This window comes from Mytilus galloprovincialis, chromosome 8, assembly GCF_965363235.1.
Source record: "Mytilus galloprovincialis chromosome 8, xbMytGall1.hap1.1, whole genome shotgun sequence".
Taxonomy (NCBI): Eukaryota; Metazoa; Mollusca; class Bivalvia; order Mytilida; family Mytilidae; genus Mytilus; species Mytilus galloprovincialis.
The window spans coordinates 22,603,581-22,664,528 of record NC_134845.1 but is presented as its reverse complement, the minus strand read 5'-3'; the positions used below and the strand labels follow the sequence as shown (position 1 = coordinate 22,664,528).

At 32.4% G+C, this 60,948-nt stretch overlaps 1 protein-coding gene and 1 long non-coding RNA gene across 5 annotated transcripts; one reads left to right on the top strand and one right to left on the bottom strand.

Annotated features, from left to right (window-relative positions):
• Positions 1 to 613: 613 nt before the first annotated feature.
• On the bottom strand, positions 614 to 17,694 carry LOC143043183 (uncharacterized). Its single transcript, XM_076215601.1, has 10 exons — positions 17,490 to 17,694; positions 16,670 to 16,732; positions 14,413 to 14,481; positions 14,012 to 14,071; positions 9,799 to 9,882; positions 6,702 to 6,785; positions 5,143 to 5,341; positions 4,669 to 4,755; positions 3,476 to 3,574; positions 614 to 1,135 (listed from the first exon to the last, which is right to left on the bottom strand). The coding sequence occupies exons 1-10, from the start codon at positions 17,669 to 17,671 to the stop codon at positions 827 to 829; spliced, it is 1,236 nt and encodes a 411-aa protein (XP_076071716.1). The 5' UTR covers positions 17,672 to 17,694; the 3' UTR covers positions 614 to 826.
• A 7,331-nt stretch (positions 17,695 to 25,025) lies between these two features.
• LOC143085331 (uncharacterized) lies at positions 25,026 to 36,378 on the top strand. 4 transcript variants are annotated; one of them, XR_012981304.1, is made up of 3 exons: positions 25,026 to 25,122; positions 35,069 to 35,156; positions 35,781 to 36,378. It is a non-coding gene; the product is annotated as an uncharacterized LOC143085331 (long non-coding RNA). The 4 variants fall into 4 exon arrangements; XR_012981302.1 differs by lacking the exon at positions 25,026 to 25,122 and adding an exon at positions 28,728 to 28,837; XR_012981301.1 differs by lacking the exon at positions 25,026 to 25,122 and adding an exon at positions 33,026 to 33,126.
• Positions 36,379 to 60,948: the final 24,570 nt, after the last annotated feature.

Genomic DNA, 60,948 nt, shown 5'->3' with positions numbered 1-60,948 from the left:
TACAATCATATATAAAAGGGGGAAAAAAACTGCTTTGAAACGGAACATATTGATATTTACAATACTTTGTAACAAATAAAGATATAGTTTTAGTTCCTCTATATTGACCGATAACGATCCTCTCATTTCGCCGCACTGGTATTTTTAACATAGTATTCTAAAATGTGTTGATTTCTGATATTTTTCACTACGATTGATTTGCATTCAAAATAGGTCCAAAAAAATTCTATTGCGTTTAATTTTCAGAGAAAAGGCATTTCTGCTGTGTACAAAGAGTGTAGCGTAGTAATCTTCGGCTGCTTTAGCGTTGTTTTTTCCAGTTCTGACTTGAAACAAATTTCAGATCATATAATGAAATATTCGAATCTAATAGCCCATCAATCCAATTAAAAACCGATCTCTCATCGCTCTCGTTTTCTGATATGTCGCGATTGTTAGCCCATGAATGTAATACTGTAATAAATCTTTTTAAAATCACAGAAAACAAGAAAAAAAAACCACCACAGCTGCAAACTTATAAAGATATAAATATAATATGACATACATGTATGGTTCAAATATTTTTTTAGTAAGTTACTTATTACAACATTATGTAATAGTAATTACATGACCAATGACTATAAAAAATGGGAAACAACACGTTTAATAATTTATTGCGTCCGAAGCGCTTTTGTAAGTGATACTGTGATTAACTTCTCTGATTTCCCAATATTCTTATTGTTTTTAACTACTGTATATATATATATGTACAAACTGTATATAACTAGAATTGGCAACAATCAGTATTTATTAATATGTGTGTTTTCTGGTTATGTTAACATTGTCTTCAGTCACATGCCTGTGCCACGCCCTTTATCATCAATGGTCCATTTTTGTGAAGATATAATGCAGGCCAAACACTGTAATCAACTTTTGGTCCACTTTTTGTATATTCCCTGTAATGTTCCTTATTAAATTTCATTCCAGGTCTTAAGTTATCCGCAATGTACATTTCAGGGTCTTGTACTACCATTAACCAGCATACAGTCACGCATTTTTCAAAAAACGTAAGTTTTGTAATTTGTCGAACGATATCATCTTTCATCCATTTGTAGCTTCGAAGAACTTCGTCAAATTTCTGGTTTTTGTACAAATTCTTGAAAACAAATAAGATCTTTTATTTCAAAGACTGAGAAACACCATTATCATGATTATAAGAATGCTATTGCCTGTTTATGAAAATACGTTTGTAACACACATTTGCTATGAATATAATTATGATGTCTATCATTAAACTAACTTCCTCTCGAAATAATTAAATGTTTTAATTTTTATAATTTAGAAATATATACTAGTGACACTTTTTGAGCAGGTACTGCTCACTGGTCCTCAGCATCTGATTCATCTCTGGTTTTTGTTTAAATATACACCGATGAAGCTGCTTTTCATGTGTCTTAATTGTTTTATGGACTGCTATTACTTGTCCGTTTGTTGCTTTTCTTTCTGACATTTTTTTTTTATCTGACTTGTGGTTTATAATTGCTCCTTTCGTGCCTATTGCTATTCTTTTTTATTTAACCAGTAAACATTAGTTTTTATTTTCTCAATGAAAGTTATTACAGTTCAATTTATGCAAACGGTTTAATTTCTACATGAAAAACAACATTTGAAAAACGTAGTCCGTACTGGCTTTACAGTTTGAAGATTTTTTCAAAAATACCAGTTTAAATTACAGGGCTTAATTCATTTGGGATGGATGTATAAGTACGTAGCTACGTTCAATTATTTTACCTTATTAAATAAAACTAATTTTTCTAATCATTATTAATCTGCTATTCGTTTGTGAGGCTTAAATATGTAGTTTCTGTTGCAATTACATGTACCCTACCGTTGTCAAATTTGAAATATTATACCAACTTGGATCGGTTAGGGTATTTTTATTTTTTTTTATTTGGGGGCTGCTTCCCATGCAGTTATAACAACTCAACTGTCACAACCTTTGGAAATTTAGAGTTGTGCCAGTTCACATCGCAAATAACTATTTTTATTTGGCATATCTTTGTAATCTTTGCGCCGTGTTTGGAAATTTTAAAATTGTACCAGCGTCTGTTATGTCCGCTTAAATTGTATAAACTTTCAAGATTTTGATAGTGTCTCAATTTGAATATATTGACATGATTCATTTGACATCGAGCTATTACCAAAGAAGGATATCTGTTATCCGAAATATCTAATATTTGTTCATTTTATAGTTATTTAATGGTGATGTTGTACCCTTTTTGACTTGTTACATATTATATTTTGTAGTGTACAGAATCATATTACATGAACCATCGCCCTGTAAGATTAATCGTTGACTATTTATTCAGTCATTTAATATATATAATATTAATGAAGCAGTCTCAATTAAGGTACTAAGATGAAGAATAGACTATTTTCATATTGCCGATTTGACTACGGATTTTATTTTTTTATTTACAAATAACCTACTCCCTGGAAGAACATTCGAGTTAGAGCAACCAAACACAAATACATTCAAACATGTAATCGGTGTCATACTTGGGTCTTTCTGAGGATTTTGGCATGTAAAGAACACATATAACAGTTAATTTTTCCGACAAATTATACCGATTGTAAGCGTGATTTTAATACTTCAATATAAGTTGCTCTTGCTTGAACGACTACTAGGATGTCTAACCACTGAGTATGTAACCTGTCGAAATAGTTTAAAATTTCTAGTTTAAATTCGTTAATATGTTAGGTGTCTATTGAGTAAATATTTGCTAATAAAATATATCGAGCATTTCATATTCCAATGCTAAGGATGTCTTTTGAACTTGAAAAACAAATCTGAGTCAATTTTTGTTTTCGCTCCTCGTGAAAATTTGTGACGTTGTGTTTTGTTTAACAATGTCATATGGTGACCCCAATAGATCCGAAGGAGGTCAGTAGATTTCGTAGGGTATCATGAAGTCACATCTACTATTATTAATGAAGTCATCATTGAATAATGTTTATTTTTATACAAAACTTGGCAGGAAGTAAAACAAAGTCGTCTGAAATAACTTCAATGCTGACCTCTACTGATGAATAGAAATTAATAGTTTATAGATTTATCTCACCCTCTATGGATCAGTAAAGGTGCGAAGCAAACTGTGTCACTTATAATAGAAAGCATGCATTTCGGTGTCATTTGGTCTCCTGTGGAGAGTTGTCTCATTGACGATCATACCTAATATTCTTTTCTATATATACATGACATATGCTTACTAACAAAAAATAAAATACACCAAAAATAAAACAATATAAATTTATATTCGTGCGTACAACATATGTTTGATTAATGACTATCATCAATGACCGAGACTAGAACCATAGCGTTAAACAGACAATTTTAATCAGCCAATACCGGAGCACAGCCGGATATTGGACTAGCTTAAGGTAAGAACGTATGACGAAGACCAGTTTGTCTGATTAATTGTATTATTCCTGTTACCTTACTGATCGAGTTTGCTACATCCCTAGCTGTCCCCTTCCGTGCATCTACCAACTGTCTAATCTCTGTTGTATGACTTTCACGAAACTTTGTTATCCCCTGAAAACGTATTAATTACCTGATTGGGTATCGAGGATGCTATTTTGCATACCTTTTGGCTTTGCAATTTTACCTTATGATGCCTTTGTTTCATAGCAAAATCAATGAACGAATTCTTCACTGAATTTCGAAATGATGTTTATTTTTGCCAGTCTCTGCAATGTAAATGATTTTTTCTGATGCTTATAATTATAGTGCCCAACAAGATTTTTGAGGTAGAATTTTTTTTCTTTAAAACGTTCGTATTTAATTTCGATGTCTTTAAAAAAAAAAGCAGATCGGACAAATTTTGGCTTTACTTACTGATTACTTTTGTTTGAAATTAATGTTATTCATAACATTATTACAAGATTAAATTTTTTCTGTTGTTGAGATTAACCATTTGTTTTTGTCATAACCATGCGTAACATGTATTTCGGAATTTCCCTTTAAAAATGAATAGACCTAGTGTGATAGAATTAAATGTCTGATTAGTATGATCAGTATAGATAAAATCTGGATAATGTCCACTAGTATGAATGAAACTTTACACTAATTTTATAGGTAGTAAATTATTGTTCCATATAATTTGGTATTTCATACAATTTGTCTTTGGGAGTAGAGTCAATGATGTCGCAAAAGGACGTTAGTTGTTGTGATATCAAAGGCCATGCTTCGTCTGAAGGTGTAAACACGTTTTACTGTGTGATTAATGAAAATGGACATTTCTACAAATAAAACGAGTTTCTAAATTTTGTGGAAATAGAATATAAATCTATTACATTCTTCGGAATTCCTTAATAATTAAGTGGATGTTTTCCCTTTCTTTTTGATTAACTTTTGTAGTCTGAAAATGTCCTGTTCAAAGTCATGAATATGGCAGTTGCTATCTTATAGTTCAGTTCTATGTATTTTGCATTGTCGTTTGGTTTGTGTTTTACTTCAGTGTTTCTGTTGTTTTTCTCTTATAGTTCATGTCTTTCGCTCGGTTTATGTTTGTAACCAGGATTCGTTTTCTCTCAATCTATTTATGACTTTAGATCAGCGGTTTACTTCTGTTGCCTTTATTTGTCTAATCATTATAGGACGTAATCATCTGTTTGGTATATACGTACATCTTGTGACGAAGTATCTAATGAGAGCTTCTGAACAAGGTCCTGCAACTGCTGGTTGGCTAATTGAGAACAAGCAATGTAACAACCCTAAGTAAAAACGAAAATGAATAAAAGAACGAAGCAATCAAATATATTTTGTATTTTGCAACATATACTTTTGTATTCATTATTATTTAGTGAACACAGAAATATTTCAAATTCTCTCAAACTCACCGCGAAAGTGCTATAATAATAATTAAATATCATTGAATTATAAAGTACCTACCACATTTTACTATTTCGAACTGTCATTATTTTCACATTTTCATCGTCTGTACTTTTATTATTTGTTTTAACCTGTTGATTGCTTCAATTGACACATGAATTCCAACATTGTATACATGTAACAATGTGAAAACCAGAACACACACATTTATATATCTCATAAGGAGTTCCAGTATTTATGGATAGTATTTATTATTAACTTTAAAATACCTGTAGGGTGATAAACAGATGCTGAACAATCACCTCCTCTGGCCATTCTTGTTTGCTAAAATTGTCAACTGCTTCTGTCCAATCATTATCATAAAGTTCTGAATATAGTTCTGCTATCCTGGTTGGTCTAAATTTATCCCCTAGGTCAGCAATACTTGTGTTACCGGCTACAAGTTTTGCTCCGGCTACCTGGCTTAATCTTGAAAATTATGAGGAGAATTGTTTTTCATTATTTCCTCGTACATACACAGTTAATATTATTATAATAAACAATTACATAACGTCTTACATGTGAACAAGATTCTATAAATATCGCTTATTTCTAAAAATTCTGAAATACCCAAAACTTATCATGATGAGTTCTGTTTATGTCAATATCCACATAATTATGTGTTTAGAACTGGGATAACTATAATAACCAATAAGTGCTCTAAATCTTTGAAAGATATTTTCTCATTGCTCGGGTTTCGAAGTTAAGCTCTAACAACGACAGCATTTTAATTTTGATTCGATCCTCTCATTGTCAATGTGTAAATGTTAGTAGCAACAAATAGAGACACACTAGGGTAAATCTAACTTAATATTCTGTATCCTTTAAATAATTTCGGCGTGATTTGATGGCATATCCGAGCGGACCTGTGTCAAATACTCAACTTCATTTACCTAACCCTACTTGCTCATATATTTGAAACTGTTTTGATTGAACTTTGATGACATGTATTGTTTATTCTGGGTATTTAATTCTGCATGAGAGACAACAGATGTTTTACGATTTTCAAATCAAAACATTTCATTTAGAACATTCAACTCTGAAATGGTTAAGATTAAAACGGAGAAACTTTGCATAAACACCTATAAAAACCAGACCGTATACATTGAAATGTTAATCCTTCTCTTTTGCTACACATACATTGACCACAAACATAACAAACAAAGAAATATTCTAAATCCATATGTGCCTGAACCCAGATTTTAAAATTGTAAAAATTTTGAAACAAATAATTTGATTGATATCGTTGTTCTGACTCAGACAAAACAAAACATATCCCCTCCATTGAAATAATTGCTGCTTTAATACCAGATGCCGAAATCTACGCTTTAATGAACTTTTAAGTGGACCAATTGGGCAATGTTAGTCTGTTAGTATTCAATTCATAGTATATATCTAGAAAATGCTTTGCCTTGTACCGTTTTATGTTGTTGGCTATTAGAAATGTGTTGCATTTTAAAGTTGAAAGGCTTCAATAAAGACTAGATTTCTCGCTACATTGAAAACCCATTGGTGGCCTTCGGCTGTTGTCTAGTCTATGGTCGGCTGTTGTCGCTTTGACACATTCCCCATTTCCTTTCTCAATTTTAGAAGTTTTTTCAATTTCTTATAGTCACCATCGAAAACACAAATACCAAATACAATTTTCAAACAACTGCTAAGTAAAATAACTTTGATTTCGTTTGAAAATGTTATCTTCATAATATATTGGTAAACAAAACATATTCAGTCAGTATCGCACGAAAATTGTTTGGAAGTAAAAAAGTCACACAGTTGATTTCAATCTCACCTCGTTCTCAAATCCTCGTTGTCTTTAATTTTGGCCTTTAATTCCTTCTTTGTTTTCGAACTTTCTTCATCAAACTGATCTAAGCTATCACCATAAAAGACAGAAAGATATATTTTTTACTTTTTAGTCGTTTAACATAAATACGTATACATGACATACTTTTGAAATTAAATACAAATAAATATTGTCAAATGGCATTAATTTATTTTTTAACATTACAACTACATTTGTAAACATGTGTCCTCGAAAAAGTACAAGGTGTTGCAACATTAACACGACTCATGCTTTAATTTGCATAATATCAGGGTTAAGGCTAAGCAAATAAATGATGACAGAAAGTAATAGAAATATGCCACAGTTGTCATAAGGCTTAAACATGTTTATATATATAGCAGAAAGGTCAGGCTTAAGAACGGAGCTTAAGTGTGTTAAAATATTTCAGAACGTTTTGTTAGGAAAAGTTTATGTGAACTGAATTAGTCATTTAACTATGATACAAGCGAAAGGTTTAGCTCGTTTAACAAAACAGGTTCATTCCAATTCTACTGGAAAATGACAGTTGTTATCCATATCTTTGATGCGTTCGAGCATTTGATTTTTCCAAATGATTAGGGACTTTTCCTTTTTGAACTTTCCTCAGAGTTCAGTATATTTGTAATTTTACTTTTTACTGTGTTCTGAAAATTTTGATCCAAGTCATATTGTAAAATTTTGTATGTCAGAATTGCGCGATGAACATGCCACTTATTCAGACGATAAACTTTATTTTTACAATAAATAGTATTTAATTGCCTTGTATATTGTTTACCGTGGTATATCTATGCTTTTAATAGTCTCTTGTTCGCATATCAAACGTACGGTACGGTGACCTATAGTTGTTAATGTCGGTGTCATTTTGGTCTCTTGTGGACAGTTGTCTCATAGGCAATCATACCACATCTTTTAAATATCTTATAATTGGCTCTCTATAAGTATAATGATTTTTCGTTCATTATTTTCTTCATAAATAAGGCCGTTGGTTTTAGTTGTTTGTACTGTTTTACAATTGTCATTTCGAGGATTTATACAGCTGACTATGCGGTGTGAGCTTTGCTCATTAATGAAGGCCTATAGTTGTTAATTTCAATGTTATTCTGCAATTGTCTCTGATGAGAGTTATCATCTTGGCAATCATACCACATCTTTTTACAGTTATATAGAGAGCCCAGGTGGTCGTGTGGTCTAGCGGGACGGCTGCAGTGCAGGCGATTTGGTGTCACGATATCACAGAGCATCGGGTTCGAATCCCGGCGAGGGAAGAACCAAAAATTTGCTAAAGCAAATTTACAGATCTAACATTGTTGGGTTGATGTTTAGACGAGTTGTATATATATATATATATATATATATATATATAAGTTCGTCTGAGTCAGTGACAACCCTACAACAGATGTATCCATCGGATCGCCATCAATGATGGTGATACATGGCTGTGTACATAATGTATATACAACTCGTCTAAACATCAACCCAACAATGTTAGATCTGTAAATTTGATTTGCTTTCGCAAATTTACAGATCTAACATTGTTGGGTTGATGTTTAGACGAGTTGTATATACATTATGTACACAGCCATGTTTCACCATCATTGATGGCGATCCGATGGATACATCTGTTGTAGGGTTGTCACTGACTCAGACGTACTTATAAATATAATTATTTTCTGTGACTGTATCTTACATTCATTTGTAGGATCCTTTACTATAGATAATTTAGCTGATCTGTAACAATAACATCTTCATGCCTTATATATCATGTACTGCAGTACGCCTCTAGATTAAAACTGACGTGGAAAGGTAACACACGGCCAGCGAAAGCTCTTTTTTTGAGAGCCCAGGTGGTCGTGTAGTCTAGCGGGACGGCTGCAGTGCAGGCGATTTGGTGTCACGATATCACAGTAGCATGGGTTCGAATCCCGGCGAGGGAAGAACAAAAAATTTGCGAAAGCAAATTTACAGATCTAACATTGTTGGGTTGATGTTTTGACGAGTTGTATATATATATATAAATATATATATATATATATATATATATAATACCGATTGTACTTGTTGAGAGATGATTCTTTTTTTAAACATTGAATTGAATTGCATACAAATACAAACTAAGAAGATTTGTTTTAATTGCTAGGAATCAACTGTCATCTAGAGACCAAAGACGCCGAAGTAACAATTATCTATAATTTTGATATACGAACAAATGTGGGAGATTGGGAGGCAAATCTGTAATCTATTCAGTCCTTAAAATATTTGAAGACAATAAACAGCTTGGCATATATGGTGTAGACATTGGACTTTTGTTGCAGACTACATGTTCAATCCTAGATGTCTTTATGTTTTTGTTTTGTCTTTTTGACTTATATAACTATTATTAGTGCATTTCCTGTCATGCATTAGAAATATGTCATATAATCAATGTTTGTATTAAAACATATGTTACTAGATCAAACTTATCTTAGATGACTCGTTGTAAGCCATGGTAGTTAAAAATAACCCCGACATAATTGCAAATGATAATTAAATTATAAATTGCACTTCATCAAATATCCACACATTATGTTCTGTCAATGCTCATTTTTTTTAATGGAAATGTTTTAATTAATGTTTCTCTCCCACTTCCACTTCGTTTGATGCACAAATAGATGGGCAATGGACAGAATGTACAGAAAATGAACACAAGAACGTTTCCGACTCTAGAATCAAATTGGAAATGGGGAATAATAAACAACCCGACCAAATAAAAAACAACAGCAGAGGGTCACCAACAGGTCTTCAATGTAGCGAGAAATTCCCGCACCCGGAGGCGTCCTTCAGCTGGCCCCTAAACAAATATATACTAGTCCAGTGATAATGAACGCCATACTAATTTCCAAATTGTACACAAGAAACTAAAATTAAAATAATACAAGACTAACAAAGGGCAGAGGCTCCTGACTTGGGACAGGCGCAAAAATGCGGCGTGGTTAAACATGTTTGTGAGATCTCAACCCTCCCCCTATACCTCTAACCAATGTAGAAACGTAAACGCATAACAATACAATCAGTTTATTAAACATACCATCTCTTCAGTTTTTCTATCTCTTTACTTCTGTCCTCAATCTGCTTCCGTGCAAGGTCAAAGTTTTTTTCCAAAGAGTTTTTTCTGCAACCATTAACAATCAGACAATCAGTAAATTATCATATAAGCTTTCTTCAGGAAAAATCTATATCACAAACTCTCAGACAAAATATAATTATGTCAACGATGTCAAATGCAGGGCGAGGTGCACATGTATAATGTAGGACATACCAAGAGGTCTTTTTGCGATTCCTTTGATCCAAGTATAAATTGTTAAAAATACAACGAATCTGCCTACGTTTATCTTTTGTAAATACGATTGAATTTACTTTTCAACTAAAAGTATATTATAGCCAATAATGAAGGAAGTAAATAAAAATAAAATAAAAAGTTACAAAGATAGTGCATACATAGAGTTTCATAATCCTTGGATAAAGCAATTATATAATGATTAAGAGGTACGACTAGAGGTGGTTGTGTCTGTATGATACATGTAATGTCCTTGTAATGATTTGTTGCCATAATGCAGTAAAATAAAATATTGTTTTGTAAATTGGAAGATATAGCATGAATGTTCATAACTTTCCATCCTAGTCACAATTTATAAACAGTTAACAATGATAGGTCGAAGTACAGTCTTCAAAGCGCCATGCAATGACTAGTGTAAAACAATTCAAACTGGGATATCGTTATCGTGATATTAAATTTAAATCAAAGTTGGTACATATAAAAACAAAACCTTTGAAGTTCAGAAACGCATTAGAAATTGTGTCCAATTAGCATGAAAATATGTGTGCAGTTACTGAAAGCTAGTTGACACCTTAAAACAATTAAGAATCAGAACACATGCTAAGAAATCATGTATCAAATACTAAATTCAATCAAATCACACCCTAGGGATTTACTGTATTACCGAACAAAACATGATTTTTGGAATACCACAATAAAAGTATCTACATGCAGTAGGATCCTTAGAATTTTACCGTAAAACAAATATGTACTAGTTGTATATATACACGATATAGATAAAGCATTGATCTCTAAATAAAAAATAAAAAATCAACGTGGATGTGTATGTATACATCCAAAAAAACTTTTAAAAGAATACAAATATAGTTATTTTTTGATTTGTTGATTACAAATTCGATGTTAATCAATGCAGATGTCAACAATTTAAGATCTTATTACAACATTAATAAAATATAACCTTTTCTAACATGAGTTCGTTCAAATGTTGATGAGTTAACACGGATCACAAAGTGATGTTTACGTTTTATGAAAAATACCATCGTAACCATTAAGACATGAAATACCGTTTTAATAAGTTTTTAATGTAGAGCCAAATTTACTAATTATAATACATATTTGTAGCTATGAAACTAAATGTTTTGATTAATTTATGGTAGCAAAATCCCAAATTTCATGATTTACCATACAGTGATGAATTAATAACGTTCTGTTAAATTATGACATCGCTGCACATCGGCATAACGAACGAGTTGGTATATATATACAGCGTATGATTCAGCCAAAGAAACTTCCCCATCTACAATAGGAAAATTAACATTCCGGAATGAAAAATCGTCGTAAATTTTAGTATGAAGTTTCTATTTAGAAATTTAAATATCTAAATTTAGAAAAGGACATCGACTGTTATATATGTTAGATTTATGTAATTAGTAAGTTCCTTTTGGGTAATTGTTGGTATTTTGACGGAGCTCTGGATTATTTAACAAATAAATACCATCAAGATAACCGTAGATATTGTTGCATGTATCAATGTTTTGTCGTTACTGAGTTTAACAATAAATATAACACTACATGAATACATCTGCTATAAAAGGGGTGTAATTAATGCCCATAATAATGCTTATTACCAATTGGTACACTTTTATAAACGCCGAAACGTACAAACATGTGGTCAAAATATTTTAAGCATCAATCTTATCTTCACATTTCAAGTACCGGTACGAGGGTGGTCCTTAAAGTTCAAGGACAAAGTGAAATCTGCTTTAAAAACAGCATTTTCAGGTCAATTCCTTTTTACATATTTGTTATTCTGAACTATATTCTAGTTCGGTTATATAAATATAATATTAGTCAAATTTTAAATGCGAAATAATAACACTTACTTTATATAAATATAAGCAATAGGGACCCGGATCATGACAAAAATATCACATAACATGCAGGCTGGTGTTTTTTTTATATTTTTCTTATTTGAAGTTTCAAAACCAGCAAAAAATACATGAAACTAACATTGTAATGTCGACAATAATCTTGGCGTTACACCTGCTAAATTTGATGATGAAAATTTCAAAACAGCGGAGAAATCTTAATTTGAAGCATTGAATCCAGAATCAGCATCATTGCAAGAAAGGAAATTTACGGAAACGCTAGAGCAGCGGACGGTTATGAAGTTTTGTGTAGCCATTGGAAAAACGCCAACAGAAATACAAAAATACTTAAAACAGTCTGCAAAAAATAGCAACGTTAGATGTTCCTTTGATATTCAAGTGTCACCGCGACTTTTTACAGCAGAACATTTAACAAAAATAATGGAAAAGTCAAATCAGTTTACTAAAAAGTTGCTCATGGTGGTATACGATTTCTAGACATAATAATTACAACCGACGAAAGCTTGTGCCATTATTACTACGTTCTGGCAACTAAACATTAGACACCAAGACCATGCTCCGATCAACACGATCTAAAAACACATCTAGAAATTGATTTACTTGGATTCGAATGTCTTAAACATCCTTCGTTTAGCCCTAACTTAGCACCAATGAATTTTGCGGTATTCCCGCATATCAATTTTTTCTCCGTGGACGATGTTCCTGAACTAAGACAGGAAGTAATGAACACAATCTTAAAAATGAAAACAGAACAGCTTGAGAAAATTTTTGATGACTGGTGAAAAAGATGTAACATAATGTGTTGCTTTGAAAGGAGACTTAACGTTGAGAAAAGTTAAAATGTTGACGTCGGAACGTCCGAAATATTTGTTTGGGTGCTCCGGGTAAGAGTTTCTTATATGATTTTTAAATTGATTAAATTACAATTATTTAAGCAGGTACTGAAATAAAATTTTGTACACTTAATAAGTAAATCATGAAATTAGTTATAAACAAGCTTGTTTTATTAATTCCGGACGGGTAAACATTATTCTAATGAGATTGTCCTCAAACTTTACTTTTCGTAAGTGTACCAAGCATACTTTCCTTTTTTGTTTACAAAAAGGCTTTAAACATGTTAAACGAGTTAAGCAAATAAATTTGAAATACGATTTTACCTTAGCCGTATTTGGCACAACTTTCGGGAATTTCGAATCTTCAATGCTCTTCAACTTTGTACTTGTTTGGCTTTTAAACTAATTTGATCTACGCATCTGATGAGTCTTATGTAGACGAAACGCGCGTCTGGGGTATTAAATTATAATCCTGGTACCTGGTACGGAAATGTGAAAGGTCTCTGTTAAGAGATAATTCTTAATTGTGATTGGCAGACAGGAATTGCAAGGAATTTCAAAATAGGATTACGTTTCAAAATAAATTACAAAATATATGACAGCACTTGCTTCCAAGGACAACATATAGCGTACTAAAATGTGCGCACGTTCATCGCTTTTGAACCTCTAAACAAATTCAAAAAGTAGCAAGTCTAATAATATTTTTTTAATACTGAGATCATGTAACTAGAGTTTACTCAATCATATCGTTTCTTTTGATGTGTATTTTGTATCGTTTTAGCGGATAGCACATGCAGTTATGTTTCATATATAAGGAATATATTGATTTATAAATATAATATTACTTATTGAATGTTTCGGCAAGTCGTAAACGGAATGCTTTTAAACTTCTATGCTACTTGTTATCTTTAAATGAGGTCCATTGTTATCAATTGTCAAGATGCAACGATCTATTGGCATGACTGCTTATATTTATATATGATATGTTAGTATATTTGTATATCTAAATGACAAAATGACAAAATGACCAAATGACTTATTCACGTTCATCAAATTACATAAATGTCACATGCATATGTGCTGTACTTAACTATAAATAGTAGATAAAAGGGAGAGAGAAAAATATTTATAATAAAATTACATCGTCATAAAAATAAATCATACAAAATATGTAATGACTTTTGATTTTAACTACTATTAACTTCCTATATTTTGTTATTTGAATTTTATCCTCGAGCCTACCTTTCTCGTAATTCTTGTATTTGTTGCTTTTCAAACTCATTTCCTTTGTTCTTTGATTGCCTGAAAATACAGTTTTTAAGAAAAGACTGCTTCAACTAAATATGTAATGCGAAAAAAAATGAGAAAGTAATAATCCAGCAAACTGCTAGGTGCGACTTTTGATATTTACCGTGGCTAACTTCCCACTAGTTTCGAAAGACCACTTGTATTTGATAGTGTTAAACTCTTCTATAAAGACATGTATGGTAAATGCATGCAGTCAGAAAATCTCTTTTTAAGTCAATTTTCCTTAACTTTTCTCCAAAGCTGCATAATTTAGTGTAATACATGAAGTCACTGACGAGTGTTTATGTTACATAAAGTGTGTTGTTTGTGAAGTAGATGGTTTTACTAGTCTTTACCCTTTCTGTGCTTCTGTTAACTGTATCTTCAGCGTGTTCAGCTCTTTATTTTTCTCTTCTAATCTTTGCCTTAAATCATAAAAGCTATATGAATTTAATTTAGTATAGGTTCTGTGATAAAAAAATATAGTCATGTTCATTTATTGCAAATCATAAAGGTATTATTTAAAACACATACAGTTTTGTTTGTTGACAATAGTAATTGGATTGTATGTCACTCATAAAAACTTCTAAATGAGTTGTATCTAGATATTTTAATCTAAACGTAAACGTTTATAATTAAGATAATAGGTGGTGTGCTTTACTGTTGTTAAATGAAGATTTCCGTTGTTACTCTGAGGTTTACATGTTGAAATTTACTATTATATTATTTATGTATGTCTTTTCCTGTTCTGAGGGTCCTTGCATTTGTGTGTACTGTATCTCTATCACGTAGTGTTATTATTTTTGCGATATTTTTTAGCATTGCCATAAAAGCGGGCAATTTGGCTAGTCATCAAAACAGATGCAACCCTCCTTTTGTTTTAAATGTCCTGTACCAAGTCAGTAATATCACAGTTGTTATCAATTGATCATATGGTCCGTTTTTTTTTGTATGTTGGCAATTATTCTTGTTGCTCTTCAGTGTTTCTGTTGTTCCATTGTTTTCCTCTTAAATTTGATGTCTTTCTCTCGGTTTTAGTGTGTAACCCGGATTTTTTTCACACAGTCTATTTATGACTTTTGCTGTCGACTTATTGCAAATCTATCTTAAAAGAATGCAAATGTAAGCAAAGCATTAGACCTATTATGAAATGATGTTTTACAATCCACTTTTACTTCATCTACTTTTAGAACAAAATAAAAAAAAAAGAATTGTTGGTTTTATGTAAATGGAAGTTTCATATGAGTAAATTATTATATATTCTAATGAGATTTCTTACGAATGATTTGCAAAATGTTTATAATATATATATGTTGCCGTTATTCAGATATATGTGTAGTTGTTTTAACATTTTTCATAATAAATAAAGGCATTGTAAAATCATTTGTTGCCATGTTCCCTGATGCAAGTTACATTTTTTTAATTCTCCTTATGCTATTATAATGTAAGCATCATTCACAAGGAGCACCTACTTTACCGTGTGAGATTTGTTGACCATGCTTTCATATTCATTGATCCCTACTGACTACTATTGCCGGTAATTATGTATTATCAAGGAAATTCTTGGCTACTAGTGTAGATAAACTCATCATAGATACCAGGATTAAATTTGTATTTACGCCAGACGCGCGTTTCGTCTACAAAAGACTCACCAGTGACGCTCGCACCCAAAAAAAAAGTACAAACGACCAAATGAAGTACGAAGTTAAAGGGCATTGAGGACCAAATGCAAACTTCCAAAGTACTTTGTCAAATACAGCTAAGGTAAACTATTCTTGAGGTAGAAAAGTCTAGTATTTTAAAATTCAAAAGTTTTGTAAACAGTTAATTTATAAATATGACCATATCAATGATAATTCATGTCGGCACAAAAATGCTGACTACTGGGCTGGCCTAGGGAAATTAAAACTCCACAAGCAGTGGCATCGACCCAGTGGTTGTAAATAAACTCATCATAGATACCAAAAACACACAATTGTCTTTCATAGATGAACTCAACAGACCATTTTCGAGTTCTTCCGTCACCGGCCAAAAATTCGTCAATTATGCGCGCTTTTATGACGTTATTTACCAGAGAGAGGGGATCGCCTGTATCCCTTCCCTATTAACATTCATCAAGCGTCTTAGTGATCGTCATTTTGCAGGATAAACTAGGAATTATGTTTATAATGTAGGTACTTAATCACAATTCCCTAATGATACAAGTGCTGATTGTCAATTACTAGAATTCAATTTGTCGAATAATTCGTGCAATAAAGCATCATAGTTTTCTAACCACTCGCTCAACATGGGAACGGAAGTGACGAGGCTCCTAAACGCACAAGTGATGTTCGCTGAAACCAAAGTTTTTAAAAAGAAATGCACCGAACTCGAAAGTTGTCTATTACATTAAGTACTTTAAAATAAAACAAAATCTTAATCTCCTTTAACGCTTTTACGCTTGAAAACGGGTTTTGTTTATTTATTTACAGACTCATTACACGAATTAGTTTTATCTATGTGTTGTAGGTAAACGAAAATGCATTCAATGAGGATTCAAAGAAACTTTTTTGGGTATTGAGAATTGATAAATTAAAGTGTGTACTATACAAAACTTTTTTCAATAATTCTTACCTGTAATCTTGAATACCGGCACTTTGAACACCACCTGTTGAATTACCACTTTTTAAATATTTGCTAAAGAAATATACATTTAAATAAGTCTCTCGTATGAAAAACCTCTAGAAAAGTGCAAAACACATGATATATACATATAACGAAATCAATGGCGCTAATCAGCAAATACAAATGCGTAAATGAAACCTGTGTTTGAGCGAAATGAAAATTTATTTTGTTTCAAAATTTGCAGAAATTTCATACGATTTCTTGAAAGATAAATTGAGCTTGCAACAACGAAAAAAATTGTTCGCCGATCTCCATTGAAATATGGAAATGTGTTAAGAAAACAGCAAACAGTTAAATGTCCATCCAAAACCATGAGACTCTGGTTTTTCAATACGCAGATACAGGCAATTTCTGTCTAGATTTTATCGTTAATTTAGAGTCCCTATTCCTACAGAATAAAATATCAGTATTTATAAATCCAACACATTCAACGATCGCCCCCTTGCGTAAGTGTCATGTCGATATTTTTTAGAAAGAGAAAAGTTGATCTTATTTCTATACTACGTGTACTAAATACATAAGGAGAATCAATCCAATTATTGAATGTACAAAATATGAGTGAATATCGTTTCCCTTTTTACAAAAGGAAATGTAAGAGGAGCAGTACTAGGTGTTAGAATGCAAGCTGATATTGTAGAATAAATGGAAAGAATTTCAAAGTACTTTCGTCTTATGTACATTCTATTTATTTAAAGTTATATTTGAAATTATTCACACGTACGTACCATTGCATTGTATTTTGAAATTCATTCATCTGCATTTTACTTACATTTCTGCATCTCTCTCATTTATCACATTGAATACATCTTGCATACGACTCTCAAATGTACTAATCACTTCTTCTATTTCTGGTATACTGGCTGTATCACCAGGTCGCTTAAAATGAATTGGCACTAGCCCCTTGTTTCGTTCTCTGAGTTCTGTGCTTACCAGTTTTGCATGGTTCAACATACCGTACACTGCATTTTTTAACAGTCTGAAAATTGGAACATTATGCTTTTCTGATGTTGAATTTTCACATATGGTATTTTATTATGTAGATCTATAAAAAATGAACTGATTGTTTCTGAAAATGTTTTTTTAATGTTCCCTGGTAGAATTACGACTTCAAAATGTATATACAAACTAAGATTTTTTTATGTTGTGTGGTATAACGTGAAGTGAAATGTCAAACCAATGTATAAAAAAATATGCATTTCGAAATATAAATTCATCTTTGTACTTGGATACAAAAAATTATTATAAATGAAATACAATGTGTTTAAAAACAGAGCAGCAAGAGAGAGAGAGAGAGAGAGAGAGAGAGAGAGAGAGAGAGAGAGATGGTTGAACGTTGAACTAATACTATTTTTTTATATGTTTCAGATCGATAATATACTCATATGATAGTGCATATTAAAAAAAACATTTAAGACAAAAAGATCTTACTTGATTTCTTCTTTTTTAAGATCTAGCTCCGTCTTAATTTTTTCCTCGTGATCAATAACTGATATTTTTTTCTTTCCTGTCTTGGACGCTGTATGTTCTCGTGGTTTAGGAGACATTTTGCTGCAATCACAAAATATAACAATATCGTGCTGTCACAACCATAAATTTGAAAGGGGCTAAAATACAAACTGTCGGCGTTCATTTCCGACTCCATAGCGATATTCTCGCAGACCTCAATGATGTACAAGTAATGTGAGAAAAGAAAAATGATGGACTCGTTCAAGACCTTCTACAATGTATTTATACTACTTTTAATAATTTTATACATTTAAAGAGACGTAATCAGACGTTCAACAAAAGTTAGTAACTTTGAAGATATAACAATTCCCCTGCTTCATTGACTTAGCTGATTTTTTTTGCCGGAACTTAAAGTTTCAGTTATATGAGACTAAACGATCATAGTACACATCCAGTATAGGACTAAAAGAAAGAAACTCTTCTTTACATTTATTGGTTATTACTAGTAATCGTTCTACATTTTTGGGAATATTAGAATTTCCCATGGGAACATTGAAAGTTCCCATGGGAAAAATTACTTTTCCCATGGGAAGTTTAGAGTTCCCATAGGAACTTTAAAGTTCCCATGGGAACATAAGTAAATTGTTTGTTCCCATGGGAAGTTCTAAATTTCCCAAGGGAAACTTTAAATTTCCCAAGGGAACTTTTCTTCCCAAGGGAACTCCTTTTCTTCCCATGGGAAAAATCTTCTTCCCATGGGAACAATATTTTTTCCCATGGGAACAATATTTTTTCCCATGGGAACAATAATTTTTCCCATGGGAACAATAATTTTTCTCTTGGGAACAATAATTTTTCCCTTGGGAACAATATGTTTTCCCATGGGAACAATAATTGTTCACATGGGAAGTGATATAACTAAAAAGAAAACATAAAAAAATCCTCTAATTGCATGAGTGAAGCAATTTCACAAAACGGACTAAGTTATAATGGGTACAAGTATTTCTTTGAATCTTAATTGTAGAAATATATAATTGTGTGTTCTACGATTTTTGTCTAGGCATGCTTAATTGAAAGTAAATCACTATGTGTCAAAAATTTAACTACTATAAATTCAGAAATTATTGCTGTTTTTATTATTGTGAAAATAGTGACAGGGTTATAATCACAATAATATACACTTGCATATTGAAAATTTTTATGAACTAAACAGGATTATTCTAAATTTTGCACACAAAAAAATTATGAAATTGAGAAAAATCGCACTTACATTTGCTGGCAATAATTTCTGAATTTTCAGTATATAGTTTTGCATATATAGCTTTCACACCATTGCACAGTGTCTTATGTTTATCCATTTGAATGTTTTTGTGTTTTTTTCATGCAGACATTTAAATGTTGATAGGTCTTGCTCATTGTTGACGGCTGTTCAGTCACTGGCTGAAAATACCTTTATCTCTGGTTTTTAGTTGTCTCATTGGCAATCAAATACCATATCCTTACTTAATTTCAACACTTCTTAATTTAAGTTATGTACATTTGAGAATATCATTTTCAAAAAGACAAAACATTACAATTGGTATAACAAATAAGGCACTTGTGTTTTAATATTTCATCTTTCACTGAGATAACACCATCAAGTAAAATGTGTGAAACAAAAACAGAAAATTAAACAAACAGCAATAAAATAACTTAAGCAAGTGTCAATAAACCTGCACAAATAACATGAATATCTAAGGTCATAAGCAAGTGACAATAAACATACAGCAATAATATATCTAAGGTCATAAGCATAAACATGCAGCAATATTATACATTGTATATCTAAGGTCATAAGCAAAAGACAATCAACATACAGCAATAGTATATCTAACATGTCTAAGGTCATAAGCAAAAGACAATCAACATACAGCAATAGTATATCTAAGGTCATAAGCATAAACATGCAGCAATAATATATCTAAGGTCATAAGCAAGTGACAATCAACATACAGCAATAATGTATCTAAGGTCATAAGCATTTAAAAAAAACATGCAGCAATAATATATCTAAGGTCATAAGCAAGTGACAATCAACATACAGCAATAATGTATCTAAGGTCAAAAGTATAAACATGCAGCAATAACATATCTAATTTCATAAGCATTAACATACAGCAATAATATATCTAAGGTCATAAGCATAAACATACAGCTTTAATAATATATCTAAGGTCATAAGCAAGAGAAAATAAACAGGTCTTGTATAAGAATATTAACAGTATCCGGGACAAGTTTGCAATTCCGCCGAGTGCAAAAGTTGTCACCTTAATTTTTGGAGTTAAGTCAAAATGAAGTTGATAACTTGATTGGTATTGGTTCTCTGATATTTGTCCTAAATATGTTTGGCTCTAGCACCACTGTTGAAAAAGTAATGCCCCTTTTTTCAACAATTTCCTCAGAGGAAAAAGAGTTTTCCTCAAGGGAAAAAGATTTCCCTTAGGGAATTTGCTGCATAATTATTTCCTTTGAGGAAATTCTTTTTCTTTTGAGGAAATTTGCCGCTTCAAATTTTCCTTTGAGGAAATTTCCTCTCAGGAAATCATTGTTCTTCAAATTTCCTCTAAGGAAATTTCTGAACATCAAATTTCCCTTAAGGAAATGTTTTTCCTCTATAAAAATTTCATAACAGTACAAACATTGACAAACAGTATAAATATATTTTCTCCTAGACTGAATTATTGATCATGTTGATACAAAAGATTATATAAAATAAACACTTTTCATGTCAAATTAACTTGTCTTCTGTTTCAGCTGCTGTGTATAATTATTCTACCCCCTACATAACAGTTCAGTGCATAAATAATTTCATTCACAAGACATCTTCCTTCAATTGGTTGAATAAATTTTGGCAACTTGTTCTTCAAACATCTTCATGATCTTCTCTGTATATTTGTTATGATGGAGAGTCATGTACATAATATTATGTACATGAATGGATAACGCATGTGTTTATTTCGACAACACACATGACAAAGATACTATTTTTTTTCTTAATTTCTCCATAATCCATCAGTGAATATGTAGGTTGTTACATTTTACACCATTGTGTCCTTGTGCATCTTTGATAGTACTCCATTTTGTTTATAAAATTGAGAATGGAAATGGGGAATGTGTCAAAGAGACAACAACCCGCCCAAATAAAAAACAACAGCAGAGGGTCACCAACAGGTCTTCAATGTAGCGAGAAATTCCCGCACCAGGAGGCGTCCTTCAGCTGGCCCCTAAACAAATATATACTAGTCCAGTGATAATGAACGTCATACTAATTTCCAAATTGTACACAAGAAACTAAAATTAAAATAATACAAGACTAACAAAGGCCAGAGGCTCCTGACTTGGGACAGGCGCAAAAATGCGGCGGGGTTAAACATGTTTGTGAGATCTCAACCCTCCCCCTATACCTCTAACCAATGTAGTAAAGTAAACGCATAACAATACGCACATTAAAATTCAGTTCAAGAGAAATCCGAGTCTGATGTCAGAAGATGTAACCAAAGAAAATAAACAAAATGACAATAATACATAAATAACAACAGACTACTAGCAGTTAACTGACATGCCAGCTCCAGACTTCAACTTAACTGACTGAAAGATTATGATTTCATCATATGAACATCAGGGACAATCCTTCCCGTTAGGGGTTTAGTATCATACCATCATAACATATATGAGAAGAACATAACCCGTGTCATGCCAACAACTGTTTTTAGAATAAATGTGTTTAGTTCCGATGCAAAGACCTTATCAGTGACTCAATATTAACGCCAAAATATGCAATCTTTAATGACTTGACAACAGTATCGTAATTATATCCCTTCTTAATAAGTCTATTCAAAGGTTTTGTAAGTTTCTGAGGTGAATACTGACACCTTTGTGCTTTATAAAGAATATTACCATAAAAAATTGGATGTGAAATACCTGAACGTATTAGAAGTCTGCATGTTGAGCTATATTTACGAATGATGTCTTTATACCGATGATAAAATTTAGTAAATGTTTTGACTAGTTTGTGATATCGAAAACCCTGGTGTAATAATTTTTCAGTTATACATAAATTTCTCTCGTTAAAATCTAAAACATTGTTACATACACGAGCGAGCGAATCGTACAAGTTGAGATATATAAACACCGTAAGATGGTGACAAGGGAACGTCACCATCTAAAAACGGATAATTAACGATAGGGAATGAAAAATCATCCCTTTTATCATAAATTTTAGTGTTTAGCTTTCCATTAGTGATATAGATATCAAGATCGAGAAAAGGGCAGTGGTCGTTGTTAGTATTAGCTTTATTTAAAGTAAGTTCAACAGGATAAATTTCATTAATATACATACTAAAGTCGTCATTATTGAGAGCCAAAATATCATCCAAATATCTAAAAGTATTATTAAATTTGTTTATCAGATGTTGTTTCGATGGGTCTTTGCTTATTTTTGTCATAAATTGTAACTCATAACAATACAAAAACAGGTCCGCAATAAGTGGTGCACAGTTAGTCCCCATTGGAATTCCGATAATCTGACGATATACGGAATCCCCAAAGCGAACAAAAATGTTATCTAGCAAAAATTCAAGGGCATATATAGTATCAAAGCATGTCCAATTAACATAGTTTTTTTGTTTATTGCTACTAAAAAATGACCTAAAAGAGTTTGAACATATATATTCACATTCTGATTTTTTGAATGCCCATTTAATTAGGTGTGTGAATTTTTTCTTAATGAGAATGTGAGGCAATGTGGTATACAGGGTAGAAAAATCAAAACTTTGAACAGATTCAAAATCACCAATATAAGCATGCAATTTATCAAGTACTTCCAACGAGTTCTTGACACTCCAAAAGTAATTTATTCCACCATTTTCGAAGGCCTTATTTGAACAATTTATTATCAGGTTTTTAATTGTACCAAGTGTGCTGGTAAGAAGAATAGACAATTTAGTAGTTGAACAATGGCTTGAAGACGAAATAAATCTATATTTGTAAGGGGTTTTGTGTAGCTTCGGAAGCCAATACATAGTTGGGACTTTCATTGTATTTGGCTCTGCTTGTAAAGCGGTGCCTAAAAGTTTATGTTTGTTACAGATTTCGTTTTCTGAAAATGGAGTAAGTTGGAATGTTGGTGAATTGGTGATTTCCTTTTTCAGAACCTCAATGTAAAATTTACGTCAAACAATAATAATATTATTAGCAGCTTTATCTGCCGGGACAAAAACAAATTCCTTGGCTAGTTCTTTTAGTTTATGTTTGATACGAGAAATAGGTTTATTGTTGTTATTGTTTATAGTAAAATGTTCTTTAAAATGTTGAATACGTATATCAACTATCTTCATTACTGAATTAAAAAAAGAGTCCAAAGATTTTTTGTCAGCTTTTTCCCTTTTTATCCATTTCATACAGTAAGTATGGAGTGAGTCGTGGATGATATTACGACACTCATTCCAATTAATAATTGACGGGAGACGATATTTAGGTCCTTTACTGAGAAATGATTTTAACTCTCGGTCTTGAACGATGTTAAGATCTCCTGTTATAACATGGGAAATGGGTCCATAAATATATTCGGAATTACTGCAATTACATGAAGTAGCTGTATTTTCACTGATATTAACATCTTTACACAATTGACTATAATTAAACACAAATTTCCGGGTAGATTTCTTGTAAATATAACAAATAAGAGGTAGCTCAGTATTGTCAAAATATCCAGGAATTTGTTCTTTAACAGAATGGTCGTTAAATATACCGGCAATATTTACAAAATCAAAGCCTTTATTGACATACTTAATTTTAATAAAATGTTTTTTATGATCTTCAGGGCGATCAATTTTGGGAAATAATTTAGAATAACAATATGCCATAATAATTTGCAGCAGTTTTGTAAAAAATTTTCTATTTCTTTTTCCAGAAAAACACACAATTGAGTTCATTTCACATTAATTAATCCAATTAGCACATTATGTAGAAAAGTATTAACAAATAAGTTTCCTCTTCAGTATAGACTTGCAGGACCTGACGATGATCATAAAAACCAAGATATCTGACCTATAAATACACAAAATAAAAAAAAGAAGTTATAAACATTATAAATGGAGAAAAAAACAGCAATATAAATAGGCTTATTTTATCATGTTTTAATTAAAGTCATAAGAAACCTCAATTTAAAAAAAATATGTATAATAATTATGTTTTTTATAACTAAATGGATAGTTTTCATTATGCTACTTAAGTACATATACTTTTTTCTGAGGAAAATTCTTTAATTTGTCCACATTTAGAAGAAGTTTACTTATTTTTAATTGCTTGCTTCCAGGAAGCAATTCGCCGATACATATTTTCCATATACATAGTGACCCGAGCGTAACCCTCCTCGTAAAAATCCGGTGCCCACAATATGCAAGGATCTGTCATTGAAATAAACAAATAGCTGATTATACATGTTAAACACGTGGTCAATACCCATGCTTTTTGTGATTTGTTTACTATAAGGTGGCAATCGGTAAAACTCAGCTTCAAAACACGGCATTTAATGAGCAGCATTATTTGTTAAATCATAACAAACAGAGAGAAAAAAAAAATTGACGATTTATATGATATACTTGTGAAAATAATGATAAAATCGTGCACAGAGGACTAAGTTTATGATGTATACATGCATTGGTTCAAAAGTTGGACAAACTTTATTTTTCATCACTCACACGTTTCATATGACTTTAACATTTGAGAAACTTTCATTTGATATTCTTACTTGTCATGCTTTATATGAGTTCTCTAATTTCAGTGCTTTGTGTCCAAGATTAAATATTCGTTGTTTAGTGCCTTGCAGTGATATTTAAAGTTTAGCCACTTGCAAAAGTTGTTATAGAATGTTCATATGCTGTGTTATTTGAACCACTGTCCTATATTATGGTCAGGTAAGAGGTTGAGTGCTCACAGACATGATATTTTTTTATTAATTGTTATTGTTTTTGAACATGTTGAACTAAATTGGATTGTTTAAATCTTTTCATGTTGGGATCTTTATTGGCTGACCTATAAAGGAAGTGTTGTCTCATTATTGAAGGCCAGCCCATCATTGGCCTTTAATTTCTTGAATCCACTTCTTTGAACTCTGGTGGATAAGTCACTCATTTACCATACCACATCTTCTTATTTTTATAAGAGTCATCATTCAAAGGCAATTACTTTTATCATGTTTATTACTGTAATTCAGAAATTATCCAGAGGTTTTTAGTAATGCGATTAATGTGACTGGGTAAGTATCGCAAAAATAAGAAATCATATTTTGATAACAGAAACATATATATATATCATGTATATATAATTGATGCAGATTTTTTTTGTAATCACAATAAGTTGTCCATTCCCTGAAAAATAATAAATGCAAGCAATAATTTCTGAATTTACAGTATATAGAAGTGGTCTTACCATTTAGCCTTGTTGTATTCTGTTTATCTTGTTTTGTCGCTCATTTCTATTGAAACTGTTTATATTTTTCATTATTTTTCTATATTTCTTGTCCTATAAAACATAAAAAGGGTTAAAACTATTATTAAACATCAGTATTTTCTTTATATACAATAATATTTAATAAGAATGAAATATTTGTGCTATTTCATTTCACAAACTTTTGGTCAGTCATGACTTTCAAAGACTTTCACCCTGGTCAATAGTTTAAAAAAACAAACATTCCCATACTTTTTCTTGGTGTTCGTACTAATTTCTCATTGGACAACAAAAACATGATTCAACTATTCTTCTATGATTTGTTTTGCTTGACTACGTTAAACTCTGAAATATTGTTTACCTGTATGTGTCTAACTCATCAAAATTTCAAATTAATATATAAATAACCAATAAGAATGCTATGCATGGCTCAGCTTGATACAAACGTACACTTTAAACCCTGAACAGTTGGAGCAAGTATGGACACAACATTCAATTCAAACTTTTCTACATTGGTTAGAGGTATAGGGGGAGGTTGAGATCTCACAAACATGTTTAACCCCGCCGCATTTTGCGCCTGTCCCAAGTCAGGAGCCTCTGGCCTTTGTAAGTCTTGTTTTATTTTAATTTTAGTTTCTTGTGTACACTTTGGAAATTAGTATGGCGTTCATTATCACTGAACTAGTATATATTTGTTTAGGGGCCAGCTGAAGGACGCTTCCGGGTGCGGGAATTTCTCGCTACATTGAAGACCTGTTGGTGACCTTCTGCTGTTGTTTTTTTATTTGGTCGGGTTGTTGTCTCTTTGACAAATTCCCCATTTCCATTCTCAATTTTATGGATACAACTCTGAATTGTAAATTTGGATTGTGATTCAATAGTTGATGCAGCATAGGTTTCTGACATTGAATGAATGTGGTCCAAGTACTTAAAAATTTTAAATTGACAATTAACCTCTAAAATGGTCCAATATTCAAAATCTTAATACATGGTTAGATGCAGCATATCAACATGATCAAAGAACCCAAATAATTCATTATTTGATGAAATCAAATAAAGTTCAATTTTGGACCCTTTAGATCTCAATGTGGACCAATTTGTTAACGGGCCAAAATATCAAAAATCTAAATGAATGGTTAGATTCAGCATATCAAAGAACCCCATATATATATATTCAATTTTTTTGAAATCAAACAAAGTAAAATATTGGACCCCAATTTGGACCAACTTGAAATTTGGGCCCATACTAAAAATCTAAGTAAATATTCAGATTCAGCATATTTACATGATTAAAGAACATCAAGAATTTAAATATTATTAAAATCAAAATAAGTTTAATTTTGGACCCTTTGAACCTTAAGATAGACCAATTTAAACAGGACCAAAAAACTAGGAATCTAAATACACAGTTAGATTTGGAATATATATATATCAAAGAACCCCAATAATTCAATTTTCTATAAAATCAAACAAAGTTTAATATTGGCCCCTTTTGGCCCCTAATTCATGTAATTTCTAAACTTTGGACAAAAACTCTGGTCACAAACCCTGTGTTTGAGTTTCATAGATTTCTGTTAACTTATACTAAAAGTAATTATGCGAAAACTAAGTGTCTTCGGACTACGACGACTACATGATAAAATTGAGAATGGGAATGGGGAATGTGTCAAAGACCCCCTTTTTTGGACTATCAATGCATTTGAATGGGGACATGTAATTACCCCCCCCCCTTTTTGTCCTGGGTTAGGAAACCCCTTTTTAAAATGACTGGATCCGCCCCTGAAGGGTCTATCATTAAGTTTGACAACTTCAGACATACTACTTTACCAAAAAAATTGACACATTTCATCCAATTTAATTTCATTCTTTACTTGCTATTTCATCCATAATATGTTAAAGAAAGAAATTTGGAAGGAGTATGATTTTAATTTGCAAGTTATACACTATCCAAACTAGAGACCTAATAGAGTAGATATATACTTGACTAAGGGAGCTACCATTTGATTTTTATGGGGGGGGCTAGGATGAAAATGTTTATCCTGTATTTTTTTTTAGCTGTAATCTCTGTCCTGCCTTTTTATTTTTCACTCTGTTCGTTCCTGCCTTTCTTTTTTTTAGTTTATCCTGACTTTTTTTACCAAAATTGTCGTCCTGACTTTTTTTTTTGCTAGTGTCTCATCCTGCCTTTTTTTTCTTCTTAAAACTCCTGTTCTGCCTATTTTTTTCAAATTTCATCCTAGCCCCCCCCCCCCCCCCCCCATAAAAATCAAATGGAAGCTCCCTAATTTAAATCAAACTTGGGGTGACTGGGGACAAAGATTTAAGGGAATAGATGACAGTTTACCTACAATGATCTAGCTTCATGGCAATGGCATACATTACAGACTACATGTACATCATGTACATGGTCATTCTTAATTGTGTTTAAACTTTGGGAGTTCATTTTTTTAATGTTTAATAACAATTTCAACTACATACATTTATCAAGATTTGATTCTACATTTATATATAATTGTGTATGTCACATGTATGTACATGATGTATTTTAATGTAAAGCATCTGAAAACTCATTAGCCGTTTCATATTTATTTCAGTTCTTCAAAAGGCAAATTTATATGAGCCTGTGCCTGAAAACAGAGATTTCTTATTAATGAGAAAGCCCCGCCCCCCCCTTTTTGGTGTGAAATATTTTGTTGATTATATAGGGAATCACTGAAGCATGACTGGAGCAAGCATCCCCCTCTGCCCCCCCCCCAAAAAAAAACAACAAAAAATATTTCTGGATCTGCCCATGTCAACCTTTCAGTCAGGTCAATGGTGAAGAGTTGTCACACAAAATAAATGATATCAAATGTTCATATGTATATGTTTTAGCTCGTGTAGGTGTAAGGAGGCAACCATTTGATTTGTAGGGCGAACAGGGTGAATAATCTTGCCTTGTAAAACTTGTGCTATAAATAAAAATTAATACATTTCCATTTAAAAATCCGTCAGCCCAATCTCATCCAGTGAAATAGATTATTATCTGTTTTCGAAATTATATGGAAGTACTTAGTAGTTCAGACGCATTGCAAGGCATTTTTTCTAAGGAGACGTGTAGACTCATTTAATTGGGGGAATGGAACCAATAAATTGATAGGATCCGATATGATCTTCCCAGTACGGAGCACCTATTTTTTTTAGGTAATTATTATTAGTGTCGGTGATCTCACAAGTAAATCAGAGAAAATATTGCATGCAAATTAATGAGCAGAGAAGAGACAATTATCAACTTGTGTATTATTCATTTTCTCGCAGTTATTTACGGTAAATTAACTATATGTATATATATCCCAAAACAGGTGTTCGGTTCTAGTACTATACAATTTAGTAAAACTGCTATATTTTGGGGCCGAAAGGGGGTCTTACTGAACCTACTCCTTTATAAATCTTAAGTAGGAATGCGTGGGTTCCATTTCATGAGACCTACACGGATTTTTTATAAAATAAATTTAAAAATTATAAATACAGTTTTCAATTCTTTCCCGGCATAGATAAAAAAAAATATGAAAATAAATAATCTTTTGAAAATAATACGATATGGTTTAATTATTTCACTTCATTATATTGATAAATTCTTTAGATCTGAAATGTTTAATTAAAACGAATTTATCATTTTGATCTACCGATAAACTTTAAATTGAAGTGACATGGTCAGTTAAGTAACCTGATTAGTTGCATGGCTGATTACCATCTTACAGGTGACCCAGTAATTTTCCATATGACACTAGCGTGTACCCTTGGGGTGTGTATAACTTATTTTTTGGGGAACATCCTGTCCACGTGTAATACTTAGCATATATTGCAACATTTGACATTAAACAAATTTTCTTTGTAGCATCGGAGGCAATTTCATGTTCAACCACACAGAAAATTTCACAAAAAAAATATGATAAAATCATAAGAAAAAGAATAAGAAATACTAACAAATAAATTTGGCATTAATAAAACGGGGATTCGTGTATTCAAGAGCTTATTTTCAGTGGACAACAACAAATGGAAGTTTTTAACGACCTTGACTGGCTATAATATATATATAGCTCTTGCACGGTCGTTCCAGTGGACATATTTCATACCAGATTACCTATTCTTTTTATATATATGACAATTATTGTTCAATCTGATACACGTACCTATAATGTACAGTATTTTGAACAGCTTCAAATATATGGGGTCCGTAGTAATACCGCAAAGGATCTCCTTAGTGCACTAAGAACAAAAATGTGCACTAAGGACCTGATGGAATGATACAACTGTTACAAAGGACATGGCATATAAAAATAGACTTTTTAAAAATTCATAATTTTAAATTTTACAATTATACCTTTTTTTAATTAGAAAGTTATCGAATGTGTATTCGACACGTGCCTAAAAAAATTGATTGTCACCTTTTTAGTGTAATAGGTAGAAATTCACGTTCGCTCAACCTTGACCCGTTCATTATCTGCTAGTATACTGTTTAAACATGTATATATGGTATTTTAAATTGTTCTCTATTTTTTTTTTCCCTTTGTTTGTTTCTGCCGTATTTATTCTGTCTGTTATAATTTTTACTTCTAAAGCAATAAAGTATTTCAACTCTTTTCAGTTTGGGAATTTTTAATCCTTTTAATTTTAAAAAGACAAATAATTGTGAACACTTCACGGAAAAGTGAGGATTTATATTTGGTTGCTTAACGTCCAGTTGCCAATACTTCATTCATTTTTCTGATGTCAGGGACCATGCCTCACAGCAAGGTTTTATAAGGATAGAACATAGGCAAATGCAAATAGATTCTATTGACTATATCTTTGCTGCTTTGGTCTCTGCATGTATACATAATGATTCATTATGTTTTATGGGATACTTAATTTCTGTTCTACAAATTTTATATTAAAATATATTCTGATTTTTCATTTTTAATGATATTTTAGTTTCTGTTGATTAGAGGCAGTACAAAAAACATGTTTTAATCATAATTAAGGTGAACCCAGCCCCCCCCCCCCCCTGTCAACGTGACACCCAACCACACCGCTTGAAAATCTTAAAATATTTTTTAATGTTATCGTTACTATATATTGAATAGGGTGACACGTTGTCGCTACATAATAACCAGATAAAATGGATCTTGTTTATACAAAAAATATTTCAAGATTGTGGTTTCTCAAACATATGGGAGTCACAAAATTTTGTTAATAAAGAATGGTTAAAAACTGTCATAAAGCAGAGATTGCTAGATCAATATATTCAGAACTAGAATTCCCTCATTCAAAATTCGTCAAAAGGTATAAACTACAAAAAATTTAAGTAAAACTTGAAATTGAAGAATATTTTAATATTTTGGACTTCAAAGACGCTATTGTTTTTTGTCGGTTTCAAACGACTAATACTAAGTTGCCGATTGAAACAGGAAGATGGCAAAACGTAATCAGAGAAAACCGCTTTTGCAGTCTATGTAACAATCGACAAATAGGTGATGAATATCATTTTATATTTGAATGCAAATTTTTCAATCAAAAACGAAAAGAGTTTTTAACTGCATATTTTACAAAGCGGCAAAATACAGTTAAATTCTCTGAAGTTATGTCAAGTACAAGAAAAATTCTCTGAAGTTATGTCAAGTACAAGAAAACCAGTTCTGAAGAAGCTTTGTTTTTTTTATAGAAAATATAAATACTTGTGTTTGTCGGCCCGTGCTTGTACTCCTGGCTTGTAACTTTTGTAACATCTCTAGCTTGTTTTGTACATATTGTAAATATTTATTGTTGTATTTGTTATCTCTGTACCGATGTAATGCATTTGCTTTATGAGAATAAAGATATATATAGTAACTTCTTTAAATATACACAAGTCATAATTACATTGGCCAGAGGGTAACTTGATAATTAGAGGATCAAAGGATTTAATTAAGACAATCCAAGACTGCTACCTCTATATTTTATTATACATATCTTTATTAGCCTCATTTAGGGTGATACAGCAATTGCAAAACGGGTAGATACGATCTGTAATCAAATAATTAAACTAATCAAAAGTTTATTTAGAGTAACCATATGCCGGATGAACAAAAAGTTTGCCATTTATTGAAAAACATATGGTTTTAAATAACAAGAAAACTTCTCTAGTATTCTAAACATTTATCACGTACCACCTCCCCCAAACCTTCGCTTCAAGCTCTAGATTCGCGCCTACACATTGTGAATTGTATTTCTTACATCACGATGCTTATTACATTAAAAAATAAATGGTATTCATCTTCAATTGTTGAAATAAAGATGAATTGTTAAAAAAAAGCATTGACATCAGTTTTAAAGTTATTGTTCATAGGAGACAGTTATGATTTATAGTCTCTTTTTAAAACGTAATATAATTTTACCTCTTGGAGTTTTTCTATATTAATTCTGTAATCGGATTTTGAAAAACCCCACCACATACTCTCATGCATATGTCACTCATTCAAGGTATAATGATAATATATGTAAACTCTTGTGTTGTTAACAAGGAAACGAAATCTCAAAAGCATTTTTGTCTCAATTTGTATCTCAAAATAGGGTTCTTTAATTTAAAAAAAAGCTTGCATAGCAATTTCCTTAAAAACAAAATATAACAAAGGCAAAGTTTTAAAACACAAAATTCATTTTTTTTTTTCTTTCATAAACTTGAAATTTTACCACGCTAAACCGTTAGGTTTATTCAACAACAACCATTAATTAATCAATAAGTAACGATAAAAAGACAATTGTGTATTGGATTAGGTTGATTGAACATGATGATTAGTGAATTTGCAATAAGCCGTTGGTCACGTGCCGAGTGGCACGCGTTGATTAAAAAGTCATTTAACTTTAAAATTACAATATCTATTGATACCTAACTTTACAGATATGAGGTATTTAATCATATCCTCCTATATATCCATATTCTCTGTGATCTTAAAACATCGTTTTAGTGTCCTCAGAGACATATATACACATGTGTATATATGTCTCTGGTGTCCTTAATGCAAAAACTTTCTTCTTAATCAGCGCCATTAAGAATTCCTTTGCGGTATTTCTACACACCGAAATATATGGCCTTATTGGTAAAATACCCACTGAAAATACCACAGTACTTAGTGTCACCAAATATTACTTCCATGGTGTCACTAATAGTCAAATTATTGTGCCGTGAAAACTGGAAATGAAGTTTAGCGGGACATAGGAAATTACAAAAATATTAGAATTGTTTACTTACATAGTGTAAGCGGGATGCCGGAATCTAAAAAAAATAAATAGTAACTATAAAGCGAGATCCGTGAACAGAACCCACAATGAGACCCCATTAGTTGTGGCTTATTTTTGGTCTTTTTAGCTAGTTTCCTTCCCCTACATTACTTGTAAGTTGATCGTTTTTGTAAAGCAGCACTCGAGGTCTGACAGTATATTACCAAGAAATGCACAAAATATTGAAAAAGAAGGTTAAGAAAATTTAAATAATGGTATGCACACACACTCCCCTGTCAGCACAGACAATTATATTTTTGTAAACGCGCCAAACTCATATCTTCCACAGTGAGACAAGCTTTACAATGTTGATGGTGGTGAAAATCTAGTCCAAATAATTATGACGTCTTGCAAGGCTATTTTATTTCTGGAACGCTTTCCTCTGACGAAGCCGAAATGTGAAACCAAATCAACAAGAAGTCTAACATTTATAATAGAACTGAATATAAAATCGAAATGTAAATGGGGAATGTATCAAAAGACCAAAGAGCAGATAGCAGCCAAAGGGCACCAATGGGTCTTCAATGCAACGAGAAAATCCCACAACCCGAGGAGGGGTTCCTAACCAAAGACAAATGGGGGGGGGGTCCAACTACATGTCCCCATTCAATACAATACAATACAATATATGCTTTATTTGAAAAACACTGCGTCACATTGACATGTGAAACAAGAGGTAAATTACAAAATACAATCACATACAATTAAAAAAAAAAAAAACAACTTAGAAATAACATATATGGAAAATTACTTTATATTATATGATATTTTTTAACTAATAAAGAATTGCATTCAAATAAATAATGGAATTCATTGCCAATTGCAGTTAAACACAGATTGCATGTCCTTTCTTCTTTTGGAATGACTTATACCATCTTCCCAGCTCTACTGGGATTGTACATTGCAGCATCTTAATTTTGAAATATATTTACGTTCGAATGGTGTTAATTTAAAAATTCAAATGCATTGATCGTCCAATAAAAACTAATGTAGAAAGGGGGGTTCCAACATGTCCAACCCTCAGACCCTCCTGGATCCCTGCCTGTGAGGCATGCTTTAGCTTGCCATTAAACAAAAATGTATACTAGTTGAGTGATAATGGACGTCATATTAAACTCTTTGATATTAAAAAAGAAACTAAAATAAAAATCATACAAAGGTCAAAAAGGCCATAACTTCTGGCTCCTGACGTGGGAAAAGTGCAAAATGCAGTGGGGATGAAAGCCTTTACTGTAAATTCCTGAAATTACAATTATATAAATCATCTCACATCTTTGCGCATTTCTTGAAATTGGTCATATTAATAAATGCATGCAATATTTTCAGAAAATTTCAATATATAGGCTTTTTAAAAAAAGTCAATCTTGTGCATGATTTATCAATGATTATACTTGCACAATTAACGCATGTTGTTCTCAAAACTAAGAGGTGTCTATGCTATTTATGACAATTTTCATGGTTCAGTGGTTATAGTTAAGTTTTTGTGTTTTGGTCTGTTTTTCTCATACTTTATGCAATAGGTCTACTATATTTGTTGTATGAAATGATTGTAAGGTGTACATGTCTAGTGGGTTGATGTCATCTGACCTTGACCTCATTTTCATGGTTCAGTGGTCAAAATTAAGTTTTTGAGTTTTGGTCTTTATCTATTAAATACTATGAGCCATAGGTCAACTGTATTTGGTGTATAGAAATATTTTTTGATCTATATGTCAGTGGCACAGGTTTTATTTGACCTTGATCTCATTTTCACGGTTCATTGATCAGTGTTTTTGTGATTTGGTCTATTTTTCTTAAACTATAAGTAATAGGTCAACTATAATTGTTGCATTGAAGCCTTGTTAGCTGTATATGTCTGCCTGGCATGGTTCATCTGACATTGACCGCATTCTCATGGTTCATTAGTCTTTATTTATTTATCTTGGTTAATGTTAAGTTTATGTGACAGTTGTGATAAAGCTTTATACTTAGGACTATCAACATATTATCAATGATTAGTAAAAGAAGGTGAGACATTTCAGCGTGTGCACTCTTCTTATTAAACACACATTAATATACATCATGTACATTAAACAGCAAAAAAAAATATTGATGCAAGATGCCATTCAATAATAACTTTTACTCTTTTATGTATAGGACAAGAACTATAGAAGATACAGAGAAATTATAAACAGCAGAAATGATAGGCAATTTAAAATTTGCAGAAGCAAACTAAACCTAAATGGTAAGGCCACTTTTATTTATTTTTTAAAGTTGTTGAACTTTAAAGATGATAATCATGATTACTATAAAAATTAAAAGATGTGGTATATTGAATATGAAAACTATCATGGCTTTAAGAAAGCAATTGTAGGCCTGTGACGACCTTCAATAATGAGAAAATCCATACCCTATAGTCAAAGAAGGCAGCTATAAAAGACCCAAAGATGAAAAATTGAAACAATCCAACATGTCCAAACTGTAAAACTAATTGCCTAGTTTATTACAAAATAAATTACAAAAAATAAATATAACCGGTATGAAACAACAACAACCACTAAATTTTAGTGTCAGACTAAACTTACAAAAACTACAGGCTCTGAACTTTGGACAGGCACAATAGGAATATGGCAACCTATGATGTAAATTTCCTGCAAACACAGACTGGACTAATGTAAATCAACTAATTTTTCGCGACTACTTTATTTTGCGTTTTATACTTTCTAGTCTTACATCACAGCTTATTATTTTTCGCAAGGTTCAAGTTTACTTAATGAATTTTAATAAAGAAAGATACATATGAAAAACATTTATTGCTGTTTCTCTCTCCATTTATAACATTTTATTTGTTTATTTTGTGTATTTATAGGTGATCAGACATCTTGGTTTTCATGATCAATAGGTCATTACTGAAGAGGAAACTTAAAGTTGAAATTTATTTACAAAGTGCATAATTGGATTAATTTGAACTGGAATGTGTGCTATCCTGCAAAAAAGAAACAGGAAATTTCATCATTATCACATGATAATGCCACTTCTATCATAGATACACAAAAACACTATTGCATAAAAGCAACAACATATTATATATATTATTCGAAAGAAAGGAGAATGCAGAACAAAGGAACACCAGTTTTATCCACTCATTTATATCGCTCCCTCATATCAAATATACGGAAGAAGATCATTGAAGAACAATTTGCAAAAATGTTTTCTCTTAGAATTGAAGGAAAATGTTATAAAGTGAATGGAATAATGTATTCACTGAATTCTTACGTAGTGGATTGAAAACTGTACACAAGCTGAAACAGAAGAAAATTTTAATTTAAAATAACACGAAAAGTGTATATTTTATTATTTAATCTGCAAATATATAAACAAATTTTTTAGAACACCACAAATGGTATGACATTCAAATTGGTTGCTTATTAATGTATTGCATTGAAACAATTACAAAGAAAACAGAATCATTTGCTACAAATTTTTTTTATAAATCATAATTAAATTTTATAAAAAGTATGAACAATACCTAGATCTAAACAGTCAGACTTTATCAATTTTCAATGTCATTAAAATGTTGAGTCAAACATTTATGAAAGTTTTGAATATCATTTGCATCAACTATACAGTCTTGTAATAATTATATTCATACTGTTTGTATACATGGTATAGCGAAGAAATGTTTAACAAGAACAAATAAGGGAAATTTGATGTTCAGAAATTTCTTTAGAGGAAATTTGAAGAACAATGATTTCATTAGAGGAAATTTGTTGTCTTGAAGGAAATCTTTTTCCCTTGAAAAAAACAATTTCCCTTGAGGAAAAAACAATTTCCCTTTGAGGAAAAATCTTTTCCCTTTAGGGAAATTTGATTTCCCTTGAGGAAAACAACTATTCCTCTAAGGAAATGGTTCAAAAAAGGGGCATAACTTTTTTAACAGTGGTGCTAGAGCCAAACAATTTTAGGACAAATATCAGGGAACCAATACCAACCAAGTTATCAACTTCATTTTGACTTAACTCCAAAAATTAAGGTGAACAACTTTTGCACTCAGCGGAATTGCAAACTTGTCCCGGAGACAAATCTGCTTTTCTGAGATGTTTTACAAGGTTCCAAAATGTGTTATGCCCTACAGCTTTCCATCCAGCTAAGGCAGAAGTATATTCTCTTTTATTCTCATATAACCAGTATTTGCAACAAATTGTAATTTTTCTGAAGAAAAAAATTCAAATGGAAAATAATGTTTGTATTGTAATATAGTATGTTCCCATGGGAAGAAAAATTGTTCCTATGTGAAAAAAAAATTGTTCCCATGGGAAGAAAAATTGTTCCCATGGGAAGAAAATTTGGTCCCATGGGAAGAATTAATTCCCATGGGAACTTTTTGTATTCATCTTTTCCCATGGGAACTTTAAAGTTCCTATGGGAACTCTAAACTTCCCATGGGAAAAGTAATTTTTCCCATGGGAACTTCCAATGTTCCCATGGGAAATTCTAATATTCCCATGGGAATTATCAAATTTCCCATGGGAAATGTACTTTTAATCAGCTGCAGTGACAAGAGTGACAAGAGTGACAAGTTGGGACATATGGCATTTTTTTAATTTTTCAATAATCTATCACTGGGCAAATTTTTTTTTTGATATCTTGTAAACCGACAAAGTCAGATTTGCCGATACCGGAATGGCAAATTTGTCCCGCACAGTGTAAAATGCTGTCCATATTTGTAAGAACGTGAAAAACTTTATGCAGTCATAACACTCTTCCAAAGTTGACACCAGATTAACAAGCGGTGAAGGAAATATTCAAATTTGGTTGTGATCGTAAAAGAGTCGGGCCATTAGTGAGGGTATCTTAAGCCATTATATGGAATTTTCAGGTTCCGTCTGGAACTTCATGGGCAGTAGCAAATCTGTGCCAATATTTCTGAAAGACCTTGTGAAGGTTGATTTTCGTCTTGATTTCGTATGTTTCATGTTGCCTCTCGTAAGGAATTAAACCGTCAGGACAAAGTGCAAAATCGTGTGATCTTCGTCTTTACTTCGTTTGATAATTTGTGCCATCGGGCATTTTTGCCTTACAAAGACAACAAGAGGTAATCAAGTAGCTGCTTGATTGTCCTAAGAAGGCCACACGACTACGTGAAGTTCTTGCAATGCCGTCGTGTAGCCATCACACTATAGTACGATCACATCGAGGTGAGACAATGGTGTTTTGTGTAGCTCAAGCGTTTCATAGATGTCCTGGTAACGTGGAAATGTAAAATGCTAGCCTGAGAACATCTCCCTCAAACATTCATGAGCAACCCTACGGAAAAGCGTCCTGTGTAACTCCCAAAGGTTCAATAACAGTTATTCGTTCTTAATGATGGTATACGTAGTGTCTACAATGTCACCACGGGAGCAGCGAGAAATGATTCAGTACTTCTGAATGTTTACTACAAGAGGGGAAGTAGTAATGCATTTTAGTACGATGACCTATAGTTGTTAATTTCTGTGTTATTTTGGTCTCTTGTGGAGAGTTGTCTTATTGACAATCATACCACATCTTTTTTTTTTATTTAGGTATCTTTTAAAAATGGCTTGTTTAGTGCAATGAGATGATTGAGTAACTTTACCCATAAATCAATGACAGAATAAGCAATACATAGACACTTCTATTGTGATGATGAACAAATTACACTGTATTTGCATATATTGCATTAATTGCAACTTTAAATAAAAAGTGAATGAAGTAAACATTTGTTTCGGACATTTCGATTGAAAATAACTTTGATACAGAAACTAATAAAAATAACTTGTAGAGTAAGAATTCATTTCTAAGTAATTGGATGATTTAATTGAACTTCCCACCGTCGGCTAATGGTTTTATATCATCAAGGGGTCTTGTGACAATTTTGTGACCAAATACGAACGCATGGTAGTCTCAATACGACATCATCGTGTTGACACTATTTGTCGAGGACTCGTTGTTTTGGGCGAGGCAGGTGGACATGTTTAACAATTATAAGCTACTACATTTCGTTATTAAAACAATCACCGAGGTCCTAGACTTTATATGGTTCTAAACTGCTTGTTTGGCCATGTTAGTTTTAAATGCATAACATCTATTTTTGTTTGGGTCGACATTGAACTGTTGGTAACGGTTTTCTAGTCTGAACTGTTTTATAGTTTGTCATTTCGGGACCTTTTATAGTACGCTGACTATATTTACCGCGTGGATTTTGTTCGTTGTTTAAAAGGGCGCACGTCATTTGGATTCTGCAGCTAGTGGCCGGGTAGTTGATTCTTTAACAATCATACCACATTTACTTATGTTTACATACAATGTTTTACAGTTGGTACATGTACAGATGAAGAACATATAAGAGGGTGGTAACGGGTTATTTTCGTGCAATGTGTTTTTCCTTTTTTCACGTACAGCCGTGAAAAGGGTTCGTTATTCACCGCGTTTCTCGTAAAATTGGTAAAAAGATCAACGTGTGGGAAATTTTTAATTGTTCGTTCATCGTGAAATGGCAATTTAATTTCGCGTTCTTCCGTGCAGATACCCGCTCCCTTTACGCCCCTCATACAAGCCCACCTTACGAAAAAAAAGTAATATTCCCTAAATATGTCATGATAACAATTATTGGTTTAAACTATCTAATAGTCACACCTATTTTCCCGATTAAACACAATGCAGCCATGGTCTTTTACTACTTAGAGCATCTGGCTTTTTTTTCAAATATCGAAAAACATATAAATGTCACGGAAGATTGTGAGATTTTATAACCATCATGGCGTGTCTTTACGTTATGCTTGAATTAATTTTCAAATTATTAAGAAGTTCAAATAACTCTGCGAATGAACAAGCAATTTAACATGAAATGTAAGCGTTTTTGTGTTGTTCGACAAGACTATATGGATATTCTTATACCTCTATATGTCTACATGTTTGTGCTTTTGGTTGCAACACGATTAACAAAATAGGAATTGGCAAAATATAGATAAAAAAATTCAGATTTTAAGTTTATGTCATTTTAATTTTTTTTTTTTTTAATTTTATCATTACTGCATTTAGTATGTTGCTTTTACCGAAGCTTGATAATTAACGTCATACCGTTCCCTATAAGAAGTAAAATTTGGCTTACCCAAATGTAATGACGGGAAGCACTGCATTTATTTCTTCTTCTGTATGTTTAAAGTAGTTAATTTTAAGCTCTTGAAGGAAGTCGTCATTGACGGATTGAGGTAATTTCACGCTTTTGTCAAGTATGTCCCTGTACACTGCATACGATTCTATAAACTTACATGGGTCGCTTCTTGATTCAATGAGACGGCTTAAAGCCTTTACTATAACCTTTTTTATTTTTAAAGACTGGTTTAAAAACCTGTTTTCCTTGAGAATAACTCGCATGTTTTCGTTTAATTCTGGCCTCTCTAAAAACATCAGTTGTCGCCTTCTTTCAAATATCAATGTGTCTATTCTCTCGGCGTAATCCTTTAGTTCTTTCTCAATTGACCTGGCCTTACAATAAAAGTCATTTATATGCGTTTCACGCTGTTTAAGGTGGTTCTCTGTCTCTGCTGTGGACTTCTTAAAGGTTTGCAACTCATTCTGTACCTGCTTCAATTGCTCGTCTGCAACATATTGTACCGATTTTATTTTATGTTTTCTATGTTTTTCTTTCAAGCAATATGTACATATTAGGACACCACAGGATAAACAAACATTGTCGTATGACATATAGTGTAAATCACACGTTGGGTGGTTGAAAAACGACGGAAATGTGAACCGATGGTTTCTCGTTTTGGTATGTTTGTCTTCGCATAAGATACACACAGAGTTGTGACAGTTTAAGCATATCTTCACAGAGCTCCATTTGCCAAAACATTCCGAACACTGTTCCTCCATTTTGTTTACAAGATATTTATAAACAAACTTCCTGGTTTGTTTCCAGGTGTAAATCTGAGGTGTAAATAGTCATTGAATGACCTTTAAATCAATCAATTAAACACTGTGTGGAAATCCGAATCGTGTTTATCGATTAGGAATTTAAGTAGCTACGTTAGAAAATGAAGAGATTTCTTACCATACGAACGAACGTGTAGAAAGGGGGGGGGGGTATGTATTGAATCACGATACTAGTAACTGAGAGTTTAATCCGGTAAAACAACATTTTGCTTGCTTAATCAAAATATTTACGAATATCAAAAATCAATTAAGCATTTATTATCTGAAAAAAAAGTAAATGTTATAAAGTAAAATTGAGAATGGAAATGGGGAATGTGTCAAAGAGACAACAACCCGCCCAAATAAAAAACAACAGCAGAGGGTCACCAACAGGTCTTCAATGTAGCGACAAATTCCCGCACCCGGAGGCGTCCTTCAGCTGGCCCCTAAACAAATATATACTAGTCCAGTGATAATGAACGCCATACTAATTTCCAAATTGTACACAAGAAACTAAAATTAAAATAACATACGTTCTGTACACACAGTTGACTTTTGTGTGGGAATTGTTCAAACATGACCAAACATGCATCTTGTTTGATGTGTATACACAATTACCATTTTAAAAACATTCTTGAAGCATGATGCTATAAATTTAACGACAAAATGTACAAGTCTGGTTATGTACTTTATTCGTGTTTCTCGTTTTTATATATATTAGACCGTTGGGGCCCTTTATAGCTTGCTGTTCGGTGTGAGCCAAGGCTACGGTTTAAAGACCTAATTAAAAAAAAAATTCTTGGATGGAGAGTTGTCTCATTGGCACTCATTCCACATATTTCTATATATCTATTTGGCATAGATATACATATAAAAGATCAAGTCGGATATCCAAAATAGGCGGCTAAGACTGTGTCTGCTTAGAAGGGACAAATTTGGTGCGTCCCACTTCTACATCCCTCCTAGAACTCTAATTACGAATAGCAATCATGGGTTGTGACCATAGGATGTGACGAGCAGGTTTCTGGAAATTTTTTAAACCCTGCTTTTACATCCCGAAAACACAGTCAATTGTTATTAAATAACAATAGAAATCTTTTTTTCTTTTAAATAACATTAACATAAAAGATATCAAGACATTAAAAAATGTAGGAAATTCTAATAGCGAAAAAAATATTAAGCATCTATTTTGATTAAAACAAACAACATTTCAATATGTCTTTGTTTAAAGCTCAAATTTGTGATCCCATAAGGCAATGTCGTAAAGAGCACACATTTAAAGAACTTTTATTTGAATTATACATTAAAAACATATAGTTTTATATAGTACTCTAAGTGGCTAAGTCATCATCATATAATAAATAGTAAAGTTTGGACTGTTAAAGACTAATGATAGCTAGGAGCGGATACAACAAGTTTTAAAAAGGGTGTGCCGACCAGGGATGAAGTGGAGGAGATCCACTCATGTGTCTCTTTTCTAAAGCATGAGTCGTATAAGGGGGATGATAACAACTCGTAGACAATCCATCCCATCCCACATGGATGGCCCCCAACAAGTTGGTTACTAAATAAATAATCAGTATAATTTATATTGTGTGTATGTGAAAAGTGTTCATTTTTCTGGTTTCTAAATCAGAAGCACATATCCCCAGTACGCTCGAAAATTTATGCTTGTTTAATGCCGAGAAAGGGGGGAAAAGGGGAGGTATAAAATCGTATCAAACAAAAAACATGTATGATCACTTTAATTAAAATGATTCATGTACTAAGTACTTTGGGTTAAACATATTGCCTACATCTTCAGTCTCTTCTACTAAAACCGACGCCTGACTCAAAACGTTGCCCGTCAAACTCGACCTGCTGATCCCTATTAGCACGTGAAATTAACGGGAAATTGCAAAACGGCAACTTTTGTAAAATATACTCACTTGTCAAAGGTTGGAAGAAGACCGTCAAAATAAGGTTATTTGTGTGGTTTCATCTTAAAAAAAAACATTGTTTTTTTCTTTTTAATAATGGTTTGGTATTGTCAAAAAATGCAAACCGTTCTGTTTCATTTTCATTTAATATTTAATGTAAAGAAATATAGAGCTAGTTCAATTCAATCCAACCGCCAAAAGTTACAACTCGCGATCAACAAGAAACACTCAACCTAGCTGTCGCTCCGATCGAATCGACTCCTGATATGGACGCATATCAAGGAAACCTGCGTACCTCACAGAGCACTTTGTGTAAAATTCAAAAACTGTAACTTTTGTTCAACTTAGTAGTTGATAGCAGTGGGTTACATTTTTCTTATTTTTTGTCTAGTCAAATAAGACATAAAATTAGTTTAACTGATAAATGCTCTTCAAGTCGTTTAGTTTAGTAAATAAGAAATAAACGTAGTAATTGAGATCATCGAACTTTAAAGACTTTAAAAAGGGAGATGTCATTATTGTGTTCCATATGCATATATGCATCATATATAAGAGTCACGCCCCTTTAGATTATTAGAGCATTGTTAGTTAGAAATTGTTGTATAATAATAATTCTTGACGTACCCCACAGATATGATCTTTTAATCTATTGCCTTAAAACAACTGTATCATAATTCCCTGAGCACAGCCGTCGACAACCTTAATCCAGATAGACATGTGAAATGTCATTTCAAACATCCTCGTCAAAGATTTATTTTGTCGACGTGTGCGCGAAATGTTTCCTGTCCAAATATTCAAAGGAAATTTACCCATTTTCATTTTTTTTTCAGTGGAAAATCCAAATGAGTACTATTTGTGACGTCATGAATAAAACGCAGGAACGTAAATTTACAGCACAATTACACCTTATATAAGTCTTAGAACGCTAAATTTTGATTGATTGATAGCCAGTGAATTTTTTGCATATTCTAATGTTTTTTCATCACTTCAAACGAATTTGCCTGTTTTTCACCAGTGCCGGTGTATTTGCCTCAAATGCCATGGTATTAGCATGGTATCTTATTCAAAGCACTGTAGGTTAAAATATTTTTGATCTGTCAGTTTGTACATTTAAAAATATATATATACTTACTTGTCTGTCTATCAGTCTGTCTGTCCGTCCGTCCGTCAGTCTGTCCGTCCGTTCGTCATGATTTTGTTTTCGAAACTCGTCTGAATTTCAAACCACACAACAGGAAGGTCGTGAAACGTTGTAGTTAATGAAAAAGTACTATATAGATGTGCATATGAACATGAAACTATGATTACATTGTTGTCTAAGAGATGCCCTTTGCTCTATGGCCTTAATATACTACTGCAATAGTTTGGCATTGCAACTCCTCTGAAACCATACTACTTTGTAGATACTCAGGACATAGTTGATTATCATATCCACAAGAAATGTTTAGTAGTTGACTTTTGAAGGAGTTTGGAGTCTTTGAACATAGGAATCTATTAAAATTATGGTTTCCCAGTGACAATGTAGGGGGTTTCGGTACATGTATGTCAGTGGGCTCACAAAGGTTCTTTAATGAAAATTATATGTCATTGCTAACAATACATTTGTTTTCATTATCCATAATAGTAAAAGTTTATCTTTTCACCACCCTTCCCCACCCAAATTATATCCTGTTTAAATCAGCGATAATTATGTTTGGAAAGCAGAAGTTTTTTTGTGTGCACTGTTAGTGTACGATAGTAAATTGTTTCACAGGAGCAAGTCCGCAAAACTTATTCCGTGAATATCGAACTGGTATGAGTACATCCTAATCGTAAGCGAGTATGAATCGATTAGTGCAAATTGTTCAAATTTCAAGATAAGTATATCAGTGGCAAATTGAATATAGAAATTTATTGGATGGAACACTGCACTGATAATTGATTATATCCATTTGCATACTAGTTTCTCATGGTTGAAAAGGCGAACATCGTATGACAAGTCTGAGACTACTTTTAAATCTTCGTACAAGTTGAAAATTTAAAACAAATGTATGCAAACTATTCTAAAGTTAGTATATACATACACATGCTTAACTGTACCCTAAATTAAATATCTATATGGAAATTGAATTTAATTAAGAAGAAGTAATACATCAAACAAATCATGAGACAGGGCACACACGATTTTAAAAGTGACAAACATTGACGAAAACATAAATAAATAAAGAATAGAGAAACATGTGGTGCAGAAATATCATGAATATAAAGAATAGGGAATAATTGGCACATGTATAAAGAAAAGAGAAAAAACGGCCTAAAAATTTAACACGTTTAAGAAAAAATAAATGAAATAAACTACCTCCCCAATCCAGACCCTTGTACACCACTTTTTTGCATTGAAAAGAAAACATTATACATGTAGATTAGAGACATCATGTCAGAAGCACTCCGAATGCAGTATTTTTCATCTTATTTTCCAAAATTTTCTTAAAGGTTGAGAGCCTTGGAACTACACCAAAATAAGAGCGACTTGTCAATTATTTATTAAAACTTTAATTACTAGTCGTTTGGACTACTTCCTATTCAAAGCAAGTTGCAACCGAATTTGTATTTTGACCCCATTAGCGAACTAATGAAAGAGATGATAGCCTTTTCCTACTTTAATTAATTGAAAATTGTATTTCTTTTCGTTCTGAAATTAATTACTATTTCTGCTTCGCAATACTGAGTAATTCGGTTTTCGGACTTTATATACCGTTTTCCGCGCCCTGTTCATTTCATCGAGATTTCACACACCAAAACTTGTTCGACAACTTTACGTACAACGTAAGTGACGTGGTAGTCTCGATGCACCAGAGTTATCGTTCTTACAGCCAACAATAACGTCTGGTGCCAATTGTTGAGATGTATGTTATATTCATGAGCCTCGTATACGATTTTTAAGATTTTTTTCCTAATACGCGATTGGATGGTATTTACATGTTGAATAATAAACTCCTCCCTTTCATCAACAACAACAACGTAGTCGAAGAGCACGTGTATCGTGCTGTTTTATTTTAAAGAGGACAATTATGCATTTAGGAATGATTTGTCTAAAAGGGAGATGAACAAAATATTTTCATTGAATGTGTAAAACTCCTGTATTTAGATATAAAAGAATCCTAAACAAGGATTCTATAAGAATCCTAAACAAGGATTCTATAAATATTTCCATGCATATAAAACTCATATAAATCCTTGATTAAAAAATAATATATATATTTTTTTTTTGGTATTAAAGAAGCATTCTAAATCTCGAACCTTTTCTCTAACCGGCTCATTAAAAGATGAATGATCGATTGAACCATTTATTTTAAAAGGAAAGTTTAGTTTTGATTTCAGCCTATTGGCATCACTCTCGGGATTTTTTTTTAATTCGTACACAAATTACTGATTTGTCAGTATCAATACAATTATAGCAAATATTGTGTTTATTTTTTATAACAACTAATAGTGCTTTACCCCCCCCCCCCTCCTTTTCCATTTCGGAACGATGATTGATATGTTGTTAGGAAAATAGTTTATATGCATTTTCCAGAGGATGCAAGCTGTATATGCCAAGCTGCTAAATGTATACCGATTGGTCATTATTGGTATCAAAAATAATGTTTTACCTTTGATTAATTTATTTTCTTTCTTTCAAAGGAGTAGGTTCAGTAAGGCCCCTTTTTGGCCCCAAAATATAGCAGTTTTACAAAATTGTTAAAATGTATACTTTTAGTTATTCATAGGAAAGTAAAATGCTTCTGCTACATACATATGGGCTGTTTTTGACAATAAAATGCACATATATCGGGTACTAGCATCATTAAGTCATGCTAAATTACTGAAATCTTCACAATTTTAGCATTTTAGTTAAATTTTAGACGGTTTCCCTCTTAAATGAAAGTGGCCGCATTCGTGTTCATTCTTAATATTGAAATGTAAGTTGTATTTTATGATAATACATAACATATATAATGGTTGTGGATGAACACGGATGCGGCCACTTTCATTTTTGACAAAAACCATCTGAAAAGTGACATTTTTGGGCATATTTGATAGATCAGTTAAAATCTTTCACATAAACTTATTGAATCAACTGAAATAGACACTTAATAAGTGTTTAAAAAGTGTCTAAAATCTTTCGTCAGATGAACTTGAAATTTGAGGCCAAAATCGGCCCTTACCGGACCTTATGTATACTTTGAACGTTAAACCAAGGAGTTGTATATATGCTATCCTTCTGGAAAATGCATGCACTATTTTCCTAACAACAAATCAATCATCTTTCCGAAATGGAAAAGGCCTTAGTTACATCATAGATTTAATCATATTGACTTTATTTTGTTTTCAGTGTTGCTATTATATCCTGACACGGTAGAAATTGGACATAACTGCTATACCTCAAAATAAACATCATCGGATGCTTTTTTTGGTATACATAATTAAGTAAAAATAATTCGGCTGGGGAGGTGAATCTCATTTTAAATTAACAAAATAAATATTTTTCATATTTACATATATTAAGATTTAATAAAACACTTAGAATTCAATATTGTAAATCTTTCATTTTATACGGATTTTTTTCTTCTTTCTAAATGCTAACATTGTCTGGCTGTTTCACACGGCTAATAGTTTCATGCGATGGTAAAGGCCCCCTCTATATCTTTGAGAAGAAAGATGGGGGCTTTATCATCGCACGAAAAAGATGCAATTGTTGCTCCTTGTTGACGGCCTTACTGGTTTTGAGACGAAAACAGCGCTGTCCATTTTTTTGTATATGCGTGTAGTGATTTTACCCCCCCCCCTCCCCCCGGCCTAAAAAAATTTAGAGAAAAAGTAAAATATGACAATGATGACCACGAAGGCAGAGTAGGGAATTCATAAACAAGGTAAAAATAAATTAGTATGATTGCTGTGGATAGTAAACTTGAAATTGAAAGAAAATAGCAAATGCAAATTATTCGTAGTATATTTTAATTCATGACACAGAAAAACAGGACAAGTTAGAAATTTTTACGGATATTGGAAAAAGGGCTCAACTATTGCTGTCGACAAATATCTATAAAATAACGTTGGTTAATGTATTGTAGTCCACCATACCAGTGGCGGATCCAGAACTTTTCCTAAGGGGGGCCCGCTGACTGACCTAAGGGGGGCACTCCAGTCATGCATCAGTGATTCCCTATATAATCAACCAAATTTTTCCCACCGGATCTGCCTATGCATACGATATCAATGAATAATGAGCAAAATTATTACCGTATAGTCACCTAAACCAGGTCATGTTTGATTCCATTTCATTCAGTGGTTCTCTAGAAGAAGTTCAAAATGTAAAAAGTTAACGACGACGACGGGCGCAAAGTGATGAGAAAAGCTCACTTGTCCCTTTGGGCTAGGTGGTCTAAAAAGGAAAGACCAAAGGAAGAATGAATAACAAAATAATTAACGAGAAAAAAGGCATGCAGCTCACGTTAGCTAATGGAATAAACAATCGTGCTTTGAAATATTACCTTTTCCCACAAGCATAAGAGCAGAAGTCTGGACCTCTCTTACTTTAGAGCATAAACATTCTGCAAGTCATATCATCGTTGATAAGTTCAAAGATGAAATTAGTGAAAATTGTTACTGTAACAAATACGAAAAGCACACCAGTGTCATTTTATATCAGTTTTTTTTTTCTTCAATGCATGGAAGTATTGAGCATAGAGGACTGCTCAGAATGTGAATTAGTATGCAACATTGTAAATGCAGTAGCGAATCCAGACCTTATTTTTTAGAACGATCAATGCATTTGAATCGGGACATCTGGGACACACTCATTTAAATGACTGGATCCGCCCCTCTAATGTGCGTCTATAAAATAGAGCAGTGCTTTTATTCATTTGGCATGAACTTGTTTTTATCCTATATGTAAAATTGAGAATGGAAATGGGGAATGTGCCAAAGAGACAACAACCCGACCATAGAAAAAAACAACAGCAGAAGGTCACCAACAGGTCTTGGTGATGTCTGTAATATTTTTTGTTGCACATGTACAGTCATAAATTAGACTGTTAATGACATCTTTACACTTAAATCGATTGGATGTGTGCTTATTGATACTTTAGTCTTTAGAAAAACATTTTTTACAAGTTGTTATTGACTTTGAACTAGCTGTCAGTAACTGCCACAGTACTGTTCAAACAGTAAATACAATACAAGTTTAGTCCTTATCAACTGATTTTCATAGTTCAGCTTCATATATGGTACTGTTAAATCGTTGTCCCAGGTAAGAAGGGGGTTTGGAGCTGGCCAATATGTTTAAGCCCACCACTATTGAATTCTGAATTTGCCTGTCCCAAGTCGAGAACCTGTACTTCAGTGGCTGTATATCATATTTGTATTTCATTCTTTTTTAACATAAATCAGAATTTTAGTTTTCTCCCTGGAATTGTTTTACATTTCTATTTTGTGGCCTTTTATAGCTAACTATGCAATTTGGGTTTTTTTTTATTGTTGAAAGCAATATGGTCACATTTAGTTATTAAGTTCCATGTCATTTGCTCTCTAGTGGAAAGTCGTCTCATTTGCAATTATAACCACATCTTTTTAACCAAGTTATTTATGTATAAAAAAATTATTGACAATTATATGTAAATGTTCACTGCAAAAACTTAAGACTTAATAATAAAAAGATATACATTTGTATCTGTAAAGTTTGCTTCAAATAATATCTTCCTTGCACTAATTTTAAGCAAATCTGCCATCTACATTCTAGGACTGTTTGACTTAATTTTTTTTTATGCATGAACCCAAAAATGCAATCTTCATGTTTATATAAAAACTGCAAAAGACTCAGACCCTATCAGTATAATATAGCAACATGAAATAAAATATTCTGCACTGAATATCTTCTTTTGATCATAAATTATTTTTTTCGAGATTTGTAAAATAAGAAATTTCACCAAGAGATTGATGTCTAAAACAAGCTGAAATGTGTTTACTGCTTGAATGTTTTATATTATCAGTCTAACAGAAAAAAGTTTACTATAAGTTTAAAGATATTAATGATTCATAACAATGAGGTCAATGTCTGACAGATAAACCAAGCCTGACAGACTTGTACACCTTACAATCATTCCATAAACCAAATAAACATTTAGAGACATTTTGTTTCTAGTATATTAGAGGAAGATCCACCATTTGAAAAGTTACACCGACTTATGAACCATGAACGAAGACAGATGATGCATGCCAGCCAGACATGTAAACTTTGCAATCAATCTAAATAAAAGCATCTTTGGGGTTTATTATATTTCTTTATATGTAGGTAAATGTAGTCATGTTTATAAAAATTGTAAACTCAATACAGTTTTAATAATTTTATAGTTCATAACTTTTTTGTTTTGCACCATTGAAAATATCTACAGCTTTTTCTTGTTCAAAGAATTAACTGTCATTGTTGTATGAATTTCATCAATGCATCCAAATTTGATTAAGTCATCATCCACAGCAAATTGCAAAAATCACTCTGAGTCCTGAATCTTCTCTCTAGTTCTACTGTTGATAGTAGAATTAGCAAGCAATAGTAGTGTAACGTAATCTTAAGGGCTAGAGTTATAGCTCTGAAGAACATTGTAAATATCAGTTTCATGTATACACTTCATGAATGGTTCTCTGCATCTTATTTCCCTACAAAGATATGACACAAGTTCAGACAACTGCTTTATTAATTGGAGACAAACATTATGTATTTAAAGAATTACTGTATGCGTTTACTCTTTGAATTGTTTGGTATTTAACTGTAGGGAGCATTAAGTTTGATTAGATAGTTTAAAAAGTATCTTGATATGTTCCTTTGGTTTTTCTTGTAGTTGAGTTGCTGTCTCATTGGCATATACCCACATCTCTTCAAACAGTGTAAGCTCCATGTAATGATTTTAAAAAAGGTTCATACAAAAGCTTAAATCAAAAAGGTTACTGTGTATAAATTACGTGCTTTATTTCTTCCAATAAAAGAAATTATAAAAATGCATTGAACAAAGCTAAAACATTATATTTTTCTTTAAAATATGTCTAAATAAAAAAGTTAAGACTTACTATTTCAGCTTTTAAAGTCTTGAGGCATGGAAAGTCTCCTGTCCTTTGACAAATGAAATTATTCTCCTTTAGTTGTCCATAGAACCGTGTTAAATTTTCGCAACTCCATCATGTTAAGGGCATACGATACAGTTACAGGGAAGGTAATGACGTTGCTAACGTAAAATGTTATTTTCGCGACGTCAAACTCTGACATATCGGGAAAGATGCATTTTTCGACTGATTTTTACCGTTCAAACTGATTTAATTTGAAGACGAGTGCATGGACCCCTATTTTTTAAAACAGCAATTTGTTTCATTTTGCAAGGAGATTATGTGACCCAAATTTTATAAAACTGTAAATAGCGCATTTTTTTTTAATTTTGATAAACATGCAGCAAAAATTGACGTTTTTTCCTCTATTCATGAACATTTGATAAATATAGAGTTATTTCGGAATAAAAATTGCATAATTTTTAATGATACTTATAAAATACAGAAATTACCGATTATTTAACAAAAACCATTTTCTGTTTATCTTTTAAAACAAAAAAGTTATGTCTTTCTTTCGAAAAAGAAAATAAGGACACAAATCTGAATTTTGAGCAAATATACAAAATTTCGACCTTATTTTACTCAAAAAGTAGCACATGAAGGTATATTTTTAATTACATATTTGATTTAATCAGGTAAAAAATAGCCTATGTGCAAATTTTCATCAACTTGTAAATACAGGTTCAAAACTGTATCGTATGCCCTTAAAAAGAAGTGCTAGAAAATACAATAATGAAATAATCATTAGTTAAAAACTATAAAATTTTATGAGTAACAATTTATCATTATCCTCGAGGCCCAAAACATAACAAATAGATAATAAGGTTTTGGCAGTATTTGGCCACAGCTTTATCTTGAATAAAATATAACATATATGATATATAATATGTATTTAAATTGGCAATCTTGCTCTGAAATATATTTATCAATGTCTTTATTTAATATATATGTAAATTATAATGTGGCTACCGCAAATTATGGCAGACCACTAATATAAATATATTTAAGTAATATGTCTGGTACGAGAAGTTGACTGATGAGCCCTGGTAATCAGAGGCTATCATTACTGTTCACTGAATATATGAATGTTAAATCCAGCGCAGCGAAATGTGCCAAATGTGCTCTGCCAATGTCCACTTTTACATCTACATTATGTTCACTAGTTGTCTCCTACTCTCCCATCTCAGTACCATTAGCAGAAATAAGCTGAAATATAAACTTAAAAGCAGTATCTGGTTTCTTACTTCCATTCAGAACAAATACACATGTAACACAAAATTAATTTACATTGGGAGGGTGGTGGGTTTTTTAAGAAGATTATTTTCTCGTCCAATTTTCGTCTGCTGCAATCTTGCCGACGTATTTCGAAAAGACCAAAGCGAGGTTGCGATCAAACTAATCAACACAAATGTTAAATACCATACAGTGAACCGCCACCTGCCCAAATTAAAATCTTCGAGTTTGTACCCAATGGATAACGGGCTTTAAAATTGTAGATTTTAAATCCTTTTTATCCTCGAGGCCCAAAACATAACAAAAAGATAATAAGGTTTTGGCAGTATTTGGCCACAGCTTTATCTTGAATAAAATATAACATATATGATACATAATATGTATTTAAATTGGCAATCTTGCTCTGAAATATATTTATCAATGTCTGTATTTAATATATATGTAAATTATAATGTGGCTACCGCAAATTATGGCAGGCCACTAATATAAATATATTTTAGTAATATGTCTGGTACGAGAAGTTGACTGATGAGCCCTGGTAATCAGAGGCTATCATTACTGTTCACTGAATATATGAATGTTAAATCCAGCGCAGCAAAATGTGCCAAATTGTCCGATAAGATAAGGGTAACAACTTGATCTGATTGGACAACCGCCACTGAAAAGAGGGGGTGTAGCTGCGCGAAGCTGTGTCAAATACAATTTAATATATTAACTTTCTAGTTACTTCCTAGTAACTTACTTGAAACGTCAGATATAAAATGTTAACATAACAGTTGTATCTAATTACAGTCGGGGAAGGTTAAATTAATGCCAAGATTCCTGATGATCATTTCTAATCCTCCCTGGAGGGTATTCAAAAAAATGTTATTTCCCAAAGACGTCAAATGCACTCCATCTTTCATTAAGAATAATTCATTAGCCTTTATATCAGGGTAACGGATGTAACAACCATCTGTTTTGGTTAAAAATGATGCTATAGAGGTATTAACCCTCATTCTACATTTTTCCATGGCATTAATATTGTCAGAGTAAAGCCAACTTAATCTCGGAATAATTTGAGACCAGACAAAAACTGTGTCCAACATCAGTTGACGCATCCAACTGAACTGTTTCCTTATTAGTTCACAAAGAGTTTTTGTACTTTTTCCCCCTATATCATTGCCTCCAATATGTAAAACTAATACAGTTGGCGGATCTTCATATTTTAACATGGTACTTATTTGTTGTTTCATGTCCAGCACTTTACCTCCACATTTTCCCTGCCACCAAATATTTACTCCCATCCTCTGCAGTCCCAAGTTTACCCCTCCCGGTCTTCCTCTGGCTTCCCCAAAGGCATGCTTAATAATCGAGGATCCAACGATCCAAACTGTAGCATGTCCTGCAATTCTTAGAAAGCAATTATTACTTGCTTATATTGATGCAGGACATACCATTTATTTACATAATACAATATTTATTCAAATGCCAGCTCATGACTGCATTACAAAATAAGCAAATATAGAAACATATTTACACAAATAAATGTACATATATAATGTTCAGGCATTTAAATCCTAATGTAACGCAAAAAGGCCTGTGACTTCCAACGTCCCATTTCTTTAATTTGTTCATCAGAAATACCCTCTAATGAGCATGTAGTTGCCATGCCAATTCTAAAGGAATGGGACTTAAATCCATTGTTTTCTATACCAATTACTGACAGAGACCTTTTTAATAATGCCGAAAACTGGTATCTTGTAAGGGGGGATCCATCAAAATGACAAAATAAAGGTCCCAGATAAGGTGGGCGAACTTTAATAAAATTAGCCATTATTTGTACTGGACATACATTTTTGTTTTTCTGCTTAGAAATAACGATTGTTGTTCCAGAACCAAACTGATCAGTTTTAGATGACGTCAATAAAACCTCTAATCTTGCATCACAAAGCTTTATATTTTCAAATTTTACAGTATGCATCTGCTTATTTTTACAATCAACTGTTATTTCACCTACTCTCATAAAACCATGAAAGGCTAGCGAAAATGAAGTCATAAACAGTTTTGTCTCATACCCGGTTTTGCAAATCACCGCCAGTGACCTCAATAATTTTTCGAATATATCTCTCGTTATAGGTAATCTAGTGTCCTTTTGATTTTGGCCCCCCAACCTTTTTATTCCTTCAATCAATTTTCTGACCACAAATTTCTGTGTATTGTCTTCTAAATTGTTGATTTTATTAAAGTAGCTTAAGCCTGAAATATAGCCAGATACTGTTGAATGGGACAATTTCTTTCTAAACATATAAACAATGAATGATGTCAAGTCATCAAGCGGAATAGGCCAGACATCAGAAAAACCATGATTTTCTCTGAATTTAACAAATATGTCCATGCTATGCAAATATGCTTTCTGTGTACTGGGTGCTAATGAATTTATAAGTAAATGATTCATTTCAGTTCTGAAATCATCGACAGGAATTCTTGTGGGATTGCTGCTGGAGAACTGTCTGCATTCGGGACCAAGTCCATAAAACGTTGTTCCTGAAATCGAGAAAGAGCATCTGCGATTGCATTATGCTCACCCTCAATATGTTGTGCCCTAAATTGTATGTTATTGTTCATAGTGAGAAAAACTAGTTGTCTTATCAATATCATTACTCTCTTTGATTTTGATGTTCTTTTGTTCACAATGCTTACTAATGCCTGATTATCTATTCTCAACAGAATCTTTTTATTTCTAAATGAACGACCCCATATCATGAAAGACAGCACGATGGGAATAAGCTCCAAACATGTTATATCCAATAAAATGCTAGTATCAGCCCAACTACTTGACCACTGGTATTGTACCCAGTGACCTTGAAAATAAGCTCCACAACCTAATAAAACATTACCTGATTTATCAGTGAATAATTCCAGACTTTCATTAGTCGACCAAAATCTATCAGGAAAATAACACTGACCATTGAATTGATCTAGAAAATTTAACCAAACTCTAGCATCTGCTTTGACCTCTGAATTCAATATGACAGTATAATAAGGCTTTCCATTCTTAACTGAAGCTATCAAATCGTAAAAACGACGAATGAATGCACGGGCTGATATAATAGCCCTTGAACAAAATGCCATTAAACCAGTAATTGATTCAAGTTCCTTCAGTGCCATTTTCTTTTCGACAAGACCTGGTCAAGCATAAATTTAAGTTTATCCAGTTTTTCAGGGGGGATTCTAACCAACATAAGTACTGTGTCAATTTCAAGGCCTAAAAATGTGATTCATGTGGTAGGACCTACTGTTTTATTCTCTGCTAGTGGAACACCTAGCTGCCTACATACTTCATTAAAAGTGTCCATCAAAATGGTACAATTATCCGTTGAACTTTCACCAGCAAAGAAAAAGTCATCCAAATAGTGGTCTTAAGTCTCAATGCCAGCTTTCAATGCAACTGTTTTATGCAAAAAAGTGGCAAATTTTTCAAAGAGGGCACATGATATAGAACAGCCTTCAGGCAGACATTTATTAATACAATATTTCCCATCAAAGAAAATTCCCAGAAGGTCAAAATCAGCTGAGTGAACCAAAAAAATTCTAAAGGCCTGGCTAATGTCCATTTTTGCGCAAAGCACGTTATTTCCTAATTCAGAGATCATCCCAACCACTTTATCAAAAGAAGAATACTTTACTTTACAAATTTCTGGATCAATGCAGTTTAGAGGATATGACAAGTGAGTTATAAGACGCCATCCCCCGTCATTTTTTGCAACTACCCCAATAGGAGATATTCTTAAAGTTGAAATTGGTATTTTTGAAAAGGGGCCCAACATTCTACCAAGATGCACTTCTTTTTGTAATTTTAAATTCGTTTCAGTTTTGTGAACTTCTGCCGAAATGAGATTGCTTGCAAAACTCGAGATCCTTGGACCAGTATAGTTTAATCTAAACCCTCTATAAATCCCAATAATAACATTGCTGCATCAGTTTTGTTTTCATAATTTGACAGTAATTCTCTTAAAGATTTAATTTTGACTGGGGTTTTGCCTTTGTCCCATAAATGCTCCAGGAGAACGGAATCTTGTGTTATTTTGCATTTCCCTAGGTGCAAAGGGTTGAAAATTAGATGCTGTTTTTTGTGGTGCTTGAGGCCGGGCTGATCTGAATCTCTGAACAATCCCAGGTGACTGAGGATTATTAGAGTTAGTCACTTTGCTATTAGTGCAATATATAACCGGATGTACCCCACTGCATTTTAAAATAAATACATGTGCTTTACCTTATATATATATAAAATATTAAAAGTGATTATCCAACAACATACGTATTTCACAAATCTTTCTCCGATTATATGCCTATAGTTTGCTCTTTCGTGTTATTCTCAGGATATATAAACTAAGAATCAATTACTACTTACTAAAATGATTGTTTTGCCATTTGTGCAAATCCGGAACATACGAGTTTATCAAAGCCGGTTCCGGTTTTTATGCCCACCGTTAACCGGAAGTTTGCCATTACAAGTTTGTCAATAAATAGAGTCGAAACACTCAACTTTTTGCTCATTTTTGTCCTGTATTTAGATGAACTAAGTTATCGACTGCATCAATTTATATGCTGACAATAAGCTATTTCAAAATTTCATCGTGAAAATATTTGGTTGATTTGGAAACCCTTTATATCACTAAAGTACGGTAATAACAGTTATAGATTCCTTCACATTTTCAAATTGCATAAAAATTTAATGTCTAACACAATCTTGGTTTGATTTATTTTTTGGCTGTGACCGTTTACTTAAATTCGAAATTCATTTGCACATTAAATTTTTGTATGTTTTTAAATGTCGTTTTTAACTAAAAGTTCAAGACATCGGGATTAAATCGATATCAATCCGTCTTTATCGTATAACAAAATAAACTTATAGCCCTTTATCAAACCTATTTCAGGTGTTATTTCAACTTTTTAAGAAGATTATTTTCTCGTCCAATTTTCGTCTGCTGCAATCTTGCCGACGTATTTCGAAAAGACCAAAGCGAGGTTGCGATCAAACTAATCAACACAAATGTTAAATACCCAACAGTGAACCGCCACCTGCCCAAATTAAAATCTTCGAGTTTGTACCCAATGGATAACGGGCTTTAAAATTGTAGATTTTAAATCCTTTTATATAAGGTAAATTTTAATAAGTATACAATGAGCAATGTATCCAGATCTGTTTTAATTTACAGGGTTGCAAAATAATGAATAATAGACCACATCCATAATATTAATAGAAATTATGAATAAATGAAATTGTATTCACTCATAGCTAAATATGGTTGTGGTTAGAACAAACAAAAGAGATAACTACGGTAATATATATTTAATTGATAAGATCATCATAATATCTGGCAATTTTCTATGATCTGAAATACCAAAAAATCACTGACCAGTGAATTGTGGAATGCATGCTTGCTTGAGTTCTTGAAAATATTTTTTCCTGATGGTCCTACAAGAAAACCTACTGGTCCTCACTATAATGATCTATAATTTCTATTGCAAAAAATAACCAGTCATAAAATGTTTGATTGTCAAATCTTGGGACCACCACTTTATAGAGGATTCTGTGCTTGATCACATTATGAATGATTAAATCAGCTTGTAAATAGAAGAAACTACATGGACATGTTGTTTTGGAAATTCTATTGGTTATTTCAAAGTCAGTTTAAAGTAAACAATTGTAGATTCATCCTATCACTAAATTTATCAATAAATGCAACATGCAATTGTATACCGCCGTTCAAACAATCAGTACTCATCAGGAATATTAATGTCCACTTTGCTACATTCTATTGTTTGTTTTACTTTCTCTCCAAGATGTGCAAAATTGATCTGAAAATGATAAATGACAAAATTGCAACTTTAAGGTTTATGACCCCTTCTGTAGCCATTTGCGTACGAATTTTTCAAACTTCAATTGTATCAAAACTGCAGATATATTAACGAATAATAGAAATAGGCCATTTTGTACATACACCAAGGGGAAACTTGATGCAAAAGCATTATCATTTACTGTTTCATTTCATTTAATAGAAAAAGAGTACTTTATGGCAAATAAACCAAGATTTTTTTATAGAAAACCACAGCCTTTAATACAGAGATTTTTGTTATAAAATTTGAAACAAAGATTACTCACTTGCTTTTCAATGATGAGCTAGTGTTTATTTTTTACAAAAAGTTCAAACCAACCTGTAAATTCCAAAAGACCTCGTGCTGAGTCACTAAAGTCGAGCGCATCCTAAAAGATGCACTAGATTTTGTCCATATTTTTATTTGTTTTTACCAAAAACTCCATTTATAAACTTTTTTTTTAGGAAATCAATGCTAGCACGGCATGCAATAATCTATCAGCCATCAAATTGTTAAATATGAGAGTACAAGGATAAAGGCTGTGGATTTTCTATAAAATTTCAATATGTTTATAAAAAAACACAACATAAGGGTTCATAATCCTTATAACTATTTAACAATAATGATAAAGGGGACTGTAAATAACAAACAGACGTATCTACAAAAAAGTAATGCATGTACTTGAGTATGCAGTGTTTTATTTCTTTAGAGGTAGTTCTTATTAATGAAGTATTTAAAAGTATATTTACAAATGCACAAAGCTTCAGATATAATTACATATATACCTAGCTTTACAAATTTCAGGCATGGTGATTGCTACTTCCTCCGTTTTTTTTATCTAGTTTTATCGCAAATGGACGATAAGTCTAGAATCATTCCGAAAATATCCAACTCGTGTGTTTGCATATTTGGACACGCCCTCACATTACAATCATTCGAACCGATTGGATCCAGACTCTACATATGCATATGGAGCGTCTGGATAATCGAGACTAGTGACGTGGAGGACCAACGCGATGTTACATATACTAACCGAGATAATGAACCGCCAATCAAACAGACCCGGGTAAATATGTAGGATTTTCTCCTGAAGACGCCCTTTCTTTGTTTTCCCGTCAACTGGATACTGCCAACCGTCCGAACACTTATTACAGGAACTCTGATGAAGAAAAGGCTAGTTCTGATATTTTTCTTCACCCTACAGAAGACTCGTCTAGGAGTAGGAGTCTAGGGAAGCTAGCTCACATTTCTGGGTAGGCTGAGGCACAATATAAACAAACCGTTTTCTCATCAACACTTATATTCGTTCTTTTCAAATTCTAAACACAAAACAATATCGGAACATAATATTGAGGAAAACTATACAAAGAACGATAACTCACTGACCATGGCAATCTACATTCTAACAGGAGCACGGCTGATGGAAAAAGCGTTTACACATCAAGCGAGTACTTTGATGGTAAGAAAGGAGCAACCCTATGTTACTACTGCAACGAGAAAGGTCAATGGGCCTATCAATGTCCCAGGCAAGTAGGCAGATATATCCCCAAGAGAGGCAGCAGCAGTGAAACAGTTAAGTACCAGTTTGATAATTTACACGAGCAAGATTATGAATATGAAAATTGACTCATAAGATAAAAACCCATTTTATGTTGGTAGCATTTATAAAAAAAATTATTTTCGAAAGATATTTAAAAAGCAAATAATTTTGTTCTCAATGTAATTTCTAGTGGTTATTTTAAGTACCTTTTTATGAACAATATTTCTGCTTTTAAGTCTTTGGTGTAAATGGTGTATGTTTTATTTATGACGTCATCGTTAACTGGACGTGTCTGACCAGAACGAAAAGTTCACTTTGTTTTGTGGTCAAGCCGAAAATAGAAGAAAAATATGGATAGGGGTGAAGTTAAGAGTGATTTTAAAAGGTAATTCAAATAAATTATTCCGAAAATGATATATCTTTTTATTCCGTATATAATAAGGAAAAAAATTAAAAAGTTTTGTTACAACATTTCAAAAGATCGTGTCAGAATGAAAGATTTTTTGAAATTTGTATTTCTGTCACAAAACCCAAATCTCGCATATTTTTTGGAGCTCTTCAAAATTCGAACGAATGCTGCAGATCCAAACCACAATTTACATATCCACCCTTCCTGTGTCAAAATTATACAATAAATATACAACTTTCTATGTCTTCAATTAGTAAGTATTGTTTAAATTATGTCCTAAATTGTTCATTTTATTAAATCCGTTGAAATGTCACACTCGCCGTTTTCTGTAGTAGATTAATTATTTTTTATTCATATTGTTAACATTGTAGAGAGCCTTATTGAAAATTGGTTTAATCCAAATGAGGTACTCTCTTTAAATAAAGATATTATTATTATTATTATTACACCTTCCATCAAATAAAACAGTTAAATTATGCTTTTTCGTCAATTGAAACTTGAGTGAAAATCAATAATAATTACATTTTAAAAGAATGAATAAAGTCCTTAACCATTACAACATTGTCTATACGTGACAAAAATAAGAACACAACTCGATGCATTTGTACAAAAAAAATCACGTTCCGATATCGTAAGTGACGAGTAGTAGTAGTAGTAATAGTGGCGAGTACCGAAGTCTCGCCGCGGAAGAGATTACGATAAACCGCGAGATTCCAATCCTTCTTACTATACACATCCTTGGAGGGTCCAAGTTCTACATTTTCCCCAACTTGCAAATCAGTTGCATTTACACTTATAGGTCCTTCCCCCATAATAGCACCATAATCATGGTCTTCGCCTCTTAATGTTTCCTTTGTATTTATTTGTCTCATACGGTTCGCCTTTTTACTTTTACCTGTACTAACCATCTTTCCACAAACACGTTAGGAATACTTGTCGTCTGCCATGTTTGATGTTTACCGCCGGAATTTGACTGACGTGGGGTTCTATATTTACCATGACAATCACATGACAAATAAAAACA

Excerpts from the sequence above, each read along its gene's own strand:
- LOC143043183 (XM_076215601.1), bottom strand. The coding sequence starts at position 17,671 with ATGTTGAACCATGCAAAACTGGTAAGCACAGAACTCAGAGAACGAAAC. Across the intron at positions 9,883-14,011 it reads ATACAAGAATTACGAGAAAG|AAAAAACTCTTTGGAAAAAA; the intron begins GTAGGCTCGAGG and ends TAATGGTTGCAG. Across the intron at positions 6,786-9,798 it reads ATAGAAAAACTGAAGAGATG|CTTAGATCAGTTTGATGAAG; the intron begins GTATGTTTAATA and ends TTATGGTGATAG.